At 40.9% G+C, this 72,089-nt stretch overlaps 2 protein-coding genes and 1 pseudogene across 4 annotated transcripts in view; 2 read left to right on the top strand and 1 right to left on the bottom strand.

Annotated features, from left to right (window-relative positions):
- The window catches only part of TERF1 (telomeric repeat binding factor 1), a 37,500-nt gene extending 5,469 nt beyond the window's left edge, over positions 1-32,031 (top strand). Inside the window, exons 2-10 of one of the 3 annotated variants that reach the window (XM_059901712.1) lie at positions 1-30; positions 2,499-2,620; positions 4,138-4,224; positions 7,900-8,049; positions 8,795-8,907; positions 11,771-11,830; positions 13,307-13,398; positions 21,857-21,966; positions 30,671-32,031. The exon at positions 1-30 is cut by the window's left edge and continues 66 nt beyond it. In XM_059901712.1, the coding sequence (XP_059757695.1) occupies positions 1-30; positions 2,499-2,620; positions 4,138-4,224; positions 7,900-8,049; positions 8,795-8,907; positions 11,771-11,830; positions 13,307-13,398; positions 21,857-21,966; positions 30,671-30,847 (941 nt within the window). In that variant the 3' untranslated portion in view covers positions 30,848-32,031. The remainder of the gene's footprint in view (positions 31-2,498; positions 2,621-4,137; positions 4,225-7,899; positions 8,050-8,794; positions 8,908-11,770; positions 11,831-13,306; positions 13,399-21,856; positions 21,967-30,670) is intronic. The other 2 variants (XM_059901714.1, XM_059901715.1) reach the window with 2 other exon arrangements.
- Positions 32,032-39,363: 7,332 nt separating this feature from the next.
- On the bottom strand, positions 39,364-66,589 carry SBSPON (somatomedin B and thrombospondin type 1 domain containing). The gene is made up of 5 exons (XM_059901367.1): positions 66,292-66,589; positions 56,160-56,354; positions 48,062-48,152; positions 46,340-46,516; positions 39,364-41,319 (listed from the first exon to the last, which is right to left on the bottom strand). The coding sequence occupies exons 1-5, from the start codon at positions 66,503-66,505 to the stop codon at positions 41,202-41,204; spliced, it is 795 nt and encodes a 264-aa protein (XP_059757350.1). The 5' UTR covers positions 66,506-66,589; the 3' UTR covers positions 39,364-41,201.
- On the top strand, positions 41,641-43,427 carry LOC132351575 (heterogeneous nuclear ribonucleoprotein A1-like; annotated as a pseudogene).
- Positions 66,590-72,089: the final 5,500 nt, after the last annotated feature.

Raw genomic sequence — 72,089 nt, 5'->3', positions numbered from 1 at the left:
TGACAAGAATTGCAGCCGGAAAAACCCTTGGTAAATATGTTTTTATCTTATATTGGACATATTTCAATCTATGTCTAAAGGGGAGACAATGAGAAGAAACAGATGGGAGTAGTCCTTTGTTTTTGAGAGTTTGCTCACGTGTGTTTGGCATGTACATCTCTACACAGACATATTTAAAGCTAGTAAAAGAAATATAATCCCTATCTTCTTAGAGTGATGGTTCTCAAATTTTAGCTTGCTTCAGAGTTATTAGAGAACTTGTTAAGGAACAGAATGGTGAGTCCCCTTCTCCATCATGAGTTTCTGATTCAGTAGGGTGAGTGAGGGGCCCTGGAGTTTACATTTCTAGTAAGTTCCCAGGTGATTCTGATGTTGCTGTTGGGGGACCATGCTCCGTGTACTCTGTCTTAAAGACATCACTAAATTGGACTATGGTAACTTTGTGGTGACTCTTATTACTATCATACATACTCTGTTTCTAACTGGCAACTATGATACTTGAAACCTCTTATTTGAGCTTGATTTCAGCACTTACTTAATAAGGGAATATGATTTTATATCTCTAATTATCTCTCTCCCTTGTCCTCATAGTTTATTTTAGATTGTAATGGCCAGGCCGGGTTCAGTTTATCAGTCATGGCTCATATTTACAGCATGGTTATTTAAAGGACCTTTTGACGCAAATAATTCCATACTTATGTTGGTTTTTACAATTTACAAAATGCTTTCCCGGCAGTGTCCAGTGGTGGGCAGTAATCGCACTGAACTGTTGACTTGTAAACAGACTGTGTGGCAGGAAATCCCACCCTATTAGGACCGCTCTGGGAGCCCGCACTCATCCAGCTCTGGCTCATGTGGCGTGCTGTGTTGTGGGGGTGAGTTGGAGCCGGACAGTCAGTGGATTAGGGCTAGAGGCAGAGCAGACGTGTAGGCTGGGCTGGTGGCGGAGGAAGAAAACGGGCCGATGTAGACCATAAGCTAACATGGTTCACAGAGCTGTCTGGTAAATTGAATGTGACAGGATGTTCAAGAAGTGCCTGGCTGGGCTTCACGTATAGCAGTTGTTCATTATATTCTTATTTTCCCTTCCAACAACCTTTTCTCCCAAAACAAGGGTGGGAAAAAAAAGATCCCTGTTTTGTGTGTGACCCCATGGTTTAATCTTGAAATTCACCGGGGTGCATCTTAGATATAATAGGCCGGGGTCAGTAATCAAGAATCACTATATTTCAAGAGAGGCAGCATTTAAAACTTCATTTTAGTTTATGTATTGGATTTTCAGCTACACGTGACCCTGAATTTCAAATGGAGATGTTTGTGTGTAATTTGCTAAGTAGTTACCAGCCACTGTGAGTCTTTGGTAAGAATAAGCTGATAAATTCTGTTTTAAGAAAGTTTAACAGTAGTACAAATATTATCTTATTAAATATTCACATAGTATTTATTTACAGCATTTTATAGTGAGAAAACTGAGGCTTAGAAAGGCAAAATAACTTTTTCAACACCACACAGGTAGTACATGATAGAGTTTGGAATAAACTCCAAAGTTTTTAAAACCACTATACAGTATCGCAACAGATTGTATATGGTGATGAGAAAGAGGAAGGAGTAAAACGATGACTCCTTAGGTTTTTTTTTTTAATAAATTTATTTATTTATTTTGGCTGCGTTGGGTCTTCGTTGCTGCGCGCGGGCTTTCTCTAGTTGCGGCGAGCAGGGGCTACTCTTTGTTGCGGCGAGCGGGCTTCTCATTGCGAGCTCGGGCTCTAGGCGTGTGGGCTTCAGTAGTTGTGGCACACGGGCTCAGTAGTTGTGGTGCGTGGGCTCAGTAGTTGTGGCTTGCAGGCTCTAGAGCGCAGGCTCAGTAGTTGTGGTGCACAGGCTTAGTTGCTCCGCGGCATGTGGGATCTTCCCAGACCAGGGCTCGAACCCGTGTCCCCTGCGTTGGCAGGTGGATTCTTAACCACTGCGCCACCAGGGAAGTCCCTCCTTAGGTTTTTAAGCCTTGGTGATTGGAATATTGTTGGTAGAGAGATAAGTTCTTGACTGATCCTGTTTCAAATATCTACAAAATATATAACAAGGATTTCAAGTAGTATATGCGAAAATCAAATTTCACAATAAACTAATTTCATGCTCTATCTCACTGAAGTTTGTTATACTGCAGTTAGACTTATAAACCATTTAAGAATTCTGTTACTGTGACATCTTATATAAAATATAGTTTATTTCAGCTCTTAAAATCAGTATTTTAGTGGAGAAAATCTTCAGGTGTTTTGTGGACTCATATATAGCCTTTTCTGTTTTTTTTTTTTTTTAAGGTGATTTTAATGAGGAAATTAACTGAAAAATCTTCCCTAAACTGGTATATACGAGAGCAGTGCCTGGCACATAGTATACACTCAGTCAATATTTAAAGAAATGAATTTTTAAAAAATTAACAAAGTAAAGTTCTTCATGGCTTTCTAAGTTACTTATTTTTATTTTGGTTTTAAAAGATGCACAGTTTGAAAGTGATGAACGAATTACACCCTTGGAATCAGCCCTGATGATTTGGGCGTCAATTGAAAAGGAACATGACAAGCTTCATGAAGAAATACAGAATTTAATTAAAATTCAGGTATGAGTATTACTTTGTGTTTATTATTATTATTTTGCTAGAAAATAAAAACAACATCTACAGAAACTAAGAGCCACTTAATAGAAGTTGGACGGTAAACCTGTAGTAAAATTTAATATAATCATTCTCTTTAGAAATTTGACCTATGATTTATAGTCTTGACATGAGGTCTAAGAGCTGGGACTTAATGTTTTCTACCTAAGTGCATATTGCCCCCAGGTTGGAAAATATGCCAAATCTATTTAAAGATTACTAAACAACTTTCAAAAACCAGTGGTTTATGCTCTCCCATTTAAAGATTACCTTTTATTTTTATTTTTTTAAAATATTTTTTTGGCCACGCCACATGGCATGTGGGATCTTAGTTCCCTGACCAGGGATCGAACCCGCTCCCCCTGCAGTGGACACGTGGAGTCTTAACCACTGGACCACTAGAGAAGTCCCTAAAGATTATCAAATAATAAGAAATGAATGGGTTTTTGCGATTAAGAGAATGTCAAATTTTAACTATGTAGAGAAAATTTTAGTAGGAGTAGCCTATTAAAGAGTGAGAAACCAAAGAAAGTCATTCAAAGATATAATAGCAGGGAAAATATGTTTTGCTTACAGGCAAAGTATGTACTCAGGAATTTCATACTTAAATAAACTTTTCCTAGTTTTTAAAAAAATTTTCATGTTAGGGTAGGAGAAAATCCAGGTGGTGTCCCACCTTCTCCGGAATTAATTATTGACGGTGTGGTGACTGTCAATTAGAATTAAGACCTGAAGAGAATGGGCAGAAAAATGACTGCTGCTTTTAAGAATTTCAACCCAGGGCAAAGGGATTTGTCATGTTATCCCAATCTTTTGGAGTTCTAGGGGAAGCAGGCCTTTGCTAAATATAGTAGTAAAGTTGAACGGGTTACCATAAAATACATAGCAAATGTGTAATAATATATTGCTTACTGTTTGCCAGATACTGTTCTAAGCACTTTTATATATAACTCTTTAATCCTCACAACTACCCTATGAAATAGGTACTGTTATTTTCACCATTTTACATTGGTGTAAAGAAACTGAGGCACCAAGAGGTTAAATAGCTTTCCCTAGTTTACAGACCTACCCAGATGGTAATGGTGGTCCTATATCTTACCACATATGGTATCAAAAAGGCCAGTTTATAAAATGATTATTCAAAAGCGTCTGGCTTCCTGAGTTTCTATTAGAGATTTTCCTGGGATCCTAAGTAGCAGCTTTTATATATCCTAATCATCACAAACACCATCCATCCACCTCTTCTCTCACTTCCCTTTCGCTCAAAATTACTATTTAGGTGGGTCCTCAATATATATAATGTAGCTCCTGATCTATTTATTAATTCCTGCCTTTAATATCATTTATCAAATCAAAATTATTAAGCTACATAAGAATATTTTAAATGAAGTAGTTTAGACTTACCTGAGTTATTTCAATATTAAACAACAATTAGATATTTTAAAAAGCAATCTAAGGTATGTATTTGTCATCCTATCTTTTAGGCTATAGCTGTTTGCATGGAAAATGGAAATTTTAAGGAAGCAGAGGAAGTCTTTGAAAGAATATTTGGTGACCCAAATTCTTATACGGTAATTATTTAAATTAGAATCAGAAGTTTGGAGCCCTTTATATGGAATAAGGAAAATTGAAAGAACATTGGAGGAGAAAAGAAATGCTTTCTCTTTTAAACAGTATAGTCCAACAGAAATATAATGCCAGTACCGTATGTGATTTTAAATTTTCTAGTAGCCACGTTAAACAAGTAAAAAGAAACAAGTAAAACTAATTTTAGTAGCACTTTATTTAACCCAGTATATCCAAAAACATTATTCTTTTTAACAATCAATGTAAAAAGTATTGGTGAGATATTTTGCACTCCCTTTTTTGTACAGTCAGCCCTCTGTATCCTGGGTTCCATATCTGGGGATTCAACCAACTGCAGATGGAAAATATTTAGGGGGAAAAAATTCCAGAAAGTTTCAAAAAGCAAAACTTGAATTTGTCACAAACTGGCAACTATTTACATAGCATTTACATTGTATTAGGTATTATAAATAATCTAGATATGATTTAAAGTATATGTGAGGCAATGTGTAGGTTATATGCAAATACTACACCATTTTATATAAGGGACTTGAGCATCCTTGGATTTTGGTACCCGAGGGGAGTCCTGGAGCCAATCCCATATGGATACCAAGGTAGAACTGTACTAAGTCTTTGAAATCTAGGGTGTATTTTACACTTAAGGCTAAATTCAGGGCTTACACCTTTCTAGGGCTGAGTAGCCTTGTGTGGCTAGTGGCTACCATATTGAGCAGTGCAGGTGTAGGGAATGCATTATAACTTGCTTATTTTTCTGGAGGTTTCTTATGTTATCACTAGTTTTTGTGTGTATGTGTAATGTTAAGGTCAATAGAAGTTAATTTATCAGTATTAAAAGCAAAGTTATGAGAGCAAATTAAGCTTATTCAAAGAAATGTAGTTTTATACAGTTTTTAGTGAACTCGTTATTGAACAATAGCATACCTTTAGTAGAGTACATGTATCATAAGTGTATAAGTAGGTGTATTTTCACAAAAGGAACACACTTGTGTGGAGAACTTCTAGATCAAGAAACAACATCACCAGCACCCTCCAGGCCCTATCCTTCCCACCTTCTCAAGGGTAACCGCTCTCCAGACTTTAACATCCAAGATTAGTCTTACTTATTTCTGAACTTTATATAACGGAATCATATAGCAAGTTTATATTTGTAAGAGAGCTACATGGTGTTGCTTATAACAATCGTTTGTTCATTCTCATTGCTCCATTGTAGGAATATACTACAATTTATCCATTCTACTGTGGATGGATATTTGAGTTATTTCCATATTTTGGCCATTACATTCCTTTACATGTCTTTTGTAGAAAAAGTATATGTGTTTCTATTGGGTATATACTTAGGAATAGAATTGGTGGGTTGTAGGATACACACATACTCGGTTTTAGTAGATACTGCCAGAGTTTTCCAAAGTAGTTATTATCAATTCCAACAGTAGTGTGGGAGAGTTCCAGTTGCTTCACAGACCTTATATGTATGTGGTTTTCATTATAGTCATTCTGGCACATATGTAGTGCTATCGCATTGGGTTTTAATTTCTGTTTCTTTGATGATTAATGAAGTTGAGTACCTTTTCACATGATGGTTTGGGGGAGAGGGAATCACCTTAATCCATTGAAGGACTGAGCCTTTAGTAAGGCTTATTCTAGCTCTAATTTGCCCCTGTTCCTACGGTGTAACCCTCCTGAGATTTCAGCTGGAAGCCTGGTACGTTTATTGGGTTTCCTGCCCTTGCTTTTTTGCCTTAGCACTGTGAGACTACTGAAAATTCCACTCTGCTTGTACTTCACAGAAGAGGAAACTTTATGGCCAGTAAGCCTAAGAGAGAAAGTGTTAACCTCACTAATATTCGTAATCAGGTTAATACCAAGTAATATATTGAAATAGCATTTCCTATACTTCTGATTGGCAATGATTAAAAATGTCTTAGCATACCAACAGTTGGCTCAAAATGTGGAGAAATGATAAGAGTGCTATACCTTCCTCTCAGAAGGGTAAATTGGTGCTTAAGCTTTGGAGAGCGTTTTAACAAAATCAGTAAGCATGCATTCCAGCAATTGCACTTCTCTATAAATACCCTAGAGTAACTGTTTTTACTTTCACTGCATGCTTTTAAAACCATGAAGCTTTATTAAAAAAATAAAAACTGAAAAAAGAAAACTAGGCCCTACTGTGACAATTGTTCTGGGATAGAGCTTGAGAAGTGGAATTTTTTTTAAAAGCTTTATAGCTGTATTGTGCAACCAGCATTGAAAGAACTATTGTCTAAGAAAAACTTGTACTATGCCCAAGAAGACATGTAGGAAAATGTTTAATAGCGTTGTGGTAATAGAAAATAACCTAAATGCTTTCAACAGGCTGGAGGGAAAGGTGAATAAATGGTATATATTTTTTAAAATTTATTTTTATTTATTTATTTATTTATTTATGACTGCGTTGGGTCTTCATTGCTGTGCGCGGGCTCTCTCCAGTTGCGGCGATGGGGGGCCACTCTTTGTCACGGTGCACGGGCTTCTCATTGCGGTGGCTTCTCCTGTTGCGGAGCACGGGCTCTAGGCGTGCGGGCTTCAGTAGTTGTGGCACATGGGCTCAGTCGTTGTGGCTTGTGGGCTCTAGAGCGCAGGCTCAGTAGTTGTGGCGCACGGGTTTAGTTGCTCCGCGGCATGTGGGATCTTCCTGGACCAGGGCTTGAACCCGTGTCCCCTGCATTGGCAGGCGGATTCTTAACCTCTGTGCCACCAGGGAAGCCCCTAAATGGTATTTTTGATCAATGGAATACTGTACAGCAGTGAAAGTAACTAGTAATTCTATAAATATCAAATCAACATGGATGTCATAGAGTTGAGCAAAATATAGAAAGTTTCAAAATACACATACTATAGCACCATTGGTATAAAGTTAAAACCATGCTAAACAATGCTATATATATTGTTTATGGATGCATACATATGTAGTGCAAGTGTAAAGGAATGCATGGATATGCTAAAGTTCTAAATTCAGGATAATGGTTACCTTGAGAAGAGGAAGGCCAGGGTGGGGGAAGGGTGCCATCAGATTATGGTAGAGTAAATAAGGCTTGTATTATACAGATAATGATTTATTTCTTAAACTTGGTAATGGATATTTAGGTTCATAATTTTTTTTTTTTTTTTTTTTTTTTTAAAGATTTATTTATTTAATTGATTGATTGGTTGCTATGTTGGGTCTTCGTTTCTGTGCGAGGGCTTTCTCCAGTTGCGGCAAGCGGGGGCTACTCCTCATCGCGGTGCGCGGGCCTCTCAGTATCGCGGCCTCTCTTGTTGCGGAGCGCAGGCTCCAGACGCGCAGGCTCAGCAGTTGTGGCTCACGGGCCCAGTCACTCCGCGGCATGTGGGATCTTCCCAGACCAGGGCTCGAACCCGTGTCCCCTGCATTGGCAGGCAGATTCCCAACCACTGCGCCACCAGGGAAGCCCCATAAGGTTTTTTAATCCTTTTGCATATGTAAAATATTAAATTTTTTTTTAAGTCAAAAAATATATTGGTGGGCATTTAAAACGGGAGCATTTTTAAAACCTCTTGAGTTTTTGTTTATAAAGTGATTTTTTTCAGTTAAATAATATGACATAATTTCTAGTATTTTATTTGTGATTTATGTGCTAATAAGTTTCTTCTGTTTTCTTTAGCCTTTAAAAAGGAAATTGCTTATGATAATCTCTCAGAAAGATACATTCCATTCCTTTTTTCAACACTTCAGCTACAACCACATGATGGAGAAAATTAAGAGTTATGTGAATTATGTGTTAAATGAAAAATCATCAACCTTTCTAATGAAGGTATGCATATTTCAGAGAGATTCTAAACAGACTTAAGAGTAATTGTTACAGTAAAGGAGAATACTTGAAATAGAAATTCTTAAAAACTAATCAGAATTTTATTTAGTGATTTTGTAGAAGAATGTGGTGAAATGTTATAATTAGTGAATCTAAAGGGTTTATTGGTGATCTTTGTAGTATTTTTACAGCTTTTCAAAGTAAAAGTTGGGGAAATTTTTCAAAATAGAAAGTTGAGGGGAAAACTTATCATAAGAAATAAGTGAAAAGAAATAGTTTAATTAAATTTAAATGAAATTTTTAGCATATTTCTGGGAAAAGTCAAGTTGGACTGAAGAAGGGTCATTAAAATTTTTTTTATAACATTTTCTCCTGTCTTAGCCTCAGAAAGTTTTAACTTAATATGTTATACTAGAGCATTGATTAATTTGAGATAGTTTTATTTTAAAATACATAGAATCTTTAAAACTTTTTTTTAAAGTAACCTGTTATCTTAACCCTGTCTAGAGAGCATTGTCTGTATCACGTACATTTGCAAGGAAAGCCCTTCTCCATAATGCTTATAAACCAAGCAGGTTGCTGATGGTGATATCATAGCTACTGGGGAAAATAACAAAGCACTGCCCTTTATTGACCTGTGATGAGACACTTGGGTTATGACTGTCAAAGAACAAGAAGGCTTAATTAAATGTTACTTGTTTTAAATGTCTTAATGCATCCCTTCGTCTCCCGTAACCCCCTCTTTAAGGCAGCAGCAAAAGTAGTGGAAAGTAAAAGATCAAGAACAACAGCTTCTCAAGATAAACCTAATAGTAATGATATTGAATTGGAAGCTGAAGCTAATTTGGATATAGGAAAAAGGTTTGTAAATTCATTAGTATATTTTTTGTCTTATGAATGCAATACCTATGTAAAAGTGATGCTAGCGAACCATTGTTAATAAAAATGATTATCGAGTAGTAGGTATATTGCTTCACTGATGGCTAACATTTGGATGTTTGGGAGTGCTGTAGAGTTAGGGCTTACGCATATCCTGTTACATATGCTAAGCAAAAGTAGAGAGAAAATAGCACTGTGTAGCTAGTGTGAGTAATAACATTTATCATTCTCAGGGAACATGAACTCTAGAACAGTGTTGAGGTTGAAAGCCTGAGTCATCTGTGCCCCTTAGTTCTCAAATCCTACATGCCCTCATGTGACTGTTGTACTGAGGGTTATTCTAATATGTTAAAATATTGTTTATCTTCTCTAAGGGTAGGCTAAGTGCTTCATCTGGTGCGCAAGTGCAGAAATAGTGATTTGCTCCAACGCGGGAGGGAAACAGGCTGTGTCAGTCCTACAAGTTGAGAGACAAGAGTTCAGTTTCTAAAATTATTTCTTCCTTAGGGATTTTCAAGGGTAATTTTTACAGAATTGGCTTTTACCTTTTGCTTTAGAAACTAACCCTACTGAAGAAGATAAACTCTACCATTATAATGATCTTTTCTATTGAATCTATGGTCCATTCCTCCTCTTCATCCACCCTTAAACCAAGGCCAAATAGTCAAATCCTTCTGGTCTCTGGATGGATGTATCTGGCAGTGGATGTAATATTACTCTTTTCTTGGGACCATGACTTAAGTGCTGTAAGTCCCCATCTTAACTACTTATTGAGAGGTGGGGATTGGAGTCCGAGTGGGATGGACATGGCATTGGTCACACCTCAGGACTGAGCTCAGTCTTACTGTTCTTTTTGTCCCTGCCTATCAGAGCGTGGTCTATTCCTCACTGCTTCATCTTCCCAAGGGCTCTATTGAAGTCTTATTGCTCATTGGGTTTTTCCTAAGACCCATTTTGAGAAGTAGAGATTTCATTTTTATTGGCTCAGTTATTTCATTTTGTTTAGGAAATCAAAGTTTAGTAATACCAAGACCCAATGCATTCTGTGGCCCAGCCTTCCTGCCTACTGTAATACTGCTTTAAAGTAAAATAAGATTAGAACTTACCATGATTCTTGCGTATAATGAACACGTTTCCTATGTATTCTCCTAATGTAGTACTATCCACTTATTTCAAATGCCCTCCTAGACACAAACACAGTTCAGTGTGTAAAACAGAGCTCTTGATGTTCTCATCTGTCTCTCTGTACCCTAACTCTCCTCCTTTACCTCACACATCCAGTTGGTTATCTCCCCAAGTGTTACGAATTCCATATCAGAAATGCCTCTCTAATCCATTCTTATCATTTATATCCTAGATCATTACTTAGCTTTGTGCCACACAAATCCATTCTTGATGTGACTTCCAGGGTTAGCTTCCCATAAAAATAAATGTTTAACTCACTTCCCAGCTTAATAACCTCTGTTGGCTTTCTGTTTCCTACTTGATGAATTAGATTTTACTGCATGGCTTACAAAGCCGTATATAGCCCCTTTCTGGGGTTTTTGTTAGTTTGTTTTTCCCTCATATACACCTTATCCCTAAGCATTAACCCCTCCCTGCCCACATCCATGGCACTTTCTAGCTACACAACTTGATCTTCAAATATTACAAGTTCTTTCATGCCTTGACTCTTGCTTCAATTTTGGATTTCCTTCTTTCTAGTCAAGGTAAGCTCTTATTTGCCATTCAAGGTCTAGCTCAAAGGTCACCTATAAGAAGTCTTGCTGAGCTCTGAGCAGAGTTGTCACTTCTGTGCTCCCACAGCACCAAGTCGTACCTCAATAGGAGGACTTATCTTCGAGAATAACATATCTGTTTACCTGTCTGTATCTCACTAGATGGAGAGTTTTTTTGAGGTTCTTAAATAGCTTTGAATCCTTGGTGCCTAGTTCATTACCAGACATGTATTACATCTTGTAGTGCACTAGACATAGGGAGAAAAACCAAAAACTAGAGACATGGTAAAGGTAAGAATCAAGCAAATATCAAAACCATCCTGGGAGTCAAATTCACCAGTTTCAAGGCAAGAATGAATAAGACGTAAGTAAAGCAAGGATAGAAACAGAAGTGTGATCTCAAGGTCAGACAAATGCTAGGAAAGATGAAACCCTCATGCTGTCAATACTAGATGAAATATTTTGTTCTGGTAAAGCTTATAAACTATTTGAGGCAATAAGAATTACAGACTTGAAACAGAAACAGTAGCAGACATAACATAATTTGTTGTTAAAGTTTAAAGATAGACTTAAATGCTGAAGGAGTTTGAGGGACAGCTTCAAGAAAGTGTGAACATGGAGCCGGACCTTGAAGGATGGTTAAGGTTTTTACAGGTGGATGGAAGAAGAAATGTCATTTCAGGAGACAGGAAGAGTTCCAGTGAAGGCATCGAGCTGTAGATGGTCATGCTGTGTTTGTCGGAGCTAATTTTAACTACAGCAGAGGGGAGGAATTTTATTAAAAAGTCCAGTTGGAGACTGCTGGGGAGGATAAGAAATTAAACTTGAATTCATAGAAATAAAGATCCATGAGAGAGTTTTTGAAAGAGTGACATTGTGAATGCTCAGTTACAGCTCAACTCTGCTGAACTTATGTTTGGGGAAGACATTGATTTAATGTCTCTGGTAAGCACACCTGGGCAAAAATTAGCCATGTTGTAATGGACTGTAAAGGTCTTAATTTTACCAGAGTTTCTTTCCAGAGATACTTTTTATAAGTTGAAAAATGGCTTGATTATGTGGAAAGTACAATCCTGATGAAAAGTTTCTCTTGTTTACATTCTTACAAATGTTTTCTTCTTTTAAAGTGTTAGTGACAAACAGTCTGCGGTAACTGAATCCTCAGGGGATACAGTATCCTTATTGAGGTGAAGTAAACTGACATTTTTTTTCTCTGTGTTTAAAATCTTTGAAGCAATTCATGCAAACCTAGGTAGGTTATAATAACTGCCACGCAAATGGTATGGTTTGAAGAATTATCGCAGGGTCCTACTTACCTCCACAGATACTTAAGACCCTGATGGGTCTTGAAATGCCAAACTATGGAGACCTGCCTCTTGGGATCCTGGGTTGTTTCACATTATTTCTACAAGGAGTGCACGTGGAGGGAGTACTTGAAGTTAAAGCAAATAATTAGTAAACTCTTATTCTGTCAGAAACAAGGGTGTGATGCTGGGGCAGGAAGGGGATGGAGCTTACATTTCTGATGAATGCCCCAAATTCCGATTTTATGAAATTACTTAAAGAACTGTTTAATCTATTAGAAATGCTATAACAGACAATGTAACATGTTCAGAGAGCAGAACGTCTGCGTGAATGATTTCATGGTGTAGAGCAGTTGGGACGCTAAATGGAACCGTGGGAGGGGGTGGCTGGCTTGGTGTGGAGGAGGTTGCTGGAGATGAGTTGAGGGGCCAGTTTGTTCTCTGGGTTATCCATGAAAGCACAGAAATAATTCATGGTGATGGCAGCACTCGGGGGTAGAGAAAAATCTGCGAATCATGGGAGGTGCTTGGAAGGCTAGTGAAAGATTATGGAGAATGGTAGATAGCGATACACCTCAGTGGCATGAATCCTCAAAGGCTAAGGTTTCTGTGGAAGCAGGATCCTGAAGGTGGCATCCATTAGGAAATGGAAAGTATAGAGACCCACCTCTCGGACCCTGTGGTTTGCGGAAGATGAAGCTAATCTCTACTTGAGGAGGCCACAAAGGAGAGAAATATTGTTCCCAGGGGAGAGCTAGACTTTAGACAGGCTAAGAAGTTGCGACTGGCATTGCAGAGAGCACAATAGAAAGTTTGGGGAGGGCGGGAAAGCATTAGTAGGTTGCATAGAGCACTTATAGGGGTCAAAGTATAGATTTTAGGTGGTGATAAAATAGCTGCCTAAGCTTAGTTGAACTTTTTTTTTTTCATTTTAGTTTGTTGCTTTGTAAATTGGAATAATGTGAACATTGCAGGTTGTCAAAAAATTCTGCCACATCCTGTATTTCCAAACAGTCTTACCTTTCCAGAAAGCCCTTTTTGGAATCTATGAAGATAATCAAGTGATATCTACCATCATGTATAAAGGAATTTTGGAATTTCTCTAATTGGAATGCGAAAAGAATCTTGGTTTCTGAGTAGATGAGATGGAGAAAATAAATGGGAGAGAGGGAAGTCTGAAGAAGAAAAATCTTAAGAGGCTAAAGATTAAGATGGGGCATTAGTGCAAGGAGAGCACCAAAGGGAAACAGACCAAAGTAGAAGCAGGTTCTAGATAGAGATTGAGACAAATCATCTACCTTTTTCTATAGCTTTCCTAGTCTTTGCAGAACAAATCACAAGCTTTTGTGTTTCATTTAGGTCTCACAAAAATCTCTTCTTATCTAAGTTGAAACATGGAAATCGACAACAAGATGTTAATAAGAAAGAGGAAAGAGTGGAAACTCTTCAAAGTAAGTACACTTATTACAGTTTTTGGAGTGGAGAATCAAAACGTCCTTGAAAGCGATCCAGCCCTTGACCGCACCCCACAACACACAAACACACATCAGAAAACTAAAGCACGAAGGGATTAAATGTTACGATTTCAAAGGGTTAATTAGAGGTGGTGCTTAATTTAGAAAGTTACAGTTGGTTCTTGTTATTTACAGTAATGTTCTATAAGGTCATTGTGAACACTTAGTGACTACTGAATGATTACAGGGGAATACAGGGTTAGGTTCTTTTGAGCCCCTGGTTACAACATTTTGGTCAACTATTCAATACATAACCTTGTTTCATGTGTTTCTGTTTATTTATTTAGGCCGCACCATGTGGCATGTGGGATCTTAGTTCCCTGACCAGGGATGGAACCCGTGCCCCCCACAGTGGAAGCACGGAGTCTTAACCACTGGACCGCCACGGAAGTCCCTGTTTCTGTTTAAAGAAACCTTATTTAATATACATTGTTGATTCATTAACATTGAACCCAGGCCAACAACACTGTAACTCATGCCTGAATGAAGCTTACCTAACCACATATTTTTCTCTGTAAGGAACGTCATACATAGCCTTCTTGCACTCAGGAACACTAGACAGCACTTCCACAATACACTTGGCGAAAATTTTAAACAGCAGAATTACCCCCAAAAAAGCACAAAAATACGGCACTGAATAGACCGTAAAAAGAACAATTATTTCTAGCCTGGAAGCTAAAATAAGAAAGTAGAGCTTCACCTTGTTTAACCTCAGCTGGGAACATGAACTCAAATATTTTGCCACTCTGTGCATGTCCACCGGTGTCCACAAAAGCACTGCAAGTTTTGATTTTTGTTACAACTTTCAGCAGGTAGGTGAATTTGCAAATACCAGAATCCATGAATATAATGAGGATTGACTATGTATAGACTCTGGCATTGCAGATTGCATTTAGAATTTATTCCTCATTGCATTTAGAATTTATTATCCTTATAAAAGGCATTGCTAGGTTTAAAAAACAAGCAACAATAACCAAAAAAAAATCTTAAAAGCAGTCCATAATTATTTTCAATTATAATATAATTGTAAGTTCCTCCTTGGTATATATTCATTCAAAAAATGTTTATTGAACCTGTACTATGTTCTAATGCAAGGATTTTTAAACCTTATTGATCCAAATCTAAATACTTACCGATCAATATAAAAATAATAGATGTACCAACTTGATTCCAGGTACATAGTATGCCTGAAGTAAATATTAATTGAATAAATTTATTCATAGCTGATGGCTGATGATAGGGCCACTGTTAGCTAGTATTTGTAAATTACAGCTCTAAAACATTTACATCTGTAGGTATTATCATTGTCCTCACTTTAAAGATGGTAAAGTTAAACTCAAAGAAATATTTGCTTCATGTTGGTGGAGTTCCTAGCTGCAAAATGGCTGGGAATCATAATTCTAAAGTAAAATAATTTGGGGATTTTCCTGGACTTTTAATTTCATAATACAAAGTTCAAAGAAATGGAAGCATACACTTTTTTATACTCTAGCTGATCAGTAATTGAACCAATGAAGACCGTAATCACATTGTAGAGTGGCTTGACAGTGACTATGGATATTGAACCTAGAAGATCATGTGAGTTTTAGTACATTTCTTGACTTTTTGTTAGATGTTAGTAATACATACATATACATTCCAAAAAAGTCCAATTTGCTTAAATGTTACCTAGGTATCCTCTTTTTCCTAATAGAGGATATTTATTTCGTTCATGCTAAACATTTAAAAAAATTTTTTTAGACATCTTTTAAAAACAATTTTTTTTCAGTTTTGTAAAATTGCTATGTACTTTTAAAAAATCAAGTAATTCAGAAAAATTGAAAGAAAAAAAATCACTTAAATTCTTTCTATGCAGAAAAGTCTCACCGGCATTCAGTGAAATGATTAATATTTGAGTTAAAAGATTTTTATCTATAAACTCAATCCTCAAAACAATCTGGATCAGTACTTTTTTTTTTTTTTAATCATTCCCATTTTACAGATGAGGAAGCTGAGACAAAAAGAGGTTAAGTATAAAAAGCCCTTGGTCACACAGGTCATGAACAGAACCAGAGCCAGAATTTGAAATCAGACATTTCTGACTTCAGAGCCCATGTCCTTAAATGCTAAGATAGATAGACTGCCTCAGTGGAAGAATAGATAGAATCAAAGCAAATAAAAATTTATAAAAATGTGATGAGGTTACATATGTACTTTAAAATATATTTACATTTAATTTTTTGAAGGTGAAACTGAAGGATTCAATGAACTTCACATAAATGCTGTTTCATAAGATATATATCAGTAAACCATGTGATTCCTCCAAAATGAAGAATAAATAATATGAATTGCTTTGATAGGTTGGGTCAGTTTGCCTCTATAACTATAAATTTCAACTTTAGACTACTGATTGATTTCAGCTGTAATGGGTGAGATTAGCACAAAAACTTTGGCTAAATGTAGTATTCTTTGGAAATACTTTTCCTCACAACTTTGCAGATTTTGCTCCATTATTTTCTGACTTTATGAGTGCTGCTGTGGACAGTCTGACATCAACCTTTTTCCCCCTTTGTATATGAGTTGCGAGTTTTTCTAATATGTGCATTTAATGCTATAAATTTTCCTTTAATTACTGCCTTAGTTGCAACACATATGATCTGTTCCTGCACTGATACCATATTGTCTCAATTACTGTAGTTTAGTAATAACTCAGTGTGTGATAGGGCATTTTCCTTCCTCTTTCTGTTATTCTTTAGGAGTATCTTGAGTATTCTTGGTGTTTTGGTCTTCCATATTGTGAGGGGGAAGAAAACCACTTTATAGAAGATTGCAAGCAGTGAAGCTGCTACCACTCCATAGGTGCCAAAAGTGGACAACAAGACTTGGGTCAGAACCAGACGGTTTATTACAGCACAACAGATGGCAATAGCATATGGCATCAGCGTAGTTGTGCTGGTTCCCCTCGCCAGGTCCCAAAGACAGTGCAGTGGGCCCAGGCAGTAGGTTGTACTGCAAGGAGGAACCTGGGGCTAAGGGCACTTTGTGAGTAAGCAGCAAGCAAAATGTAGCAAATAATCCAGTTGCCTTCCCCAGGAGAGAGTTAGTTACATGGTGGTCAGACTGTGGTTCCCTTGACCTATTTTGGTGCCTGACTAACTGCAGAAACTGTTTAGTATCAGGAAATGAGTAAGCCTTGTTGTGCATTCAGCAAGAACTGAAGGGATGCTCAGGGCCCATGATGGACTAACTCTCCTAATACATAATTTTAGAATAATCTTGTTAAATTCTACAAAGAACACTGTTGAAATTTTGATTTAAAATTACATTGTAATAGTAGACAGGGGCTTCCATGGTGGCACAGTGGTCGAGAATCTGCCTGCCAATACAGGGGACACGGGTTCGAGCCCTGGTCTGGGAAGATCCCACATGCCGCGGAGCAACTGGGCCCGTGAGCCACAATTAACTGAGCCTGCGCGTCTGGAGCCTGTGCTCCGCAGCAAGAGAGGCCGCGATAGTGAGAGGCCCGCGCACCGCGATGAAGAGTGACCCCCGCTTGCCGCAACTAGAGAAAGCCCTCGCACAGAAACGAAGACCCAACACAGCCATAAATAAATAAATAAATAAATAAATAGTAGACAGTCTTCTTTTTTTGTTTTTTTAAATTAATTAATTAATTTTATTTTTGGCTGCGTTGGGTCTTCGTTGTCGTGCACAGGCTTTCTCTGGTTGCAGCGAGCGGGGAGCTACTCTTCGTTGTGGTGCGCAGGCTTCTCACTGCGGTGGCTTCTCTTGTTGCGGAGCACGGGCTCTAGGTTCACAGGCTTCAGTAGTTGCAGCACGCAGGCTCAGTAGTTGTGGCTCGTGGGCTCTAGAGCGCAGGCTCAGTAGTTGTGGTGCATGGGCTTAGTTGTTCTGCAGCTCCAGGGCTCGAACCCGTGTCCCCTGCATTGGCAGGCGGATTCTTAACCACTGCGCCACCAGGGAAGTCCTAGTAGACAATTTTGGAGAGAGCTGACACAATTATATTGTCTTCCTCTACGTGAACAAAAAGCATATTTCTTTATTTAGATTGTCTTATGTATATATATTCTTATAACTTGTATATGGGCATGCACACACGCATGTATATAGTAAAGCTTTATAATTTACTACATACAGATCTTGACTGCATTTGCTGGATTTGTCCCTAAGAATGTTATATATTTTGTTACTATTGTAAATATTATCTTTCGACTATTTTAATTAAATATTTTAACTGTTGCTAATGTACAGAAATACTATTGAGTTTTGTTTATTGATCTTATATGCAGACATCTTGCTAAACCCTTTTTAATTCTATGTGTATATTCTTTTCGGTTTTCTGTACAGTTGACCCTTGAACAACATGGGGATCAGGGGCCCCGACTCCTGTGCAGTCAATGCATCCTGCTATCTCTGCCTCAAAAACAAAAGAATCTTTAAGTGGCTCACCTGAGGGCAGAAAGCTGAACCAGTTAGCGTAGAATCAGAACTCAAACCCTAGTTCTTTTGATTTCACATATTGTGATCGCTAATCGAACACAAACTCTTCCCCACACTTAAAGATCTGTAAAATGAAAATACAGGTACTATGTTTATTGAAAAAAGAAAATCCGTGTATAAGTGGGCCCATATAGTTCAAACCCATGTTATTCAAAGGTCAACTGTACACACAATTTTCTTTCAATAATTACCATTCTGTTTCTTTTGAGTTGCATATACATTAATTTCTTGTCTTACTAAACTGTGAATAAGAGGGAAAGAGGGAAGGGTTTACTTCTTACACTGTGTCAAATACTCCTTAAACATTATATTAAGAAATTACAACAATCCTATAAGGTAAATATTATTCCTTTTTTAAACAGATGATGAAAAGGCAGGCACTAGGAGGTGAGATGACATTTAAAGGCATAAACGAATCAAGATTCAGAGCACATCCTCTCTGATTTTTTTTGTTGTTGTTTTTTTGGCAGTTCTGTAACTTTGACAATCAGCAGTTAGTCCGCATTCACGCTGTCTGTAGATTTTTGAAAGTCGTGATAGGTACATAGTTAACTAACATATAGAGCTTGTTTGGTGACTCTTCATCCTCATTACGTTTTCTGAGACAACTGCATACAGACAGATACAGTATGGGACATTCCTTATTCCTTTGGCTCAGACAGCTTTGTTGAGCCTGGTGTCAGTGCTCACATATGGAGTTTTTCCAGATCTCTTTGAGTGCCAGAGGAGCATACTTCTTGAAACCCACTTCATAGATACGCTTGTGCATGTTAATGGTGTACTCCCTGGTCACCATCTCATTGATGGCAGAACGGCTTTTTTTAACATAAAAAAGACACCTTTATTACTCTCATCGCTTAGGAAATTCCAAGGGTTTTAGGAGCCAGAAACAAGAGGGGACAAAATATGTATTTCTTATTATAAATCACAATTTCACACAAACCAAAAGGGTTTATAAGAACACATGAAATAACCCCCACTGCTATACACATCCCTTTTATACCTTCTTAAGTGGCGGTTTGACTGACACAAAGATCTAACTACTTCATAACATATAAGAATAAGAAGCAAAGCTAGATATAGACTATACCTCATGACCAATGTTTGAGCATCCTGTCTTAATTAGAAATGACCCAGATATCCAAAATTATACTTACCGTTTATACTAGATTTTAAAGTTAACTAAGAATCTTGGGCATTATATTTAAGCTGACCTATTACAGAACCTAATTACTGCTGCTATCAAAAAGTTTGTCAGAATTATACTTCAGTTTAATTAAACACATATTTTTTTTCTTATTATCTATTTTATACATATTAGTGTATATATGTCAATCCCAATCTCCCAATTCATCCCGCCACCCCCTGCCCCACTTTCCCACCTTCGTGTCCCTACGTTTGTTCTCTACATCTGTGTCTCAATTTCTGCCCTGCAAACTGGTTCATCTGTACCATTTTTCTAGGTTCCACATATATGCGTTAATATACGATGTTTGTTTTTCTCTTTCTAACTGACTTCACTCCGTATGATTGTCTCTAGATCCATACACATCTCTACAAATGACCCAATTTCGTTCCTTTTTATGGCTGAGTAATATTCCGTTGTATATATGTACCACATCTTCTTTATCCATTTGTCTGTCGATGGGCATTTAAGTTGCTTCTATGACCTGGCTATTGTAAAAAGTGCTGCAGTGAACATTGGGGTGCATGTGTCTTTTTGAATTATGGTTTTCTCTGGGTATATGCCCAGTAGTGGGATTGCTGGGTCACATGGTAATTCTATTTTTAATTTTTTAAGGAACCTTCATACTGTTCTCCATAGTGGCTGTATCAATTTACATTCCCACCGACAGTGCAAGAGGGTTTCCTTTTCTCCACACCCTCTCCAGCATTTGTTGTTTGTAGATTTTTTGATGATGCCCATTCTAACTAGTGTGAGGTGATAACTCACTGTAGTTTTGATTTGCATTTCTCTAATAATTAGTGATGTTGAGCAGCTTTTCATGTGCTTCTTGGCCATCTGTATGTCTTCTTTGGAGAAATGTCTATTTAGGTCTTCTGCCCTTTTTTTTCTTTTTTTTTTTTTTTTTTACACTTTAAATATCTTACAATTTTATTTGTCACTCATACCTCAGGAAAGGGGAAAAAGAAAGTAAATATATTAGCTTGGTAGAGTCTTTGGTAGAATTAAGAATATAACTGGCCAACACCTTGCAATTCTGTAGTACAATATCACAAGCAGTGTATTGACATTGATTCAACCAAGATATAAAGTAGTTGCATCACCACAAGGATACCTTGTGTTGCCCTATTATAGCAGATAAAACTGTTTTAAAAGTTTATTTTTTACTTCTGGTCGGTACTACTATAAATTCTAAATAATATGTTTGTATTTGTATTTCTTTCAACAATTGCTCTTAAACTAGGAACTTTAATACTCACTTCCAGAGTTTTATTAGCTTTAAATCTACTATTGGTTGTCTTCATAACTCGAAATAATATACTGCTATATTTTATTTGATTTTAGATAATACCTCCTGACTCCCTATAATGTGAAAGGAGGAAATTGCCACTCCTTCACCTCACTTTTCTTCTCCTACCCACGTTTTCTGCCTTCTCACTGCTCTCCTCTATACCCTACTTTTACATTGTCAAGGTTTACAATATTGTACATCTTTTTTTATGTTAATTAATTTTATTTTTTTTTAACATCTTTATTGGAGTATAATTGCTTCACAATGGTGTGTTAGTTTCTGTTTTATAACAAAGTGAATCAGCTATACATATATCCCCATATCTCCTCCCTCCCTCTTGTGTCTCCCTCCCACCCTCCCTATCCCACCCCTCTAGGTGATGATCACAAAGCACCGAGCTGATCTCCCTGTGCTATGCGGCTGCTTCCCACTAGCTATCTATTTTACATTTGGTAATATACATAAGTCCATGCCACTCTCTCACTTCATCCCAGCTTACCCTTCCCCCTCCCCATGTCCTCAAGTCCATTCTCTCTGCCCATTTTTTGATTGGGTTGTTTTTTTTAATCTTGTGCTGCATGCTGTTTATATATTTCGGAGATTAATCCTTTGTCCATTGATTCGTTTGCAAATATTTTCTCCCATTCTTGAGGGTTGTCTTTTCGTCTTGTTTGTAGTTTCCTTTGCTTTGCAAAAGCTTTTAAGTTTCATTAGGTCCCATTTGTTTATTTTTGTTTTTATTTCCATTACTCTAGGAAGTGGATCAAAAAAGATCTTGCTGTGATTTATATCAAAGAGTGTTCTTCCTGTGTTTTCCTCTAAGAGTTTTATAGTGTCCGGTCTTACATTTAGGTCTCTAATACATTTTGAGTTTATTTTTGTGTATGGTGTTAGGGAGTGTTCTAATTTCATTCTTTCACATGTAGCTGTCCAGTTTTCCCTGCACCACTTATTGAAGAGACTGTCTTTTCTCCATTGTATATCCCTGCCTCCTTTGTCATAGATTAGTTGACCATAGGTGCGTGGGTTTATCTCTGGGCTTTCTAGAATGGCCCTTCTTCTTGACACCCTTTGCAGGAGTGATTCTGCCAGGCCCAGGTTGGAAAGGAAACACATCCCTGATCTTTGCACTGTATCACGCTGCTTCCAGATTCAAAGGAAAAAAACTAAACAGAGTTCTTTTTTTAAAAAAATAGCTAACCAGTAGGTAGGAATTTCATGGTAACCTTTAAAAATATTCTTCTGGGACTTCCCTGGTGGTCCAGTGGTTAAGACTCCATGCTTCCACTGCAGGGGGCATGGGTTCGATCCCTGGTCAGGGAACTAAGATCGCACATGCTGCATGGTGTGGCCAAAAAAACAATTATATAATTCTTTTAATGTGAGATAGTTTTTGATGACAGCATTTCTACTTTTAGGTGGAAGAAAGAAAAAAGAGAACAGTAGGCGAGCCACTGAAAGCAAGAGAATAAGTGTTTTAAACAGTCAGCCTCTAACTCCTGAAAAACATCGATCTAGAAAAAAACAGGTATTTGTTTATTATAATTAAATAATACTTAATGGATATTAAAGTCATAACTTGAATAACTGTGATTATTTCACATTTCTGTTCAACCCTAAAAAATCTTGAGGATAAAATGTTTTCTCTTTGCCATCTTTAATTTTGCCATCTTAGATTGGTTGACCAATTTGCCTATTCAAAGTTCAGCCACATTTTAAAGATATTCTTAAGCTGGGTGTTAGTGACATTTATTTAGAATTATTGTATTACTGTCATCATAAAATCAGTTCATCAGATGTAGGGTGGAACTTAAATCTACTTGGTAAGTTTTTATATTTGTATCTTCCTAACATAGATTCTATTTATTTATTTACTTATTTAATTTATTTATTTTTGGCTGTGTTGGGTCTTCGTTGCTGCATGCGGGCTTTCTCTAGTTGCAGTGAGTAGGGGCTACTCTTCGTTGAGGTGCACAGGCTTCTCACTGTGGTGGCTTCTCTTGTTGCGGAGCACGGGCTCTAGTAATTGTGGCATGTGGGTTCAGTAGTTGTGGCTTACGGGCTCTAGAGCACAGGCTCAGTAGTTGTGGCGCATGGGCTTAGTTGCTCCGCAGCATGTGGGATCTTCCCGGACCAGGGTTCGAACCCGTGTCCCCTGCATTGGCAGGCGGATTCTTAACCACTGTGCCACCAGGGAGGCCTCCATAGATTCAATTTAAATAAGATTTTTCTGTGCTTTAAAAAAAAAAAAAGAAAAAATATCATTTGGTAAAGAATTTTTCTATTCAGAAAGCTAAAATGGGTCCCTTTTAGGATTCATTTCATTTGTTTGCCCTCTCAGTGATTATAGTCCTGTGCCATCCATCCAGTTTCTGAAACCATTGTTTACTATATTTTATCTGGTTTTCTAGTTGTTCACAGCAGGTGAGTAAATCTGGTCCTTGTTTGGTCATGCTGGCAGTGGAAGATGATCCTATACTTTTCTTCTTACTCTTCTTTATTTAAGATGCTTTTTTTTTTTTGATAAGCTATTTGCAAATGGTTCATTGTTGAGGTGCTGGGCTAGGGTCAAGTTCTAGGTTACTAGGGATATCTCCTGTGACTCAAGTTTATTTTGACCATGGCTTCTCCCCCAGTGAACATAGCAGTCAACTCCAATTTTTGGTTTGCTTCCTGCAACTATTGCTTGTCTGCATAATTCCTAATTTAGGTGCACCACCTCTACTTTTTGGAGGTAATGCTGATTGAGGGAGGCTCCTGCTGTTGCAGACCAGGGATTTAAGGTGTGCACCTCAAGATATGTTCCTTACTTTGGAAATGTGTACACCACGGGCTTTCTGTGATCTGTAGGTAGAGTGGCTTGTGCCCCACTTCTTCACATACCTTTTGTCAGTTTCCACCAATAATGGACCCCATTCATCTGTGTTATGGTTCAGGACAAAGGGTTCTCTTAATTTTATGAGTTTGGGATTTCATTTCTTTCCTTGTTGCTGTTGGGTGAGTTCCCAAAGGAGAATGAGGAAATGGTGACCTTATGCCACTATATGCAACCAAAAGTCACATATATTTTTTTGTCTTTGATTTTTTTTTCCCCACTTTGAATATGATGTGCCAAGATATAGATTTTTTGGTGTTTATCCTTCTTTGTGTTCTCTGAGCTTCCTGGACCTGTTTTGTTTTGTTTTGTTTTTTTAATAAATTTATTTATTTATTTTATTTATTTTTGGCTGCGTTGGGTCTTTGTTGCTGCGTGCGGGCTTTCTCTAGTTGCGGTGAGCGGGGGCTACTCTTCATTGCGGTGCGTGAGCGTCTCATTGCGGTGGCTTCTCTTGTTGCGGAGCACAGGCTCTAGGTGCATGGGCTTCAGTAGTTGTGGCACGCAGGCTCAGTAGTTGTTGCTTGCAGGCTCTGGAGCACAGGCGCAGTAGTTGTGGCGCACGGGCTTAGTTGCTCTGTGACATGTGGGATCTTCCCGGACCAGGTCTGGAACCCATGCCCTGCATTGGCAGGCAGATTCTTAACCACTGCGCCAACCAGGGAAGCACCTCCTGGACCTGTTTTGATGTCTGTCATTAATTTTGGAAAATTCTGAGTCATTATTACTTCAGATCTTTCTTCTTCTCTTTTCTTCTGGTATCCCATTATGTGTATGTTACACCTTCTGTAATTGTCTTACACTTTTGGCTACTCTTTTTTCTTTTTTTTTTTTTTCATTCTTTTTGCTTTTCAGTTTGGGAAGTTTCTGTTAACATACCTTCAAGCTCACTGAATTCTTTCTTCATCCATGTTTAGTCTGCTGATGAGCCCATCAAAGGCATTCTTCATTTCTTTTACTGTGTTGTTGATTTCTAGCATTTCCTTTTGATTCTTTCTTAGGGTTTACATATCTCTGCTTACATTTACCCATCTGTTTTTACATGTCCATTTTTCCCATTAGTGGAAAAATGCACATTGGCTTATTAACTATATTTATTTAAAATTCCCGGTCTGGTGATCCCAGAATCTCTTCCATAGCTGAGCATGATGCTGCTTTGTCCCTTCAGATTGTGTTTTCTGCCTTTTAGTGTACTTTATCATTTTTTGTTGATAGCTGGACATGATGTATCTCAGATAAAAGGAACTGACGGTAAATTGGCCTTTAGTGTGTGGTTTTATGTCTGTCTGGCTAGGAGTTAGGCTTTGTTTACTGTTCGCTGTAGCTGTGGGTGTCAGAGACAAAAATTTCTGTGTTTTTGTCTCCCTTGTTGTATTTGTGTTTCCCTAGAGACTCCTTCTTAGTAAATAAGAGTCTGAGGCAGCTCTTTCAGCTGAGGCACTTGTTATACAGGAACCCAAATAATGTCGTGATGAGGTGGGGGAGGGGGATAGGAAACACTCTTTAGTTCTGTGATTGTCTCATTCTTTTAATGAGCTTGTATCCTGGGTTAAGACCTTCATATGTGCTTCTCAGCCTTTATTTCCCCCTCTTGGGTGAGACAGGAGGGCTAGAGGGGGCTGAAGTTGGGTGTTTCCACAGGTCAGTTAGGCACTGGCAAAAATAGTGTCTCTTGAGGGCAGGCTTTGTTTTATTTTATTTATTTATTTATTTATTTATTATTTATTTTTGGCTGCGTTGGGTCTTTGTTGCTGCACGTGGGCTTTCTCTAGTTGTGGTGAGCGGGGGCTACTCTTCCTTGCAGTGTGCAGGCTTCTCATTGCAGTTACTTATCTTGTTGAGGAGCCGAGCTCTAGGCACACAGGCTTCAGTAGTTGTGGCTCGTGGGCTCTGGAGTGCAGGCTCAGTAGCTGTGGCGCACGGCCTTAGTTGCTCCGCGGCATGTGGGATCTTCCCGGACCAGGGCTCGAACCCGTGTCCCCTGCATTGGCAGGCGGATTCTTAACCACTGCGCCACCAGGGAAGTCCGAGGGCAGGCTTTGTTAATGAGAACAGAATGCTCTGGATGTATTTTGAAATGGGTATTTTCCTCCTCCCCCTGCTAGAAGCAGGAGGAGATTATTCTGTCATCTTCACCCTGAGAACCTGGTGGGGCTTTTGGAGAGAAAACTCACAAGTTTGTGGGCCCCCTAAGATTGGGCCCGTGGAGTTTTTAACTCAAGCTTGTTCACAATGAGCCTCCCTCAATTTGTCCATCACAGTTAAATATTCCTCCCAGTACTGGCCCCAGCTGTGAGCTGCTTCTCCTGGCCTTCTGCTTCCAGTAAGCTATGATTCTCTGTATCCACCTCTCTGTTTGCCCTGTGACATTAATTTTTTGACGGATCTAGGAAGAGTTGTTGACTTTTCAGTTTGTTCACCTTTTTTCTTGTTGTGAGGACTGGGGTGATATTTCCAAGCTCTCCAGGTTGGTCTAAAATCCGGAAGTCTCTGCCTCATATATTTTATCTTTCCCTGTTGTTCTTCTGGCAACAATTCTAAATGGGATTATAGGTTTTATTTATAGATATATATCAAGAAAAGTTTCTGTCTTTTTATGTATTTGAAATGAAATATGGAATATCAACTACATAACATAGAATACAGGTGATATCGTCTATCACTATTTAATATGTGAAAAAAGAATTCTGTGTCTGGTTTTATTTTTAGCTTTCCACTGTTGGCTTTTTGGTGGGATAATTTGTTTCAGATGAGTGAATGATTTTATCTTACTTTGTGTTGAGATTTTGGTTCTTTAAAACTTATTATTGCAGTAGTCTTGCACAGTTTCTTCTTGGACAGTTTCTTCTTGCTGCATTTGTATGTTAAACAGACAAAGATATTTTTGCCTGCCTCATCACAATTTGAAAAGAGGCCTTCCTTTTGTAAATTTATTCAAGAAGAAAGTAAGTACCTTTCTACAATAAAGACTTTTTTCCCGTAGATGGTATGTAATGGGAATTATGATACAATATTTTAAAAATTACAAATGATATCACTTTTTAATATACATCATGTTTTATTTTAAAACATGTCTATACTGCATTGAGCACCTACACAGGTGTGACCAAGAAACCCACTATCCTGTCTCAGCAGGCAATGGGTCCAATGTGTGACTTGAGGTTGACTGTTATTTTTCACAGTAAGAGAAAAAAGATAGGATAAGAAAGATGAAAAGGCATTATTCCCAACTCCTATTCAGGAATCTGAGTGATGAAATGGAAGGATATTTCAGTTTATAAAGCTCTTCCAAAGCCCCTTCTCACAGTCAGTTGATGTTTAAACATGGAACCTGGGTTGGTGGGCCAGCTAGATTTGAGCAACACAAGGGCACACTGTTTAAAATAACTTCCACACATTACTGCAAACAATGGGGGGAGCGGACTGTACTTTCAGACTGATGGTTTACTTCTTCCTGTTTTATGAACCTGTGAAGTTTAGAGGATGTAAGAACTGCACAGCCACAATTGTGACACAGCGTCTGCTCAGTATAAAAACTTCTTGTTTAGGGGAAAGAATCCAGTTGGCCTGTGGGAAGAAATGTCCTGAGTTGGATGGTGCCAATATATAATATTCAGTTATGACTCCACAGAAATATGTGGTTTACAGTGAAGACTAGGAATCAGATCTCTAAATCCAGCTGCTTTTTTATGTGATTATGTTTGCCTCCTATATCTTTCCTCTGAGGCAGAAAGTAAATGTTAGAAAACTGGCAGATTCTAGTCTCAGAGACACACACAGGGTTTCTTTCTGTTTGGGGACCACTCTGGTTCTTGGTTTCTGGAACACTTAAGCCTCTGGCACCACTGGGCCTCCAGCAGCCTCCTCAGCATCACAGGCTGAGATCTCCATATTCCTGAGCAAAGTAGCCAATCGGAAGGTCTTGCATCATGGGAAAGCGATGGGCCCTTAGCTCTGGCTCCCCATCATCTGAGGGAAGTGAAGGGGGCAAGTAGGGGCACACCTTTGAGTCACCAAGTCATCTATGCAGAAGGCAGTAGAGCAAGCCTAGAGCTTACCCGGTGGCCTTGTGAGAAACAATTCCTTCTCCAAAGTATAGACTTACTGGTACTTCCCTGGCGGTGCAGTGGTTAAGACTCCGCCTTCCAATGCAGGGGGCGTGGGTTCAATCCCTTGTTGGGAACTAAGGTCCCACATGCCGTGGGGTGTAGCCAAAAGTTAAAAAAAAAAAATATAGACTTACTATTTATGATCTAAAATAGAGGTCTTTGAAATGATTTATCTGGACCAGTGAAAGGTAGTTGCTCACTACATATTATCCAAGTTTAGATTTTCTACTTGATTATTCACACCAAATCAGGCTTTAAAAATAGGCCAAACTGGGCTGGAATGTGTACATTTCAACAGATCAGAAACTGTAAAATGCTTCTGCCATTTACTGACATAGCACTAGACCCAAGGATTCCACTGGTGTAAGTAAATACCATTTTTAAAGCATTATCAAAGCATTGTTTTTCCTCTAAAAGGCACTAGAAATGATACACAATTTTTTAAGTATAAGTTATATAAACTTTTTAACCTTACGGAAAGAAAAGATTGGTGCATTTTAATTTGTTGTATGCTGTTTGTATCTTGAGTTATGGGAATGGCTAGGGTTGTTATGATTCTCTTAGTTGATTTTATTTTTTATTTTTCAAATAAAGCAAAAGACAAAAGAGAATAGTACTAAGGGCACAGTTTTTGCTTGTGTCCTGAAATACATTATCTTTTTTTTTTTTCTTTTTTGCCATACCGCAAAAAAATGTCTTTGTCTAGAGGTTGATTAGCTGTGCCCTTGTAGGCAGCACAGTTGCTGATAGGTGGCGGCTCAGACCCGCAAGAGGTATAGTGATGGACACTGCCAGTCTTATGGCCCTGAGCCATACACAAGATAGTTTTCATCTCACGTTTGTCTACAAGCATCTGGAGGTTCTCTTTGATAGTGTATCAGACAGCTGAGCTGGATTCTTTTTTTTCTTTAATTATAATAAAATACACAAAACAAAATTTGCCATCCCAGCCATTTTAAAATGTATCGTTCAGCGGCATTAAACACTTCTTGTGCTCCCATTACCACTATGTATCCACGGAGCTCTTTTTATCTTGCAAAACTAAAACTCTGTACCCGGGGCTTCCCTGGTGGCGCAGTGGTTGAGAATCTGCCTGCCAATGCAGAGGACACGGGTTCGAGCCCTGGTCTGGGAAGATCCCACATGCCGCGGAGCAACTGGGCCCATGAGCCACAGCTACTGAGGCTGCGCGTCTGGAGCCTGTGCTCCACAACAAGAGAGGCCGCGATGGTGAGAGGCCCGCACACCACGATGAAGAGTGGCCCCCACTTGCCACAACTAGAGAAAGCCCTCGCACAGAAACGAAGACCCAACACAGCCGAAAATAAATAAATAAATAAGTAAATTTTAAAAAATAAATAAATAAAACTCTGTACCCATTAAACAATAACTCTGCATTCGTCCCTCCCCCCAAGCCTCTGGCAACCAACTTTTCTACTTTCTGTCTCTGAATCTGACTGTTTTAGGTACCTCATATAAGTGGAATCCTACAGTATTTGTTCTTTTGTGTTTGACTTGTTTCACTTAGCATAATGTCCTCAAGATTCATTTACATTGTAGTACGTCTCAGCGTTTTCTTCCTTTTTTAAGGCTGAATAATGTCTCATATTTATATACCACATTTTGCTTATGCAGTTCTCCATCAGTGGACACTTAGGTTGCTTCCACCTTTTGGCTATTACGTGTAATACTGCTATCAACAGGGGTGTACAAATTTCTCTTCAAGTCTCTGCTTTCAGTTCTTTTGGATATATACCCACAAGTAGAATTGGGTCACGTGGTACTTTTAATTTTTGAGGAACCACCATACTATTTTCCCTAGCAGTCACACAGTTGTTCATTCCCATTAACAGCACGTGAGTTCCAGTTTCTCATCCTCGCCAACACCTATTATTTTCTAGTTTTTTTGATGGTGGACATCCTAATGGGTTTGAGGTGACATTTCCTGGTGGTTTGGATTTGCACTTCCCTAATGATTAGTGATGTTGAGCATTTTTTTCAAGTGCTTATTGGCCATTTGTATATCTGTTTTGGAGAATTGTCTACTCAAGTCCTTTGCTCATTTTAAAAATTTTATTTACTTGTAGTAAAACATAGCATAAAACTTATCACCTTAATCATTTTTAAGTGTATGATTGACTGGCATTAAATGCATTCACGTTGTTGTGCAACAACTTCCGGAACTTTTTCGCCTTGCAAAACTGAAACACTAGACTCATAAGACAGCTCCCCATTCCCCCTCCTCCTCCCATTCGCTGGCAGCCACCGTTCTACTTTCTGTTTCTGGGAATTTGACTACTCTAGATACCTCATGTAAGTGAAATCTTACAGTATTTGCCTTCTTGTGACTGATGATGAATGGATTTTTAAAGCAAATGTGAGTCAGCTGGGGAAGTTATTCATAGTTCAGAAATGGTAAATAATCACTCAGATGATCATATTGCTCCTTAGCATGTCAGCAGAAGGAGTAATAAGTTGGTCACCTATAACAAATGCCAGGTGTCAGTAATCTTCTTCTGTGTATAATACTGAATTTGACTTTTAAAATTCTTCAGTCATTTTCTCCAAAAACAAAATAGTGTTTTTTTAACTAGTTTGTGTTAGTTCTCAAAAATCTGTTTTAGAGAAGATTTGAGTTTTATGTGTGTGTGTACTTTGCCCAACATAGAACAGGGTTTTCACTGAGTTCATTAGGGAAGAATTAAATATTCATAAGTTCTCGTTGGTATTTGTGAATCCTACATATCTCAAATCTATTAACAGTTGTAGAAAAGCATCTTAAGAGACAGTGTGGGCTTAAAGTCAGACGAATTGGGTTTGTGTTTAGCTCTGTCACTTTGTAGCTGTCTGATCTTGGGCAGCTGAGCCATAGTGTGTTCATGTAAAATGAACAGTAATATAGTCAGGACCCTTGACAATATCACCACAATAAGATCTTAACAGAAATCTAAGATATGTTTACATAATTTCTTCCACCGTTAAGAAATTGTAACATGATACTGATAAAAAAGTTGTATTTATAGTAGATATGTTATTTAAAGAATTGTTTCTGTGAATAACTGTTCTATTTTTATCTACTTTTGATGGATGTTAACTAGACTTATTGTGGTGATCATTTCACAGTATATATGAATACTGGATCATTATGTTGTACACCTGAAACTAATAAAATGTTATTTGTCATTTATACCTCAGTTGAAAAAAAAATAATTGTTTCTGTGAATAACTATCTTACTTTTCATCAAAAGGCGTGGCTTTGGGAAGAAGACAAGAATCTGAGATCTGGCGTGAGGAAATACGGAGAGGGAAATTGGTCTAAAATACTATCACATTATAAATTCAACAACCGAACAAGCGTCATGTTGAAAGACAGATGGAGGACTATGAAGAAGCTGAAGCTGATATGCTCGGACAGTGAAGACTGAGTGTGTTTGCAGAGCCTGATGAGACGACAGTTAAATATTTTGATCACTGCATTTTGCTTGAAACTTGGTGGTCATTAATGTAGCTTAAAATTTTGTTTAAAGCATTACAGTATTTTTCTGCGGCACAGTCATTTAATATGAGGATTTGTGCTGTAAGAGCAAGATTATATACCATCATTGTATTCTTTAAGAATCTTTTCACTCTGATAAAAAAATAAACTTTTCAAACCCTAGTGCTTTCAAAACTCCTACCTCCAAACCCTGTTCCAATAAAAAAAGTGCAAGCCTGGTAAGAGAAAAAATATATTGCTGTTAACCTATTCTGTGTCTGTGGGCTGATTTCAACACCATGACACACATAAAAGTGAAGTTTCTAAATCAGTGAATAGGCCTTTGACATAAGGAGTAATGATTTGACTTATGGCCTTAATATATTAATTACTAAGATATTTGCTTATAGAATGATAAATGTACAAAGTAATCTGTGAGTTATACTTAAATTTTTCTTTTGGTAGTTTCATATAAAGGAAACAACTTGACAATAGTAATACCCATAGGACAGAGTTTATACTACTACTAAGAATAGCTTATGTCTCATTTAGGTATATTTGATTTTTGTTCTAGTGTTAAAACTTTGACAAAGATAGTTTTAAATAAAGCTTCTTTATAACCTGGTACCATAAATATCAATTTCTCTGATGTTTTCATTTAGTTAGATAAATATTGGGCCTAAATAGTGTTCTATAAATGCTTAAATGGGTTTTAACCATGATCATTTTTTTTTAAATTTTTTAATTTAATTTTATTTATTTTTTTATACAGCAGGTTCTCATTAGTTATCCAGTGTATACATATTAGTGTATACATGTCAGTCCCAGTCTCCTAGTTCATCCCACCACCACCACACCTGCCACTTTAACCATGATCATTTTGACGACTGTGATAAATACTAAATAAACAAGATCATGCATACCTTATTAGACAGTTTTGAGTTTTCACCAGCATATTCTTTAGAGGATTTAGTCAAAAACTAGAATTATTTAGCATTTTGAGTTACGTATGCTTTATTTAACAAATGTGTGAAAATGCTTAAGCATTTGCTTAAAAAGTTAAATGATTATTTTGTAATCTGTATTTCTTTATTAAAGTTTTATACATTACTTTCTCATTGTTCCTGAAGTTGTTGTCCTATACGTATAATAAATAGAAATGTGGATAATGTTTCCTGACTTGGTCTGTCCTGTTACACCACTAGTTACTATCACCGTGTTTATTGCAGACATTTTGATGGTTAGTGCCAAAGCTGACAGCATGAGCCAAAATAGACCAGTTGGTCAACCTCATTCCAAACATACCCTAAGTCATCAAATCTAAGTTGATACTAACTGTAAGATGCCCAGTTATTTTATGTGCCACTAAAAAAATCACTATCAGTTATACTATAATATGGTTCTTTCTTGATTGGAATTTTATTTTACTTTAATTAAAAGAGCTGCTATAGATTTATGTAAGCATAGATTTTTATCATATAACTTGTGGGTGCATAAAAAAGAAAAGCAAAATAAATTGGGTAATTGTATTCCTAGTACTAACTCATTTTAATCTGAATCTTGAATTTTTAAATTGAAATTTGTTGAGATAACTATAGATTCATATATAGTTGTAAGAAATAATAGAGAGGTCCCTTGTACACTTGTTCCAGCTTACCCCAATGTCAATTTGTAAAACTATAGTATATCACCATCAGGATATTGGCATTGATATAATTCACCAATTTTATCCAGATTTCCCCAGTCTTGTACCATGTGCGTGCAGTGTGTGTATTTAATTCCAAAAAACTTATAATTTGTGTAGGTGCGTGTATCTACCACAGGCAAGATACTCCAACACTGTGAGGATCCCTTCTGTTGCCACTCAACTCTCTCCATCATTCCTCCAACCCCTGGCAACCACTAATCTGCCCTCCATTTCTAAGATTTAATCATTCAAAAGGTTACATAGAGAGTGACAAATGGCGGAGTAGGGAGCTCCAAAGAGTCTTCCCTCGTCTGAGGCAAGTAGTAAGCTGACAAAAACTGTTAGAATCAACTTTTTGAAACAAATCTAATAAAACTTAAAACAACTGGGACACGCTTAATGAAGAAAGAGGCTGCTAAATTTTGGTAGGAGGATTTTGGTGTTTTTGCTTACCCGGCTTAAGGCGACAAGTGACTTGTGTTCTTGGTGTGGCTTGATGCTTCGGCAAGGGCCAGTACAGTGCTCGGGACTGTGGTGGTGCGTTTTGACCTGCCTGGCAGTTCCCTGAGGGTTCAGTTCAGAGATTTGCCTTTGTTTTGCCCCTTCTGAACTCTTTAAGGGCTTTAAAAACATTACCTACATCTGCCTGGGGTCAGGGACAGCAGACAGACTGAAAAGCCTGGAGAGGAAGGTACATGGGGGGTTAAGGCTTTGAAGGACTCTGGAGTAAACCAGGGAATCCAGAAGGCGAGGCGCGTGCCCAGGACTAGACGCAGTCTCAGCAAAGACCTGGGGGGACCCTAGGCCTGTAGGCTGAGTGATCTTCAGGCTTCATAAGTGCAGGAGGTGGAGGCTAAGGCAGAGTTGTAGGTGGCGTTGAGCGAGTGCCCCAACTCAGAGCCAATCTGCCAATGCTGGGAGCGTATCTTTCCTTTTGATTTAAGGAAATTAAATGAAATACTCTGTATTCTTTGCCATTTTTTCTTTCAACATGTTCGTGTACGTAGCTGTACTTGTTCATTTGCATTTCTATACAGTAATGTTGTATAATTCTATCACAGCCATTCGTTGTGCTGTTGAGTTGTGGAAATAAACGAAGACGACTCAAAAGAGAAAACAAACAGGCTGTTTATTCAGCGCTTGCTATAGCAAGGGAGTCATCCATCATCACTTGTGTTTGGCAGGGGTGCAGGCAGACGTTCACAGTGGGGAAGCTTTCTAGTGAAAAACTAAGGCTTCAGGTGCTCTCTGATTGGACATTGTTGGCATGAGGAAGCTGAGGCTGGCCGACTAGCAGCAGGCATCTTTTTTTTTATTTCAATAAATTTATTTATTCATTTATTTAATTTTTGGCTGCATTGGGTCTTCGTTGCTGCGTGCGGGCTTTCTCTAGTTGCGGCGAGCGGGGGCTACTCTTCGTTGTGGTGCTCAGGCTTCTCATTGCGGTGGCCTCTCTTGTTGCAGAGCACGGGCTCTAGGCACACGGGCTTTGGTAGTTGAGGCTCGTGGGCTCTAGAGCGCAGGCTCAGTAGCAGTGGTGCACCAGCTTAGTTGCTCCGTGGCATGTGGGATCTTCCTGGACTAGGGCTCGAACCTGTGTCCCCTGCATTGGCAGGCGGATTCTTAACCACTGTGCCACCAGGGAAGCCCAGCAGCAGGCATCTTATGTGATTGTTTGGGGGAACATATTTGGCTTTCTCTGATTGGTCCTGAGTTGGAAGTAGGGACCAAAAATAGGGATGTTGGCAGTCATCGACCAAGTCCTGCCCATTCTGGGTAGATAGCTGCGGGGATTTAGTTCGGCGTTCTAAACTCATTGCTGCAGAGGTTGTGGCTTGGAATTGTCCTATAAGGTCTGCCCATTGTCAGTTTTTATATTCAGTCCCTGAGTTGTTTCCAGTGAATGGCTGCAAGGCTTTTCCAATTTACATGAAGTGTAAAATTAGGAATAATAATATTACACTGCTCCCTAAAGGCGATTCTCAACTCTTTCAGCTCTTTTCTCGAGTATTGATTTTTATACTTACTAAAAATATGCTTATACTGCTGTTTGTTATTTTTCAGTGTGAAGTATTATATTAGTGATCCCCCACTACATAGGATGACATTTTAGGTCTCTTGTGCGCTCCCCCTCCACCCTCCATAAGCACACAACTTGCACCCATACAGATGCTTCTCCCCAGTTCTTCCAGCGTATTTGCATCAGTTTTTGGTTAAACCAATATTCAGTGTTTGTATTATAACTCTGTTCTTTACACCTGAGCTGTGTGTACTCATCACTTATTTATCTCCAAATTCTCTGACCAATTTGAAGACCTCTGAATGCATTGAAATATGTCATTCTATTGACTTTTTTTTTTTTTTCTGGCCACGCTGTGCAGCTTGAGGGATCTTAGTTCCCCGACCAGGGATTGAACCCTGGGCCGCGGAAGTGAGAGCGCCGAGTCCTCACCACTGGACCGCCAGGGAATTCCCAATTTCATTGTTTTTTTTTTTTTTTTTGGTTGTTTTGTTTTGGTGACAGCCCTCCTACTCCTTGGTGTCTGCTTGCCCTCCCAGCTTGCTGCACAGCTGTCAAGCTTACATCTCCCTTATCTTGGCTCTGGGCATCCCAGTCTTCTCTCTCCTGGTTTGAATTCCCTGTTTCCTGGATCCTCTCTCTTGGTTTTAACTCTCGTTTATCTAGAGCATCTCATCCTATACCTCCTGAGAAAATATGCATAGAGTGAAAAATGTTTATATCATGCATGTCTGAAAATATCCTTTGTCTAGCCTCACATTTGATTAATAATTTTATTGGATATAGAATTTTCAATTTGGAAAACATTTTGTCTCAGAATTTCAAAGGCATTGCTCTGTCATCATCAGCGTCAAGATGTTGCTTTAGGTAGTCTGATACCATTCTGATTACTGAGCCTTTTCATGTCACCTACTTTTTTTCTTTTCTTCCTCTCTGGAGCCTTGTAGATTCCTCCATGTATTCAGTGATCTAGAATTTCATGGTAACATGCTTTGTTCTTTTTTAACTAATGAGCGAGGCACTCAGTGACTTCCGAAATCCCTGTGCTAAGTTCTAAAAAATATTATTGTGTTATTTCTTTGCTAATTTTCTCCCTTCTGGTTTTTTTGCGCTTTCTTTCTGGAACTCCCATTACTCAGATGTTGGATCTCTTTGACTACTCCTCTAATTTCCTATCTTTTGTCTCCAAATTTCTATATCTTTAATTTTTTTTTGTTTACTTTCTGGGGAAAGTGTCACAAAACTTTACCTTCCAAGTTTTCATACCATATATCCACTATCAAACTTTTTAATTTACAAGAGCTTCTAATTCTCTGAATGTTCTTATTTAGGACGTTTTGTTCTTATTTCATGATTGATATCATTGCATCTCTTCTGACCCTGGCAGTGTTTATTCCCTGAGTTTTGTTATATTGCTTGTTTCTGTTTAATTTTGGTTTCCCTCTTTCTTTGTCAATGGTTTTCCTCAAATGTCTGGTTGAACTGGGCTGTCCATTTATATTTATGAGTATGAAGAAGCTGGTTGGAAGCTCTGTGAGCACTGATGGGTGCTCACAGGTCAAGGTAGTGATTGGACAGGCACTTGGCTATTGCAGCTGCTGGTACCTACAGCCATTTTCTTGGATGATCTATTTCCTCAGAGAGGAATCTAGCAAACTGTTCTGAGCAGGTGAGAGTAGTTTTCTCAGAGCACTTGGATGAGGGACCTAGGGAGGGGGTGGTCACCATTCAGAATAGATACTTAGTCTCCATTCTCAGTTGTTGCTGGTGTTTCCAATCTGGAGTCCTCTGCAGAGAGTAAACCTTCTGTCTAGCTGTTGCCTGGCTGCAGAACCACCTAAGGCTCTAACTGTTTCTTATACCAACTGTCAACCATTCCATTGATGGAAGCATCTGGATCCTTAAGTTCCTGAGCCTTTCCAGGGTGCTGTAAATGACCTTGCCCACTGAAATTCCCTCCTGTAGACATTTGGCTTTCTCCTTTCTTCTGCTTTACTAGTCCTGAAATTTTGTGACCATCTCTTTTCAGCGTTTTTCTCTCAATCTCCTTATCATTATATTTTTTGTCTTTTAAAAAAATCCTTTAACTGTAATTTTATTTGAAGGTAAAGGAAGTAAATATATGTTCAACCTGCCATGTTTAATTGAAAAAAAAATACCCTATTCAGGACCATCTCACAAGGCTTCTGAACTCTATACCCCTGAAAGGCTGAATCTTGCCTTCACACTTTATTAGTAGCTTGACTTACGTAGAAATGCTAGTTTCGAAATTATTCTCACCCAGAACTTGGAGGCTTTACTCTATGACAGCGGTCCCCAACATTTTGGGACCAGGGACTGGTTTCGTGGAAGACAATTTTTCTACGGAGGGGGTTGGGCGTGTGTGTGTGGGGGATGGTTCAGGCAGTAATGCGAGCGATGGGGAGCGATGGGGAGCAATGGGGAGCGAGTGGCAGCTGAAGCCTCGCTCGCTCGCCCGCCACTCACCTCCTGCTGTGCGGCACTGTTCCTAACAGGCTGCGGACCGATACCCGGGGTTGGGGACCCCTGCTCTATTAGACTTCAAGTATTCACTGATGCTGATGAGAAGACTGGGGTCTCTCATGGGGATTCTTGTTCCTTTGTAGGTAATCTGTTTTTCTCTCTCTGGAAGGTTTTAGTCTTTTCTTTATCCTTGATTTTAAATTTCACAAGTTTGTCTCTAGGGGTGGGGATTTTTTAAATTCCTCTTGTTTGTGCCGGGTGGGACTTCCCCACCCCAAGAAGAATGGCTCTTACCTCTGATTCCACCTTCTTTTCTACATGTTTTAAAGGGTATGGTCGGGCTTCCCTGGTGGCGTAGTGGTTAAGAATCCACCTGCCAATGCAGGGGACATGGGTTCCAGCCCTGGTCCAGGAAGATCCCACATGTCACGGAGCAACTAAGCCCGTGCGCCACAACTATTGAGCCTGCGCGCCACAACTACTGAGCCGGCATGCCACAACTAGTGAAGCCCGTGTGCCTAGAGCCCATGCTCCGCAACAAGAGAAGCCACCGCAATGAGAAGCCCACACACCGCAACAAAGAGTAGCCCCCGCTCGCCGTAACTAGAGAAAGCCCGCCCGCAGCAACGAAGACCCAACACAGCCAAAAATATAAACAAATTTATATTTTTTTAAAAAAGGGTATGATCCCTTCATTCTGGTTTATCCATCAGTAGAATCCCATGTGCTTTCAATCTTCAAAATCTCTGGGCTGATTCCCACTCCCGCCTTCTCATCTATGTTATAGACTTATTCTCTTCCGTGAATTCTGTAATCTCAATGAGATTTGAGGAAGAAGGTAAACATGTATATCCATCTGTCACCTTGACCTAGAAGTTTCACTTCTCTTTCAAAATACTCATTACCTGGTTGCTTATACTTCAGAATGCTCAGGTTGTCTAAGTCAACTTACAGTTATTTGTATGAAACTTGACTAGAATATTCTTAGAGGGCAGAACCAGTTTTATTTTACATCATTTTGGTGCATACCTAGAAAAGATGGCTAATTAAAGTTCTTATGCCAGAGTAGAACTAAACAACTTAAATTATTGCTATGGCTTTTTATGCATAATTGCAATATTCTTGAATAAAAACATTGCAAGAAAGGCCCTAAAAAAAGAATAGTGAGATTATAGTTCACCTTGTTCCTTTTTCTACTCTTTTCTTTTCCCTTCTCTTATTTTTTTCTTTTTCCACTTTTCTCTTCTAAGTGATCACCATCTCTAATTCCTTTCCCCTTCTTTCCTGAGTGGGTATATTTATTTTTGTTCAAATTACTTTTCTCGTGCACTTTTGAAAAGCAGCCTATTAAGTAATGCTAGGGCCCGTAAATCATTGTAGAGTGTCCGTGGAAAGGACCCCAAGATACTTGTTAAAAAGGAATATCAAAGAAGTCTTAAATTCTTTGATCTTTATCTCTGAAAATAGAACTTTTGGTTCTTCATTAATCACTTGGACTACATGTTTCAGTTCTGTACTGTTTCCTTTGCTAGAACTAATAACAAGCTTTTCAAGACCATTATTTAATATTATGTCTTCTAGCCCATGAAATTCTTCTCAAGAATAGAAATAAAAATATGCTTTAATATGAAAGTAATTAATGGCCATGTACTGAAAGCTAAATATGTAATTTGAAAAATTGATTTTATACAACTCAAATATGCTAACTATTATAACACATGTTGGAACCATAAATACATCATAGCTTTATTGCTGTTAATCATCATAACTATGCCTATCAATTCTGAAGTGTTTTGTTTTGGTTTTGGTGAAATTTTTGTTTATTCTCTGACCAGTCCAGAAGATTTAGGTATTTTCTAGTCAAACAAAGAAAGAGCTTTTAAAAATGTGAAAAGAAAGTTTATTTACTGGTATAAAATTTTAAGCAACATTGAAAAGTACCCAAGTATGCCTTCAAAAGTTTTGCTTTACAGATCTTAGAAATGGTCTTAAAATGTTAATAATGAAGTTATAGTTGAAGTTCCCAACCCTGATGAGACTTAAATTTTCATTATTAATCTCTGAAGAATTTAATTTACCACAAAAACAATTCTGACAGTTAAATGAACATATAGTCAGAAATATTGCTACTCTCAGCATTAAATACTGGGGACTTCTCCATCCCTGTTAAACTTGCTCTTGTCATTATGTCATTACATGATAAGTACCAAGAAGTATGTATTTTAGTAAATCGCTTGTTAGTAAATAATATTTTATACAAATGAAACCAAAGGCATTTCATATATAGGCATACCTTGTTTTATTGTGCTTCTCAGATATTGCATTTTTTAAAACAAATTGAAGGTTCGTGGCAACACTGAATCGAATAAGTCTACAGTGCCATTTTTCCAATGGCATCTGCTCACTTTGTATGTCTGTGTCACGTTTTGGTAATTCTCACAATATTTCAAACTTTTTCATTATTATTCTATTTGTTAAGGTGATCTGTGATCTTTGATGTTACTACTCGCCAAAGGCTCAGATGATGGTTAGCTTTTTTTGGCAATAAAGTATTTTTCAATTAAGGTATATACATTGTTTTTTAAGAAATAATGCTATTGCGCACTTAACAGACTTCAGCATAGTGTAAACATAACTTTCATATGCACTGGGAAACCAAAACTTTCTTGTTACTTGCTTTATTTTGGTGGTCTGGAACCGAACCCAAATACCTCTGAAGTTTGCCTGTAGTTTAAATCTTGAGATTCAATTCTTCAAAGAAAGTATCCTGAATTTAAAATTTGTTTCAGAAACGAAAAGGGCTTCGCTTTTACAGCACGGTCTTTGGCATCGACAGACTCTCCATCGAAGCTGAGTTCTGGATGAGAAGCTGAGATTTGGCTCTGACTGCAGCCCAGATCCTGCAACAAGGCACTTTGTCTCTGGTCCATTGATTTTCCAATCATAAAATAAGGAGACTAATATTTCTCTGTGTGTGTGTGGCGGGGAGGGGCATGGGGGAGGGCGGGAATCATAGCATTCGTAATAAATCTATACCTTCCATAATCTATACCTCTGCCTTCTACTCCAAACAAAAGAAAATACATGCTGTAGGGAAAAAAAAAAAAAAAAAAGTAGTAAGTTTACTTCAATTAAACCTGAAGTTGGACTCCAAAATTATTTTAGTCAACTTCAGGCTTTAAGCCTTGGAAATAATTTTGGATATTAATGATGGTAGAATGTCCATCATTAAAGCAATTGTTTCATTCATTGGTGCCAAAATTTCACTTCATGGAAATTATAAGATTTAAAGGAACTTGTGCTGACCTAGAATGAACATTTGATTGATGCTTTTCAATTAACCGAAGAAAATGTCTTCTATTTCAAAAAAAAGGTATTTTTAGGGAATTCCCTGGCGGTCCAGTGGTTAGGACTCTGTGCTTCCACTGCAGGGGGCACGGGTTCGATCCCTGGTCGGGGAACCAAGATCCCGCATACCGAGCAGCGCGGCCAAAAAAAAAAAAAAACGAAAGAGAAAGTATTTTTAGCAGAACTGTTGGTTTCGCATAACAAAATGCTTACTAAATCTCAAACAACTTGTCCTGTGGAAAATTATTTGTGACAATTTGCTTGAACTTATTATTTCAGAATTTATGGAATAATACATGGGAAATGTATGTGTGAGTGTACATATATCTGTAGACATTTTTTAAAGAAAGAAGTTTTTAAGGGATTACAGAATAGAAAGAAAGAATGCAAGATTCAAATCGTGGGTACCCTTAAATGACAACTTACCAATAAATGGACCACTAAAATGTAGTAAGTTTAGTGCAAACAGATGAACACTGTGTCCAATGGGCCACCTACTGAATGAGGAGACTCCAGGTGACAGATCGAGGACAGAAAACCACAGGAGACTTTAGGGTGGGTCCTTAACTTAGTAAAAATGAAAATAAAGGCACTGTGTTTCTTGAGAACTGGCCCCCAAATTTCCTTTCTCTACTTCAGAGTGTGGCAATGACATATGTTCAGGAACTTTGGCCAAAGAGTTTTTAAAGAATTATGAAGCGTTGGGCATGACTTGCTAGTATTTAGCATGTTTACAAACACACTTTGAAATACTTATATCACGATCTATATAAAAATAAAACTGTGAACAGCTGGGCAGGAACATTGTTCTACTCGCCGAACTTTTTTCCAAGTTCCTTGACATCGAGGATTGCCAATTGCTTGCCAGTGGAGGGTCTGATTTCTGAAATGATAGTTTGAAAATGTGAGTTACGCTAAAGCATACCAAAGAAAATTCTAATTTACAGAATTATAAATTGAGGCTTGTTGTTTTTTGGGTTTTTTTAGAAAATGATCACACCTTGAGTCTTGAAGTGTATTACAAATTGAAATTTTTTAAAGAATGATCACAAAACTGAGCTTCCCTTCTTCAGGTTCTGTCACAACAAATTTCCAATTAATCCCTATTTGAGAACACCCCCTGTGGAGATTGTAGTTTGAGGTTCCTGCATTCGTGTCTCTCACTTGCTCTGAGTATATGAAGCGCTACGTAAGGGAAGATGACTTTCTGTTTTGCGTACATTTAAATTAGAGGGGTCTGGCCTTCCTGCCTGTGGATGCGACCGGGTAAGCATCGTTGACATCTGCCCCCTCCATTGCTGTCATGTCTAAGTCAGAGTCACCCAAAGAGCCCGAACAGCTGTGGAAGCTCTTCTTCGGAGGTTTGAGCTTTGAAACAACCGATGAGAGTCTGAGGAGCCACTCTGAGCAGTGGGGAACGCTCACAGATTGTGTGGTAATGAGGGATCCAAACACCAAGCGCTCCAGAGGCTTCGGGCTTGTCACATATGCCGCTGTGGTGGAGGTGGATGCAGCCATGAACGCAAGGCCACACGAGGTGGATGGAAGAGTTGGGGAACCAAAGAGGGCCGTCTCAAGAGAAGATTCTCGAAGACCTGGTGCCCACTTCACTGTGAAAAAGATTTTTGTTGGTGGCATTAAGGAAGACACTGAAGAACATCACCTGAGAGATTATTTTGAACAGTATGGGAAAATTGAAGTGATTGAAATCATGACTGACAGAGGCAGTGGCAAAAAGAGAGGCTTTGCTTTCGTGACATTTGATGACCATGAATGGAGGACAGAAAACCACAGGAGACTTTAGGGTGGGTCCTTAACTTAGTAAAAATGAAAATAAAGGCACTGTGTTTCTTGAGAACTGGCCCCCAAATTTCCTTTCTCTACTTCAGAGTGTGGCAATGACATATGTTCAGGAACTTTGGCCAAAGAGTTTTTAAAGAATTATGAAGCGTTGGGCATGACTTGCTAGTATTTAGCATGTTTACAAACACACTTCTTGTCCGCAGACAAGATTGCCATTCAGAAATACCACACTGTGAATGGCCACAACTGTGAAGTAAGGAAAGCCCTACCGAAGCAAGAGATGGCTAGTGCCTCATCCAGCCAAGGAGGTCGAAGTGGTTCTGGAAACTTTGGTGGTGGTCGTGGAGGGGGTTTTGGTGGGAATGACAGCTTTGGTCGTGGAGGAGACTTCAGTGGTCGAGGTGGCTTTGGTAGCAGCCGTGGTGGTGGGGGATATGGTGGCAGTGGAAATGGCTATAATGGGTTTGGTAATGATGGAAGCAATTTTGGAGGTGGTGGAAACTACAATGATTTTGGCAGTTACAACAGTCTTCAAATTTTGGACCCATGAAAGGAGGGAACTTTGGAGGCAGAAGTTCTCCCCTATGGTGGTGGAGGCCAATACTTTGCCGAACCATGAAACCAAGGTGGCTGTGGCGGTTCCAGCAGCAGCAGGAGCTATGGCAGGGGCAGAAGGTTTTGATTACTGCCAGGAAACAGCTTTGCAGGAGAGGAGAGCCAGAGAAGTGACAGGGGAGCTGCAGTTTACAACAGATTTGTGAACTCAGCCAAGCACAGTGGTGGCAGGGCCTAGCTGCTACAAAGAAGACATGTTTTAGACAATACTCATGTGTATGGGCAAAAAAACTCGAGGACTGTATTTGTGACTACTTGTATAACAGGTTATTTTAGTTTCTGTTCTGTGGAAAGTGTAAAGCATTCCAACAAAGGGTTTTAATGTAGATTTTTTTTTTTTCTTTTTTGCACCCATGCTGTTGATTGCTAAATGTAATAGTCTAATCATGACGCTTGAATAAATGTGTCTTTTTTTTAAATGTGCTGTGTAACGTTAGTCTACTCTGAAGCCATTTTGGTAAACTACCCCAACAGTGCAAAGTTAGAATTCCTTCAGGGTGATGCCAGGTTCCGTTCAAAATTTATTTACAACCTGCTTTGGTGGAGAAGCTATTGTCTTCCGAAACCTTGGTGTAGTTGAACTGACAGTTACTGTGTTGTGACCTGGAGTTCACCGTGAAAAGGGTCACCCAAGCAAAGTCATGGAGTTTTTTGGTTATTAATATGATTGTTGGCACATCCTATGCAATATATCTAAATTGAATTATGGTACCAGATAAAGTTATAGATGGGAATGAAGCTCGTGTATCATCCATTATCATGTGTAATCAATAAACGATTTAATACCCTCTTTAAAAAAATAAATAAATAAATTAGAGGGGTCTGAACCCAACGATCCCTTGAAATCCTTTCCAGCTCTTTGATTCCATAATGAAAAATGGGAGCAGTGAAAAGAAAAAAGCCATATTATTGAAATTATTATTTTTAAAGTCACTGGAATTTCAGCCAGGGTTGAAGGTGCTTTACAGGTACAAATTAAATGATAATATTCATTTAAAGTTAAAATATGGATGAGGTAGTCAGGAAAATATTAAGTCTAAATATTAAGTTTCTATTTCATGTGAATTCCTTACCCACTTTACTGTTCGTATGTGTACTCAATACAGAGGCTGTTGGGCACAGGAGACTCATAAACATAAATTCAAGTTATTAAATATTAAAATATACTATGGGAATAATGATTAACTGGGAAGGTCCATATTTTTCTTTCAAATCTGTATTTTTCCCAGTTCTGTCTGACATATTTAAAACCATAACCCATGCCCATCACAAATTCTACCCTTCTTTTGGTTATGAATAGTGTTATCGGATTTAACTAGTAGATAAGTACAGGACTGGCATGGATTTTTAGGGTGGTAAAATGTTTTCAAGGGTCAATTCTTTTGGACAATCTGTAGATTTCTGTGATATGATGATTTACAAGAAATATATATTTGGTCATTCAAATGACCAAAATATATTTATCATGTATATTTGGTCTTTGTCCACCGTTCCTGGCTGACGGTTCCCAAAGCCGTTGGAATTTCCTAAATGTTGAGAGTGATGCAAATGTCTTGTTTATGTGAATGAGGTGATTTTTGGAAGCATCTGAAGTTGAGAGTTGGTTGCCTGGAGAACTAACCAGGTGGTTAGAGGGTTGGAACTTTCAGTCCCACCTCCCATCCCCAACCTCCAGGGAGGGGAGAGGGGCCGGAGGTTGAATCAATCAATAGCCAATTATTTAATCAATGATGCCTACATAACGAGGCCTCCATAAAAGCCAAAAGGATAGGGTTCAGAGGGCTTCTAGGTTGGTGAACACGTGGAGATGTGGGGAGAATGACACCCCTTCCCACACCCTGTGCATCTCTCCCATCTGGCTGTTCCTGAGTTATATCCTTTTACAATAAACTGGTCCTCTAGTAAGTAAATGTATCTCTGAGTTCTGTGAGCCACTCTAGCAAATTAATCAAACCTGAGGAGGAGGTCATGGAAATCTCCGATTTATAGCCAGTTGGTCAGAAGCACAGGTAACAGCCTGAGCTTGAGAATGGGATTTGAAGGGGGGTGTGGAAGGGAACGGTCCTGTAGGACTGAGCCCTTCACCTTGTGGAGTCTGAGGCCATCTCTGGGTAGATAGTGTCAGAACTGAGCTAAACTGTTGGATGCCCAGCTGGTGTCCCACGAATTGCTTTGTGTTGGTGCGAGGAGAACCCCCCTGCCCCCCACACTGGGAACTGGGGGCTCCAAACACCAAAAGAGTTTCTGACCCTGCAGAGCTGGGCACGCGGCTACTATCTCAGTCATGATGTTATGACTACCCCACTGAGCAGTGATTCTGAAATTTTGCTGTGGGTATGAATCACCTGGGCAGGGTTCAGCAGACTGTGACCCATGGGCCAAATCCAGCCCACCCCCTTGTGTAGCCTATGAGTTAAGAATGATGTTTATTTATGATCCAGCAATTCCACTCCTGGGTATATATCCAAACAAAATGAAAACACTAATTCGAAAAGATACATGCACCCCAATTTTCATAGCAGCATTATTTACAATAGCCAAGACATGGAAGCAACCTAAGTGTTTATCAATGGTTGAAATGGATATGTGGTATATATATACCACTACTCAGACATAGAAAGAATGAAATTCTGCCATTTACAATAACATGGGTGGACCTGGAGGGTATTATGCTTAGTGAGGTAAGTCAGACAGAGGAAGACAAATACTGTATGTTATCACTTATATGTGGAACCTAAGAAAATAAAACAAACTAGTGAATATAACAAAAAAGAAACAGACTCACAGATATAGAGAACAAACTAGTGGTTACCAGGTGGGGAGAGGGATGGGGGGAGGGGCAACCAGGGGGAGGGGATTAAGAGGTACAAACTACTGTGTGTAAAATAAATAAGCCACAGGGATATATTGTTCAGCACAGGGAATACAGTTAATATTTTGTAATAACTATAAATGGAGTATAATCTGTAAAAATTTTGAATCACTACGTTGTATACCTGAAACTAATATAATATTGTAAGTCAACTATACCTCAATGAAAAAAATAGTAATAGAAAAGAATGATTTTTATGTTTTTAAAGAGTTGAAAGAAAATCAAAAGGGTATTTCATGATACATGAAAATTATATAAAATGGAAATTTTAGTGTCCATTAATACAGTATTATCAGAGCAAAGACAAGCTCATTGGTTTACATAGTGTCTACGGCTGCTACTGTGCAGGTCTTCGGTACTCACTTGTGAGCTTGGCCTGAACCCCAATATCCAAATTCACTCACGCATCTCTGATACAGAGCCTCTAAGTCCCAGACTATGAACTGGGTCCTGGACTCTGGAATTGCCAGATGGAATGTTCTCCTCACTGTTTTGATTCCCCAAATCATGCCTTGATCTGCTACATCCTGGTCTGCTGTTCGGGACACGGAGAGGACAGATCTCCCCAAATTGAGTACCAAGAAAAATCCTGCAACCAGTTTCCCCCCCTTACCCGTCAGAGTCCAGGCCGTCTCCAGAACATCGAAGGCTCGCAGAGTTCATAGCTGGAGGCTGACAATCCACACACACCGTGTAGCCCTCTCGGAGATACTGCATCCATCGGGTCAGGGGCCGGTTTTCCGTGGCGCAGTGGGGAGTCAATGACTCTGTCTTGAACTCCATACAGTATCTAGAGCCAAAAAAAAAGGAGCAATGTCACTTGCTGTTAATTAGAAATGGCCTAACGCTGGAGAAAGGCTTAGGAAGCCTGGAACCCCCCGAGGACATGGGACAGCCTGGAGAAGGTAGGGTGTTGTGTGGTCACAGGTCACAGAATGCCTTGTCAAGTTTCTCATTCGCTGAACTATGATGTCTGACTGACAACTGAACGTTTCTGCTGTTTTTCAGTCCATGGTTGAATTAGCTAGTCAACACGAATTTGCAGAAACTTGTTTCGTATTCTGTCTAGTCTGACCACGAAATTGTGTCTAAAAGCACATTTCAGCAGGAAAATTGCCCTTGATAACTTTGCTGAGATTTTAATGAATTACAGAAATTGAACAAGACCTTGCTTGAGTCTGAGAACATGTGAGCCCCAGGAGGGCTAGTCCTGGATTTCCAGGCCAGCACTTGGTGTTTTTCTGCCCCACAAACATTCCTGGGGCCTTCCCTATTCTCTCCACCTGGCTCACCTGCATGATCTGGGCTAATGAGATGAGTTTTGACTTGAAGTCAAGCATCAAAGTTACACTGGGCATCACAGATAAAAGGACATGGGAAGCTGAAACATGTTTTTCTGTAACAGACTAGTGTCACCTTATACTGAGCTGCAGGAAACACTCTATTATGTGACTAGACTCTAAAAGCTCTGGGGGCGCATCCAGACATGGATGAATATTTTAGAGTCTTGTACTTAAAAGCAACACAATTTTGCAGTTCTTCAGGGAAACAAAACAATGTGGCATTTTAGGTCCTAACTATGCTAAAATGGGCTATTTTTTAAAAAAATCCATACAATTATGAGCTGTAAAAAGTTAGATGGGAAGTGTCTGGAGAACCTGCTTCAAAGAAGATCTTTAATGACGGTAAGTTTTATTTATTAGGTACCTTAAGGTATTAAGGTAGGAAATTCTATTGATGTAGCTTCAGTCAATTTCAGACAGCTTAACCCTGACATCTTTTCAATGATATTTTCTCATTAAATTCTCATAGCAACCCACGGGATAGGAATTAATATTCTCATTTTACAAGAAGGAAAAACTGAGGAGCAGTGAGAGGTAGTGAGGGGATTAGAACATGCAGTGCGTCTGGCGTCTCTATTCTGACCGCAGAAGGGGGGATTTCTAATGAGGTCAGAGGTTCCTCCCAGCCTGAGCCATTAGGTCTTGATAAAGTCCTCAGGGCTCAGGTGGAGGCCACATTCAAATTCACCAGATGGAGGCGGTGCTGGAGTCTACAGTCCCCTAAGGACTATAAGATGAGAGGCCTTAGTGGGATTGACAAAATAGTATCATCTCATTTTTATACAGCATGTTTCTTCTTAGGGATCAGACCTCAGAAACAAATCTTTTTTAAACATAAAACAGGGAAAGGACAAGTACTTCTGAGTTCTGTGATAAAGAGTCACATTTGTCAATGAACGAATAACAGAAGAAAACCCATGTAGCAAGTTACCTTTGTGGGCTGAGTTGACCGCCCAACCGGAAAAACATAAGTAAAAAAAACAGCAAGTTACCCAGGATCCTCTGTGTCTGTGGACCACTGCGGGGAGGCCGCTTGTCTTGTTCGCTCCTTGTTGAACGCAGAGGTAGTTATAAAGGCAGGGACTGGAAAAGGAGAATGACCTTGAACGTGTGAAGCCTGAAATACCCAGAGCGACATTTCCCAAACTTGGTTTCAAACCCGTCTAAAGACTTCCATCCCTAAATCTATGGGACACCATCAAGGAGTGAAAGGAGGTGAAGTCAGAGTGCCCAGAAACGAATTCCATAAAGCTCTGTGCAGTGCAGTTGGGTAGGGAAGGGAACAGCAGGCTTTAGATAAGCACGCTTGTCTGCACTGATAACACCGTGTGGAAAGGCAGGAGAGGGGCCAGGAAGCACAGCCCAGAGGGAATAATAAAAAGATGGGCAGGGTTGGGGGAAAAAAGTAAGGTACTAGAGAAAGGGAGAGGATTGTTTTTTAATGGAAAGAAGAGAAACAGAGAAGAAAAGGGAAAGATAGAAAGAATAAAGGAAAAGGAGAGAGAGAAGGAAGGAAGGAAGGTAAGAGAGAAAAGGGGGTAAAATGAGAAAAAAAAAAAAGACAGCCAGAGAGAGGAAATAAGACAGGGAAAAAACAAAAGGAGGAAAGGGTCAATGCTCCCAGGTGTTCTGATAACCACAGCCTGGAAGTTTCACCATCAACCATATAGCCCAGGGTGTGACCACCAGGTGCCGGCCAGCTTAGCACTCTCTCCACACCAAACTCAGAGAAGAAAGGTCCTAAAGCATCTCTCCTCGCCCCTCTCCCCACTCCCACCTCTGACACTCTGGGTGGGAGAAAAGAAAACAGCCAGAAATCTTTCCCTCCCACCTCTGCTCTCTTATTTTGTTTGTCTACCTCCTATTTCATCTCTAAGTCTGGGGGGACATCGGTTGCTCTGTGTAGCACCTGGAGATAACCTCTTGATTCCACCCTGCTGTCAATTCAAGAAAGACAGGGTTTTGCCTTGTTCATCACACATTTACATGCTCAATAAATATGTATGCGAGGAATGAATGGGTCGATGAAGGAATGAATGAATGAATGAATGAATGAAATTGCCACCAAGGTTCACGGGTCCTACTTCTCTGAGATCTTCTGTTCCTATACTGAGCCTTGCAGCTGAGATGGCTCAACCATCCTTCTTAGCTCCCCTTTCAGAAACTGGACCATCCCAGGAAGGGGAGATACCAGCTCAGGTTGACTTCTGCGATGCCCATCATCAACAAGAGCACAATGGCGTGTGGGTACCAGCAGCAAAATAGAGGTTTCAAGCCTGCATGTTCATCTTGCTAAGCTCCTTCCTGCCACAAGATGGCAGCCTTAATTCTTCTTTAGATTTTCTGAATGAGGAGTCATTTTTCTACTGCATGGGAATATAAGACAAGCGTAGCCACTTGATCCTAAGAGTCGCAGGCACCGCTTTTGTCCCGTGTGTCTGAGCACCTAATCTCTGCAGTCTGAACGCTACCCACATCTAGTGTAAACTATAGACTCCCAGCCGAGTGGCTCTTCCTCGCTGTGCTAACATGTTTGTTTTCCAAAGAGAACATGCCATTCTTTCTAAATGTGACTGTAGCTTTTGAACTTCCAAAATCCACGGACGGAATCAAAAAGGACAAGTGAATGCATGTACGTTAAGATCCTTCTCTGTTTCTCTTAGACCTAATTATCAGAAACACAAACAGCGAAAGGCTTTTCATTTTCTCACGTATTGTTTTCATTTCTGTTCTTCTGACACATTTATAGGTTTATTCACTAAGTGAAGAATGCGTTTACTGCTACATCCACGTAGCATTATATCATTATATATCATTATATCATTATATTATATTTTCAAGATGTGTTTCTTTAGTGCAAAACATTTGTCTGAGCTCCTAATTTGTACTGCAGGTATTATTACAAAATTTCAAAGGCAATGCACTTAATGTGTAGCTCGGGGCGTGGGTTGGAAACTTGGTTAGGAAGTAGAGGGCAAGTGTATGACTATAGCTTCTGATACAAAATCTGAAGAAGAAGTTCTAAGATATTAAAAATAAAAGCTAAAACAGTGATGCACCTCTAAGTTTCCAGGCATGATGCTAAGTGTTTTTCATGTGTTAGCTCACTGAATTTTCATAACCCCGCTCTGAGATAGACCCTATTATTTCCCCATTTCACAGATGAGGAAACTGTGGCCCAGAGAGGTTAAGAAACGTGTTCAAGGCTCATGTCTAAATGTGGCAGGCTGCCTCTATTGCAATGCAGATGACAAAGTTTCACTCTTTTAAGTTTCAATATGGCAGCATATTACCGATGAATTGCTTAAATTCGGCTGTGTTTTCCCTTTCTGTGTCTGATCGCTGCCCTTAATGCGGAGTGAGATTTGAGAGAAGAGAGAGGGAGATGGTAGCCCTGACCCCCCGATTTCCCTCGGGCATGGGGGAGGGGCGGGAAGTGTGGTCCAGGAGGTGGGGGAGGGCTCATGGTGGTCGCAGATGAACGCCTGGAGCTGCATGGCACCTTGTACGTGTGTAGCCTGCTCGTTGACAAAGTGCTTTCACGTCGTATGTTACCGATCTTCACCAAAGCTTTGTCAAGAGGTGTTCTGAGCAGGTTTTCTCATCAGAAGACTGAGGCTCATTGAGGTTAAGTGAAGGGAAAATAAATAGTAAATGACCAAGCCGGAGCCCCAGTACAGACACTAGCTTCTTTAAGACTTACTATCCATGCCCAGTGTCAAGCCTCTGTGGTTATGACCCATCATAGAAGCAAGCCAGTAACCCTGGACCTTGTCTCCTTTGTGTCCTGCCTCCTCCAGCCCGGGCTTGGTTTGGTGGCACATTCTATTGAGGGGGGCGTCCTTCCCTCTGGCAAGAGTCTAAAGTAAACAAGCCAGATCTCCTGGCGAGCTCTGAACCAGCACCACTTTTCAACATCCCCCACAAATTCAATTTTTCATTACTTAAGAGCAGTAAGTAATTTAGAAATGATTTTTGCCTCCAGCCCCGCTTTTGCCTCTGTGTGGAAGCACGTAACCGGTGCCCCAGGACAAAGGCTCTCAATAAACGCCAGCTCCCCCTCCTTTCCCCTTCCTGGCAACAATATTCAATGTAATAGATTCTTTGTTAACAGACTATTTGCCAGCTTTTCTGGCATCCCATCAACCTACCACTGTTCGCTTTTACAACAACTTCCACTTCTGAAAGTGTGGCACTGCACATACTTACTTTGAACATGAAAGTAAATTAAATTTGCTTTGAGAATTTCATAAAGCCCTCTGACACAATGGGGTGTCACAAAAGCAGGCTTAGAACCACTAGTCTGTAGATATGGTGTAGAAGACGACAGAATGAAAATTTGACAAATAACACCAGCCTGGAAGTATATGGTTCATGATAATGCACAGCAATCTCGCAAGAGGAAAACGCATATAAACAATTGTCAGCATGGGCAACAAATATATAATACGGGTTTTTGCATTTGTTTTTATGATAGAAATAGACTCATGATACACGTTAAATGAAACAGAAAGAATGCAATGGCTACTTGATCATTAATAAGAGTGTCTCAGTGATCATGTTTCATTCACTGACCTTGCACGGCCTTTATATTTCTACTTAGTTACCAGATTCTGTAACTGCGAGTTTAAAATATAATACTACTACTAATATATGAATATTAATGATTTACAATATCAATATTAATTTGCAATATAATAATAACTAATGATAACACTTAACAGCAAAACACTATCAAGTGGGGGAAAACCCACAGGATTTAGAGCCATGAGATCCAGGTTTAAATTCTGGTCCCTTTACAAATGCTGTCATCTCACTGAGCTCCAATGTCTTCATGTGTAAACCAAGAATGATGACACTGTCCTACCTCCATGACAGGCAGAATAATGGCCCCTCCCCAAGATGTCCATGTCCTAATCCCCAGAAGCTGTGAATATGTTATGTTACAAGGCAAAGAGGGATTCAAGTTGTTACTCAGTTGACCTTAAAATAGGGAGATTATCCTGGATTATCCAGATGGGCTGAATGTAAGCACAAGGGTCCTTCAAAGAGTTAGAAGATGTTATCGTGGAAGAAAGGCACAGAAAGATGCAATGTGTCTGGCTGTGAAGATGGAGGAAGGGGGCCATGGGAAAGGAAGCTTCTGGATGATGGAAAATGCAAAGAAACTGATTCTCTCCCAGAGCCATCAGAAAGGAATTCAGCCTCACCTACACCTTGATTTGAGCCCAGTGAGACCTGTCTGACTTCTGACTATAAAACTCTAAGATAATACGTTTGTGTTGTTTAAGTCACTAAGTTTGTGGTAATTTGTTACCTCCAGCTTTCTGAGGTATTGACAAAAGGTAATACAACCACACCCAGCGTGTGTTCCTCTAGAACATGTTTTCCTGTGAGTGAATCTCTTCATTTTAGTGTCCTTCACCATTTTGGTAGGCTGAGAATTTCACAGTTTATCAAGTCCTGGTTCCATGAGGATTAAAAATATTATTTCAGTTCTTCCTGAAATAATAAAGATCAGAATGAAAATAAATGAAACAGAGACTAAAAACTGTAGAATATATCAATGAAACTAAGAGCAGGTTCTTTGAAAAGATAAACAAAATTGACAAATCTTTAGCTAGACTCACCAAGGAAAAAAAGAGGACTCAGATAAATAAAATCAGAAATGAAAAAGGAGAAGTTACAACTAATACCACAGAAATACGAAGGATCATAAGAGACTGTTATGAATAATTATACACCAACAAATTGGACAACCTAGAAGAAATGAATAAATTCCTAGAAACGTGCAAGACTGAATCACGAAGAAATAGAGAATCTGAATAGACTGATTACTGGTAGGGAAATTGAAACAGTAATAAAAGAATCTCCCAAAAAACAAAAGCCCAGGACCAGACAGCTTCACTGGACAATTCTACAAAACATTCAAAAACATTTAATAACCTTCTCAAACTTTTCCAAAAAGTTGAAGAGGAGGAAAACCTTCCAAACAAATTTTATGAAGCCTGCGTTACCCTGATACCAAAACCAGACAAGGACACTACAAAAAAAGAAAATTACAGGCCAAAACCCTTGATGAACATAGATGCAAAAATCCTCAACAAAATATTAACAAACTGAATCCAACTATACATTAAAAGGATCATACACCACAATCAAGTGGGATTTATTCCAGGGATGCAAGGATGGTTACATTGATTTGCAAATCAATCAACGTGATACATTTACAAAATGAAGGATAAAAATCATATGATCATCTCAAAAGTTGCAGAAAAAGCATTTGACAAAATTCAACATACATTTATGTTGTTGATGTCAACAAACTGGGAATAGCAGGAACGTACCTCAACATAATAGAGGCCTTATATGACAAACCCACAGCTAACATACTCAATGGTGAAAAGCTGAAAACTTTTCTTCTAAGAGAGGAGTAAGACAAGGATGGGCACTCTTGCCACTTTTATTCAACATAGTATTGGAAGTCCTACCCACAGCAATTAGGCAAGAAAAAAGAAATAAAAGGCATCCAAATTGAAAAGGAAGAAATAAAACTGCTACTATTTGCAAATGACATGATACTATATAGAGAGAACCCTAAAGCCTCCACCAAAAAACTGTTAGAACTAATAAAAGAATTTGGTTTCTCATAGGAACAAACTATGAGAAAGAGAAATTAACAGAACAATCCCATTTACACTTGCATGGAAAAGAATAAAATACCTAGGAATAAATTTAACCAGGAGGTGAAAGGCCACTACTTTGAAAACTATAAGACACTGATGAAAGAAATTGAAGAAAATACAAATAAATGGAAGATACGCATTTTCATGCTTCCTGTTCCCTTTCCTGCGACCTGCATCATCCCGCTCTGAAGAGATCCAGGGCTGGGCATCCTGGTGCCACAGTGAAGATTCAGATGTGCTGCAGGAATACGGTCTAGCAGCCAATCCCTATAACTGAATGGTGCAGTTGCTTTTTCTGATAGATCTGCTATAGGCTGTGACAGCCATCCAAAAAATCAATGATGTCCCACAGCGACTTCCTCCCTCAGCCTTTCTGTAGTGTTTCTGCAGAGTGCCTGAGCTGAATGAGAGCTCGTTCTGTGACTGTTGCTGTGAGCCCTAAATTATTTCCCTGCGAGCTTAACTCGACTGCCGTATCCATGAAGGGCCTCTGCACTGGCCCTGCCACTACCCACTCCACTCCCCAAGAGATCTTTTCAAATCACAGATCTGATCACATTGGCACCTGAAGAAAACACCCCAGCGGTTTTCCACGGCTCTTAAGAGAAAGACCAGAATCCTAAACAGGGACCCCAAGGCCCTGCATCCGGGGGGGTGTCAGCCCAGAGGCCTCCCTCTCTGCTCCCCACACACTGGCCTTCCTTCGGCTTCTCAAATGGGCCTTGTGCCTCCCCCGTGTTATATAAATCAGCCAAAGATGGGCCCTAGGTTGTTTATTTCCTCACAGCAGGCTGAGACCTGTTAGCCTCAAAACCTACTGGCACCAAACTCAAAATTTTATACATCCAATTTGTTTTAAAAATAGCCAAACAAGCAGATTTTTAGTCATTTAGGTCCTGCCTGTTTTGCATACCCTGTGAAATTACACCCAACATCTGCCGGCCGTTGATAAGGTAAAGCCTTATGGTTATAAGACCCCAAGCCGTCATGGCACCTGCCCTCTGAAGCCCTCTCACCCAGAGACTCCAGACCATGCTGCTTGGCTAACATCACCTAGACACACAAGCTCCTGGCAGATTCCTCTCTTCCCCTTCTGGATGGGGGTCGCCACATCATAGCCTCTGGACATCCCCTCTCACGCAACCCCGTAAGGCTGTTGCGTGCTACTGACTCTCGTGGTCATGCGCTTTTCCTAATCAGTCCCCATATCCCTCAAACGCCCTACACCTGACTGTCTGGTTCGCCACACTGGTCTCTCTGCCTAGCTAGCTCTGCATTTCTCAGCCTCATCTCCGCATCCTCAGGGAAGTCGCTCCCCTCCTGGCCTCTGGGGATCCCCTCCTCCACCAAGGCCAGGGGGAACCTGCTTACGACACACACTCACAGCTCCCTACACCTCTCCCTTGTTCAGTACCTGTGGCACCAAACTGAAGCTGTAATTTTCTGGGATTAGTTTCCTAGGATTATCTGCTTATCATCTCCCCCTCCCACTAGACTGTGATCTACCTGACAGCAGACTGCATGTCAACTTTTTTCCCCGTCGTAACTGGCACTCAGCCCAGTGCCTGGCATCGAGTAGACTCTCAATAAATATTTGTGTGTGGAAGGAAAAAAGGGAAAAAATGGCTTAGTGAGGGTCACGCTGACATGGAATTTTCCAGGTTCCTATGAAAAACATGTGATCTTTGCTACCCTGAGAAATCAGTGTTTTGCTCTCTCAGATTCAATCCCGATTAACACCCCTGTTTTGGCCTTTTTGTTTATTTCTGTGTGAGTTGCCTGTGGCTCCTGACTCGTGATCAAGCCGACTCCTGGTCTCCTGGGCCACTCCACAACCAGAACAATCTTCCCAAATCATAAATCTGATCACATCAGCTCCAGTCCAGTCGGCTTGAGAGGAGAGGCAGGTGTTTTAATCATTTTATCATCCTTTCGGAATTTCTATTTTTTCTACTATTTTCACACGTATGCAAGCATTCGTGATTCAACAGGAATGACCTTGAAAGGTGAAACAGGGTTATCCTTACTGGACACATCCTAGCCTGAGTGAAATATTCTCATCCTACCTAAAGTCCTTTGTGGTCAGCTTGACTGAGTTTGCTCAGAAACCACAACGCACGTCCGTTACACCGGGCGCACGCACAGCGGCAAGGGGCCACGGCCGGGTTATAACTGGGAGGGGGCGGGAGGAGGTGTGAGGAGACCTTCACACAGCTGGCGTATAATTCCTTGATCAAGTATTTCCTGAGCTTCCTATCTCCTCTGGGCAGACTGGCCCATCCCATTCCCTGCAGCTCATGGAACTTTCCCGGCCTGGCACGTGGCCTTCTACGAGACCGGACGGGACGAAGGGATGGAAAGTCACCAAAGACCCCAGGGGCAGCGATCGGGGAAAGCGCAGTACCGAAGGCGTGCCCGCAGTCCTGGCCCTGGTGCGTCGCGTAATCCAGGCAGCCGGCTCTCTCCTCCAGGGCCGGGCAGGGCTCGCCGCCGTTCCGGGGCTCCTGCCGCACCGCGCGCCTCCGCACGCGGGCCGTGGGCCTGCACTGGTCCGCACAACCGCTCCAGGGGCTCCACTCCCCCACGATGCACGGGCGAGCTGAAAAACAGCACGACGGGACGCACACCTGAGCAAACCCAGCGCCTGCCAGGCCGGTCCCGCCAACGCACACAGTCAAGTTCAGCCCGCGTACACTGCGCCTGGACCCGGCCCTGGGTCAGGAGGAACACCCCAAGTTGACACTGATGCCACCCGCCCTGATGGTGAACCGATAAATGGGTATCTCTCAGAGGCAGGCGGATGTTCCAGGATCATGAAGATGGGTCTGAGCCAGGACACACCCAAGTAAAAGAGACTGATGCCTTCAGGGTACTTCCTCTTACTCCCTGGGCTTAGATCAAGGTCTTTGCTCTTGTTTTCCTTTGATTGTAACTTTATCCTCCTCTGGCCAGAACATTTTTATGGTAACAGTAATACACATTCATTGTAGAAAACATAAAGGAAAAAAAAATTATAAAAAAGAAAAGGTGTTTCTCCCACCAATCAATCATCCCATCACTTACCCAGGTCAGTTCTTATCAGGAAATGTGCCTCCATAAAACATGACTTAGGCCGCACCAAGGACCCCTATCCAGTAGGTTTCTCCTGGGGGCTCTAGTCTCATCCTCCATGGCTCAGAGACTCATGTACTGTAAGAGGCGAAGTTTAGAGACCAGCAACCAGGGCCCACAGAGGGTAAGAATACCCATGGTCAGGCATGAAGAGGCAGAGTCAGGGTGAGAATTTGGCTCTCAATGCTCTGTCCAAGACTGTAAAATCAATGTGGTTGCACATGTAACTTTTTCATTTAAAATCCCAATGAGTCTTTTAAAAGGACTGTAATGAGTTTTTAAATTAAATTACTTGAGGACTTGAAATTGGATATAAGAAAAGGACAAGGAGACAGAAGATGTACCCTGAACCGGATGCCAAAACTCTTTCTTTCCCACAAAATGTGACCCACTTTTCCCAATCACCCTCATACTTTCCAGTTTCCAGAGTCTTCACCACGAAAACACCTGAACTTCTTTGAAATCTGATTGGACTTCCAACAGTTTGTACCTGAAAAAGCTCATTTTGCCTCTCAGCAAACTCTAGTTTAGGGTTCATGGCGTTTGGAAGCTGTATCATTTGGTAGCACATAACTACACCTGACATGAAAAGGGTCACATACAACATAAAGCTCGGTCAGTAATCCAAAAATTTCAAACTGCTTTAAAACATGCTTTTATTAATCATCTAAAAACTCATAGGCATCACATGTCAGCTACCTAACGAAGCAAGAATGAGCCACATGAGAGTTGGTTCCCAGTATCTGCCATGCACACATCCTTTGGAAAATCAATAACAGGTCACTTCCTGCTCTTCATCTCTTTTTGACCTTCCCATTTTATTTTCACAGTCCCCTGATTTAATTGGCCCATAGAACCAGAAGGCATTTCAAGAGGCTGCCAGATTAGGAGCTGGTTGAGAAGGACACCTTCTGTCCTTAATTCCTTTAATAACTCTTTCTCCCCCAAATCTCTTCATCCCTGAGTCTAGCTAGTCCTGCCCCAATATGTTGGACTTGAACTACACTTAATAATACACTTAATTCAAAGATTAAACATTTAGACATCACTATAAAATACAACTTTGTGGGATTTCCCTGGTGGTCCAATGGTTAGGACTCCATGCTTCCACCGCAGGGAGCACGGGTTTGATACCTGGTTGGGGAACTAAGACTCTACATGCCGTGTGGCACAGCCAAAAAAAAAAAAAAAAAAAAAAATAGTTATAGCCTAAGTAGGGAGCACTTTATTTTTTTATTTAAATATTTATTTATTTATTTATTTATTTTTGGCTGCATCAGGTCTTAGTTGCAGCGCGTGGGTTTAGTGGTGTCCCCTGCATTGTAGGGCTGATTCTTAACCCCTGGACTACCAGGGAAGTCCTGGGAGCACTTTAAAAAAAATACAACTTTGCCATGGCTTTAACTCAGAACTTAGTAATATGGCCTTGGGTTCCACCTTATCCATACGGTAAAAGTTGACATGGGAGGATGAATTTAGTCTCTCAGTATTTCTTCAATATTTGTGTCTCATGTCTCATAAATGTTTATTTTATTTGGTTTGACCAATAGGCAAAGTCCTCAAATCACAGAATCATTGAATCGACTGTTGTTCCTATGGGTTAAGGTTTGTCCTTGGCAAAATACTATGCCCTGTCTTTCCAATTCATGACTTTAACAGCCTCATAAAGAGAATCGGAAAGTTCTGGGGCCCTGAACAATAACATCTCGGGGACTTTATTGTCAGAGAAAGTGAAAAAAGTTCACATAGAGTTTCACCAGTGGAAAGGGGTTCCACAAAATATTTTGAGTTGGAAGATGAGTCTGAAGTATTTATTCTTATTCTGCACAAAAAATTCTATTATTAATTAACTTGTGAACTTTTGATTATTTGGATTGCGATTTGTCACAGGTGATGTTTGGTCACGGAGCTTGGGAGAAGTACAGAAACTTCTGACAGATTTATTACCACAAGTCATATATCTCAACTGCATGACACAGATTTCCTTTTGAACTCTTTCGTTAGTGTCCTTGTTCCCTTCGCACTAAAGCTTACCTAACTCACATCTATACTTAGCATATGAAAATATTCTTTCTTCAAATCTGACTTTCTCATCCTTCTTGTTTCCCTGGCTGTCACTGGGGGCTGGCAGACTGTTTCTTAGTGAGGAGAATGACCTCCTGACTCCAAGTTTGCCCCAGCTTCCCTGTGTCTTAATACTTGGGATTTGATGACATCATCCCACCCCTTTTAGGGGAAAGAAGCCCAGATTTAATGGGTGCCTGGAAGAGTGGCAAGCTCTTTTTTTCTCCTTTGTTTCAACTCAACATGACATTCAGGTTGAGTTTCCCCAGAAGCCGACCCTGAGACAAGGATCTGAATGCAAGCAATTTATCTGGGCAGGTGATCCCAGGAAATATAATAAGGGAATGGGGAACAGAGACAGAGAAGAAGACATAGAAGAGAACAGAGGTAGGAAGTAGACTCCTAAGCTTCTACTTTGGGTCCAGTGGGCACCTCTGGCTCTGGGCTCACAGGGCAGTGAGACAGTGGATAGATCCGGAGCGCAAGGAATCATCAAGCCCTTCATGATGTACCAGCTAGTACCCCTTCCTCTGGAGCTTTCTGTTTATCAGACGTCCCCTCTACGGCCGCAAGGAGAACAGCCAAGAGGAGAAAAGTAAGTTATGCAGTTCAATAACGAATCTGCACACAAGAGTAGGGTACATCTTTCCATGTCCTAACAAGGATATCCAGTCATATCGAAGTACAATTACCTTAAAAGATGTACCACTAATCTTTTTTTTTTTTTTAATGACTTTTTAACCTCCTTCCATGGCTTAAAATCCAACCTCCCTGCATGGCCCACAAAGTCCTGGGTGACCTGCCTGCGCCTGCCCGTTGCTCCCATCCGGAGGCACCCCCAGTGCCCCCTCTGCCCCAGGCTCCGCCCACTCTGGCCTCTTCACCCCTCTGCCACACCCACCCAGGCTCTTTCACACTCTGGGACCTTTGTCTGTGTTTTCCCTCTGCTGGAATGTTCCTCCCACACTGGGCATGGCTGGGTTCGGCTCATCCTTGAGGTCCAGCTGAATTATTTTATTTTCAGGGAGTCCTTTCCTGGCCAGCTTATCTAATTAGACACACACAAACACACGCACACACCCCACAAAATTATTTCCTCTCAGAGCTCTGTGCTCCTTGCCTTCTAACATCTCCATAATTCAAATTACATATTTCTTTATTTTGTTTATTGCCGAGTTTTTTATTTCGTGCCTAGCACTTGGCACACGGCAGGTGCTCAGTAAATATTTGTCGAATCAGTGAGTGAATGAATGAATGAAATGGCATTGGGTGCGTTCCTCCTCCTTTCTAAATGAAATTCTACATCCAAACAGACTCTGGAAGTAAGGAGCCAAAGCACTGACAGAAGCTCTAGGGTGGGAAGGAAAGCTGGTAGAAGGACAGGGGCAAAGTCAGAAACTCCCAGAGCCAAACACAGAAGACATTCCTAAACTGGGCGAGAGCTGTCTGGGCTCTCCTGGCGATGGCGGCCCCAAAGGGTGTCCACTGGAAGGAACATTGCTTTCCATGCCTTAAGGTCAGGTAGAGCCCAGCTTCTCCTGGCAGTTGCAGTCTGTCAAGGCCTTCTTAATCCATTTATATCTTCTGCCAGTACCACATCTTGAAAGTGACAAGCTCTTTTAATATTAACATCTGTGGCGTGAAGTGGTTATTTCCTTTTATTTGAGTCCAATTTCCCTCGCTTGAGAATTTCAGAATATGGTGGAAAAAAATCTGTGTTTATCTTATCTGTTCCACTGGTGGACTTACTGTTTCAGTAAATTCAGTAAATTCCCCTCTCAGAATTACCACTGGACTTTCCCCATTCCCATTCACAGCCCGGTGAGTGGCGGCAACCAGGACTAAACACACTATTCTCAGTATGTAGGTACCAAAGGGTAATTTAAAAAAAACTTTTGTTTTCTAATGCCTTTCTTGATGATGTCAAATACACACACACACACACACACACACACACACACACACACACACACACACACACACGGCAGCAAACTGAGCTGAAAGCCAGGCTCCTTCATTTCCTAAGTAGAGTCTGGATTATTTCTTCTTAATGCTCCTTGCCACCTAAAAGTTGAAGGCCACCCACGATCAAGCGCTTTCGCCCTCACATTGTTAAGTTCTAATCAGGTCTAGTCCTTATCATTCCTAAGGAAATATTCTTTTCACACTTTACCCGCAGCAGCAGTACCATTGATGCGTAACTTCTGTTTCTCGACAATCTACGGAGGAAAAATAAAACCGTCCCTTTATACACACACACACACACACACATCTCAGGGTGACACAATTTGAAATGTATGTCATCTGCCTTTTTCCCTCTCCTTATGTATGTGTACCCCTTTCCCAGGAACCCTGTCACAACTTCTCTGAAAGGCGAATGAGAGCATAAATATTGCCCAAGTGCCTATGGACCCCCTCAAAAAGCACCAATAAAATGATCAAGTATTTGTTTCCTCTTGCAGAAACTATGTTATCTGGCCCCTGGTAGGTTTTTTTTTTTTTTTTTTCTTTTGAGACATTAACTGGAAAAGTTTATGAAATGGTAACAAGACAGTGACATGAACTGTCACCTTAGAAAAACATAATTTTAGACCCTATGCAAGCCTGGGGGAAAAAAGGGAATCAGAATCAAAAAGATAATGATGCTTTTTCTGGGTAGTAAGTTTCCAGGTAAATTCTTTTCTTCTTCTGTGCATTTCTACACTTTCTGCAACAAACATATATTTTGTGATCAGGAAGGAAATTTTTTTTTTTTGGCCGTGCCAGGTGGCTTGCAGGATCTTAGTTCTCCAACCAGGGATTGAACCCACGCCCTCCACAGTGAAAGCGCAGAGTCCTAACCACTGGACCGCCAGGGAATTCCCAGAAAATGTTATTTTTAAAAAGGACATGTGGCTATGCCTCAGATGGCACTGCCCTCTGAAGTCACAGGTAACAGCCTCCAGGTGGAAACCAGTGGTCATATTATTTTGGACAAATGTTTGTAAACAACACTGCGATAGCTCTCAGGGGATTGCAAAGAGGAGCGGGACCCATTTTTTCACCCTTGAGGGGCATACAGTTGATGGAGAAAGAAGACTCACTCACTTTACCAGTATTTATGTGGAGCTTACCCTGCAAAGTCCACAGCTTCTCATAAAGGCTAGTTTCTCCGAGGCAGTGAAAACGTAATGTTTAAACGTGTGGGCTCTGGACCCAGAGCTCCTGGGTTCAAATCTCACTTTATCACTTAATAGCTGTGTGACTTTGGACACACTATTTGACCTTCCTGTCCTCTGGTTGCCTCGTCCACAAAGTGAGACTAAAATGAAGAATACTTGGGTGGGTTGTGAGACCTAAGGAAATTGAGAGCTGGGAGGTACCTGGACAGGAGGGAAGGTGCAGAGTAAATGCTGGGTAAGTGCGGACGACCTTACCCTCCTGGACTGCACACCCAGGGCTGCAATCAAATCGTGTCCAATTCCTGGCACCAGGCTCTGCTCATTATTTCTGCAGAGACAAAGGCAGGGGAAGCCACACACTGTCTCTCGGGCCACTATGGCTCCAGTAAAGCCTTGGCTTTCTAAGTCATTGTAGACTGTGCCATCCTTTTTGGGGGGTGAGTTTGGGAGTGCATATTTTCCAGCACGGCACCCCTTCTCCCTCCAGATAAGATGTCAGCAGATTTTGGCCAGTTGGTTTCTTGGATTCCCCATAAATCTAGGAGAAGACACTGGGCCATAGAGGCGACTCTATTTTTGTCCTGCTCCACTTGGGTTAATGATTACTCTGTTCTTAAGTTGCTCATCCAAGATCCAATGCAACCTACTGCTTCTACGGTCTTAGAATGCAGACTCTATGAACCCAGCTGATGAGTTAGAGACTGCGTGTTATGAGGCTGATAAGCAAGCCTTCCAGGAAGTTCTTTCAGGGCAGGATAACTCAGATCTGTCCTCTCCTCGGTCTCTCCCCAACCTTGATCAGGCTCAGCCAGTGGAGAATTCTCTATCCTTTATCCTCTGTGGGGTGGGGGGTGGTTATGAAGATACGTTATTGGTGTTGAAACCTATACCATCAACATAATTAGATTTTTCTCAGATGATTAATTTCAGAACTGACTTTTTTGGGCAGTTTAGTAATTCTTCAGATTCAACTTATTTTTATTTTTTACTGAGTAAAAAAATAACTTTCAGACTTCCCTGGTGGCACGGTTGTTAAGAATCCACCTGCCAATGCAGGGGACACAGGTTCAAGCCCTGGTCCAGGAAGATCCCATTGCCGCGGAGCAACTAAGCCCGTGTGCCACAACTACTGAGCCTGCGCTCTAGAGCCTGCGAGCCACAACTACTGAGCCCACGTGCCACAACTACTGAAGCCCGCGTGCCTAGAGCCCGTGCTCCACAACAAGAGAAGCCGCCGGCGATGAGAAGCCCGCGCATCACAATGAAGAACCGACGCAGCCAAAAATAAATAAATTAAAAACAACAACAACAACAACTTTCTATTTAGGAAAAAAAAAAAGTTCCAGTACGGTCATCTCTTAGCCACACCAGAAAATAATGTGTTTTTCAAGATGAAAAAATCAGAAGGGCTAGAAGTAAGTTCCACTGACACAGTTACACTTTTCATTCACGTTTAATGTCATTTCAGTCAAAACTGCTTCGGGCAGCATCAATAGTTAACCTAACACTAGGTGAGAAGGAAGTGGATTCTAAGAGGCCAAATGGCCCTATGTACATAGAGTAACTGGAGGCTCTGCGCCACTGCACCTTATCGGGTATGATCAATTACAGCTATGAGTTGCCACAAACAGGTGGGGCGGATGGCAACTTGAAAGCAGGCGGCGTGGGTTCAGAGCTCACTCTGCTGCCCACCTGTGGTAACGCTGTGACAGGAGAGCCCTCTGAAAGCCCCAGCTCCTGCGGCTGGAAAACGCTAATAATGCGGGCCCACCTCCCCTGTCCCCAGATCCCCAAGTCAGCACAGTTGTGACACTGGTCCAGGGCTAAGGAGACCAAGCATGTCGGCTCCGTCCTGCCCAACGCTCTCGCCCTCAGCTCTGAGGCCAGAGCAGGCTTGGGCTCGCCAAGTGGGCCACCTTCCAGTTGTCTCTATTTTCTTACTGCCTTCCCGCAAAACTCCAGGCACAGAGAATCTACCAACGAGGAACATTTTCCATCCCGAGTCTGTTTCTGCCTAGGCCTGCGAGAGCCTCTGTTAACTCCCTGGGGAAGGGCGTTTCAGGCTCCTGAAAATGCTCCTTTAAAAATCCTAGCAGGCACCATTTCCTTTTCTGGCTTGGGCTTCTTTGTCCGCAGCTCACAGCCTCTTCCTAGCCACAAAGGTCCTGGGATTTCTTTCTGAGTTCCCCCGGAGATGGTAAGGTCTTCTCTCTTCTACCATTACTTCCCCAATAAATCCTCAGTCCGAATTGATAGGCTCTTTGTTTTAATATCTCTGGACTGAAAATGGGGGTTTTATTTTTGACCAAATAGAGACTTGGAGGATTCTGCAACTCCTCATAGTGCTGTTAGGGCACACGAAAAAGCCGGTTTTCCTCCTGACACTCGCCTATCTAGCTATGTTCACTGTCTGTCTTGTTCCCCAGGTGAGCCTCAGGGCCTAGCCTAGCGCTGTCACAAAACGCTGATGCCCACAGGATGCTTCCTTCTTAGAACTCCCCTTCCCCTTCTAGAGGCTTCTCCCTCATTCTCTGGGACCAGGCTTGCCCATTACTTCCTCTGGGAAGTCTTCCTTGAATTCCTCTGGTCTTCTGAGTTTTTTCTCTCTGGCTTCCCGGATCCATTATTTTGGCAATGAGCATATTGCAAATGGTTTTGTGTGTGTTTCCCTACTCGACTCTGAACTTCCAGGGGGCAGAGATTGTGTCTTCATTGTTTTTGTATTGCTGTGCTTACCACAGACCGGGGTCCATTATCTGAACTGCAGGAAATTCTGTATTTACCTTTAAAATGTAGGCAGATCCCTTGAGAGAAAAGGTTAGTGAGAGAGGCTGCCATGGTGGAAAGGTTTGAGTGACCCAGGTAACTGAGGCAAACAGGAGTTTAGGGAGGATTCTGCGGGGAGGGAACAGGGGACGCCTGGCCCAAGGGTACTACATTCCCTAAGTAACTGACTCTTCACCTTACTTTAGTAGTAAAGTACCCTGGCCTTGGAGCAGAAGAGGGAAAGAAGCTTATCAAAAAAGATCAGTATTCTCAGGTAAATCATTAGCTTTCAATCAAGATTTTAAAAATCTTAATGTTTTTCAATTGTGTTCTTTCAGCAGCAGGCCTGGGTGACCGTCCTGCGGTGGGCTGGTGGCCTCTCCCGGCAGAAAAGAGGTGGAAGGGGTGCTAGTCTCCCCCAGGCCTCCGGTTTCCCGGGGAATGACACAGCCCTGCAGGTTACCAGGAAGACGCTGAGGATCCCACAACACTGGGCTCCTTGAGGTCAAACCCTAATGTATGTGTGGCTTTTGGGGTGATGTGATTATCAGGGAGCAGGGCTGCTTTTATTTCCAGAGCTGGCTTTTCTCAGGTATGCCTTGTTTTTCAGGACTATACTCACCATGTCTTCCTTTACCTTTTAATTTAATTAAATCAGCATTTGTTGAGCCTATACCAGGGGCTGTGATATTGTGGGAGATTTAAAGATGAAAAAGATTGACCCTAAAGGAAAACTGGCAAGATTAAAACATACTAGGAACTTTGGGATAAAAATCTTTATCATGCTATATGGATAAAATTGAATTCAACCAATATATGGAACACCTCCTAGGAGGAAGGGGCTGTGCTACACGCTGGAGTGCAGGTGAGGACAACTGTGGTCCTCCAGGAACTTGTTCTCCAGAAGAAAGTACCCTCCCAGGACAAGGCCTTGGCGCCAAGTGGGATAATTACACGTTCCCCCCCCTCATCACCCCTCTCCAGGGTTAACAGAATGCACGCGGCGGAACCCGGCACAGGGGCGTGCCTCTGGAACCTGTCAGCTCCATCTCTCCAGGTGGGAGGTGGCCCTATCAAGTCGCAGCTCCCAAGCGGAGGGATTCATTTGGCCAAGGTGGCAGCGCCCTTCCAGACAGCAGGGCTCCAGCGCCTTCCACCCAGGCTCTGGTGGGAAGGGGGGCATTGGAGCCGTAGGTCTAGATGGAGAGGACTGGGAGATCCCTAGATGGAGGGGGCTGGGGACCCTAGGATGGAGAGTCTGGGGTGCACCTAGAGAAGGGGGTGCTGGAGGACCCTGGATGGAGGCGCCTAGGGTGGGCCGGGATAGACGGCACCGGGACACCTTGCTGCCGGGCTGCGGTCTCTGGTGCGGGACCCTGTGCCCCTCCGCTCCGGGCGAACGGCCCGTTGCCCACCCTCGGGCCCACCACTCACCTGGGCACGCCCTGGAGTAGTCGAAGCAGCAGTCCCCGGTGAGGCGGCAGGCTTGGTCGCAGAAGCACGTCCCGTAGACCCTGTCCTGCCTCCAGCCGTGCGCGAAGCAGGCGGGGTCCCGGCCGGGGCAGCAGCGCCCCGCGTCTGCGCAACCGGCCAGGGCCCCGGGCCACAGCCGCGCCAGCGCGCACAGCGCCATCCACAGGGTCCTCATGGCACGCGCTCCGCACAACTTCGGGGCGAGTGCTGGGCTTCTCGGAGAGCGCCGGCCCCGGAGCAGCCCGGCCTGGCCCTGCCCCGCGCCGGCCCCCGCCCTTCCCGCCGCCCCTCCCCAGCCCTGGCGGCGCGCCCGTCCGGAGCCGGGCTGGGAGGGCGCCTGAGCCCAGGGCGCCCGCGATCGACGCTCCGGGCCCCGGGCCCCTCCCCGCCGCGACCCCGCCCGGAGGCAGCGGAAGAGCAGGTGCTCTGGGATCCCGGCGGCCCAGCGAGGTGCCGGGCCGCCAGCAGCCCCGTCAGGGCGGCCACCACATCTCCTGGTTCCCAACTCTGCTTCCTGACGTCTGCGGACACGTCAGCCAGCGGGGCACTTTGACTCCAAGGCCAAGAGCCGAATAGCGCTTGATGTGCCCGTGCGGGGCTCAGCCGCACCGTGCGCGCGGGTCACCCAGGCTTCGCCCAGGAAGCCCACGCTGCGCTTTTCCCGGGACGCCAGTCCCCCGCCCCCGGGCCACGCAATCGAGAGCTAAGACTGAAGAAGCATCCTTTATTCCTGCAGCATTTTAGAATGGGATTTTCCTGCCCCAGGAAAATGCCACTTTGCTTCACAGAAGAGGCAATTAATGATACACAGAATATAAACGGTGCTCCGCTTTCTGTTAATGCAGATTTCCCCAAAGAAATTCTGCTTGATGATATTTTAGAAATAATTTCCGCTTTAATCAAGTGCCAGCCCAACTTTCCATAGACATTCTCTTCCATCTTCCTCTCCAAATATATTGTATTTTCTGTACTTTTTTTGTTAACCGAAAATCCTAGAAGTTTCATTTTATTTTATGTTCTTACATCATTTAAACTATTAATGGTTTTTGTAAGAAACCAGGAATATAAAGTTGTCTGTATCTGTGAGTCTGAGAAATCTAATTACTTTCAGAGCTAATTTTTTTCCTTTCTCATGTAAAGACTTCTCAAAGAGGAATTCCCTTTACTCTTTAGAGACTAGGAAAGTAACAAAAGAAAAAAAAACTTTGCTATGAAACTAGTAAAACAATACAATAATCACACATTAAAAATAAGCCAAAAAGTTGTGAAATGAAAAAGATTGAATACATTCTAAGAATTGTATCTTATGAACTGTAATCACAAGTGAAGTTTGACAAGTGCACAAAGCAATTCTTTTTTTTCACTGTCCAAGGAAAACATACTCTAAAATCAAAAACAAATCCTTTCTTTGTGACTATTTATACTAATAAATCTCAGGCTTGGAAATACTTTTTGTTTTCCTCTTTAGGTAAATCTCTCTTTTTGCAATTTAATTTAAAAATATTTACTTTTTTATATTTTTAGTTCTTGGTAGTTGGTACTAAATAGCTTTGTCAGAAAATTATACCCTCTGCCTCTACCTGTGTTGTAGGTTTTATTAGCAGCTTTGTACTAACTCATTCATGTAATTTATGCCCCACTCCTTCCCTAAGGCTGTCTGCTTTATGGAATGCCTTTAGCTAGAGACTTGTTCTGTAATGCCTTAAGAATCTAGGAAAATGTAAAGGAAAATGATCCACTGACAAATTCATTTTCACATACAGAAAGTAGAAGCTGACCTCCGGTTTAAGAGAATTAAAACCATAATGCCAAATGCTTGCTCAAATACTTTTTTATTCACCTCCTTTTCCCCCTTATACCCAGACAAAACCAAAACCTAAAATCAAAAACAAAATGTTGAGGGTCTGTGATCAGGGAGGTTGGGTCCAGTTCTGATTCTATGATCTTGGACAAATTGCCTCAGGGTCTTCATCTCAAATATAGAACACTGAACTTTTTCCGATTGCTGTGAGCTGTCTATAGAAACAAGGTGATGTGGGTAAATTGAGCACAAAGTAGGCACTAAATATCTATTAGGTACTGTCCTAATGCTCACCCCACTCCCACTTCATAATTTAAGCCTGAGCCAAGTAACAGACAAACTCAGTTTTAATAGTGTGCAAAGTAGGGGAAAGCACAAAGTTAAAAAGAAGAAACCGCAAATACAGTAGTCCCTCAGTAGGGGGGTGGCAGTGGAGGAGGGAAGTCCCCTTCCCTCCCTCCTTCCCCACAGATACCAAAATCTGCAGGTATTCAAGTCCCTTATATAAAATGACATAGTACAGTTGCCCCTCCCCCTCCCGGTATCCACTGGTTCCATATCCATGGATTCAACCAACCTGTCGCTGGTCCAACGTAGAATCCGCAGATACCGAGGGCCGGATGTAAATGATTACTACTTATCACCAACCATAAAAAAGGTGCTTGTCTGTGGTAAGTGACTTTGAAAGAAACTCACAGTTTCAAGTTAAATCTTGCTCTGTCTTGAAAACATCAAAATAAGTTTTCCCTGAGCAGGCCCTTGCAAAGGAAGTAGTTCTTGCCGGAAGGCAAAGTCAAGGGGACACTGACTTTTAAAGCAATGGAGTTCACATTCTTACTGGAAACCGGGTGCTGGTCAAGTGTAAGTCACTTTGTTGTCCATGTCTTGTAGATTTTTGGAGAACAGAAATCATCTCAGTGATTGTGTGGTGAATGTAGGAAGTAATCAAATGCACCTTAAAAGACACCCTTTCTTCTGAAGTGTGGATTTTGAAAGCTGCCCAAGATTGGTAAATATACCGAGGGGAAGAGAGGCTTTTCTGTTCACCAGATTTCAGAATGCAGTAATTTTAAAGGACGTCCACATATATGATCTCATTCGACCTTGCATAACTGTGAGGGAAATGTTGGCATCCCCGTTTTGCAGATGACAGAGATTAGACATGTAGCTAATTAGTGACAAAACCAGAGCAGAACTAAAATTATTCCTTCTAAGACATTGCAGAATTCTTCCCCTTACTTAAAGCTTGGTAGCAGCGGTGGTAAGATGGTAATGGAAAGTAAGGACAAGTAAGATTAAGTGCTGTACTAAACACTGTAACCAGCGTATGTGGAAGTGAAAATACAAATCATTTCCCAAAAGGTTTGGATACACGTCAGATGGATGGGGGTTATAAAAGGCATCCAGGATGCTCTGAGGGCTGTCAAGGCAATCTCTTGAGATTGACAAATGGAAGAGTTGATTCTTTTTTTCTTCCTTCCAATTGTATTGAGATATAATTTACATACAGCACTGGATACGTTTAAGGCGTACAGCATAATGATTTGACTTACATTCAGCATGAAATGATGACCATAATAGGTTTAGTGAATATCCATCCTCTCATATAGATGCAACATTAAAAAAATAGAAAAAAGTTTCTTTCCTTGTGATGAGGACTCTAGGATTTACTATCTTAACAACTTTCATATATAATGTACAGCAGTGTTCAGTATCTTTATCATGTTGTACATTACATCCCTAGTACTTATTTATCTTATAACTGGAAGTTTGTACCTTTTGACTGTCTTCATCCAAGTTCCCATCCCTCCACCCCCCGCCTCTGGTAGCCACAAATCTGATCTCTTTTTTCTATGACTTTGTTTATTTTTGAAGTATAATTGACCTCCACACTCTGATAGTTCTTGGTACACAACATAACGATTCAATATTTCTATACATTTCAAAATAATCGCCATAAGTCTAGTCGTCATCTGTCATCCTACAAAGATACTACATAATTATTGACTATATTCCCCACACTGTACATTTCATACCTGTGACTCATTTATTTTGTAACTGAAAATTTGCACCTCGTAATCTCCCTCACCTATTCCTCTCCTCCCCAAAGCCCCCTCCCCTCTGGCAACCACCTATTTGTTCTCTGTATCTATGACTCTGTTTCTATTTAATTACGTTTATTCATTTGTTTTGGGTTTTTTTGGTTTCACATCAAATAGAATAGTTGATTCTTAGGCAGGTTTGGGGGCATTTGTCAGAGGCAAAATACTGCATGGATATCGATAACATCATACTTTGTTGACGCTCAGGCACCTTTAACTGTAAGATTCACCATTATTTTATGTAATACTAAGAGATACTACATAAGACAAAACACTGTCGATTAAAGTATGGTGCGTACTCATACGTGGATTGCAGTATTGTCTTAGTCTGTTCGGCTGCTATAACAAAATACCATCTACTGGATGGCTTATAAACAACAGGAATGTATCCCTCAAATGTTCAGAGGCCAAGATCAAGGTGCTGGCAGATCAGTGTATGGTGAGGGCCTGCTTTCTGGTTTACAGACAGTGCCTTCTAGCTGTAACCTCACATGGCAAAAGGGCTAGGACTTCTGTGAGGTCTCTTTCATGAGCGCACTAATCTCCTTCATGGGGGCTCATAACCTAAGAACCTCCCAAAGGCCCCACCTTCTAATGTCATCACCTTGAGCATTAGGTTTCAACACATGAATTTGGGGGAAACATAAGCATTCAGTCCATTGCAAGAATGGATCTCAGTTTCAGAGATGTTAAAACACATGAAAATGTGGATCTTAGAATTAGTGAAAAATTGAAAGAAGTAACACTTTCATCACTTTACATTTTATAATGTGCTTTTCAGGAAATCTCATGGGGCAGATATTGTTAATTTTCTCATTTCATTGGAGGGGAGGCTCAGAGGAGCTAAGTGACCCCCCTCCCCCCAGCACTCTAGGGCTCAAGCCGAGTCCTCCCTTCATGGCTGGCATGGCTTATCTGGTTGTAGCCATCCCCTTTCTGTGGGTGAGACGCTACTCCAGGCTGAGGGCCAAAGATGGGTAAAAACTGGTCCTTCCCTAAGGAGACTGAGGTCTCATGGAGACACTAGACATGTAACGGTCATCACAGTGTTTTGTGATGAGGGCTGTTCTAAAAGGGGGTGATGGGGGTGTCTGAGATGACTGACACGGGAGCTGGGCAGGCAAGGGGAGATTGAATTTGGGTTCTAGAAGATTGGGTCACTATCAGTCCCTTACTTTCTCCCTGCAAAGTGCAGATTTAGCCCCCAGGAAAAACTCGCATACCTTTTGGGAAGGTCCTGCCTTGATAGGCTGATACTTATTCATCTAATAATGCCTAAAGTGCAGGCAAGAATCCAAATCTGCTTGTTAAAGATTGCTGTGCTTCACGGACCTTGAGCAATTCCTCCCCTACCACCTTATAGCAAGCAGTCAAGGACGCCATTATCAAGGTTTATGGTGCCAATTTTGTGTCTTTGACCCTATCAATACAATGGGGTGGGTATGAAGGTGGTAAAGTAAATTCATTTGTTGCCCATAAAATATTCATTCTCGGAATTCCCTGGCGGTCCAGTGGTTAGGACTCCGTGCTTCCACTGCAGGGGGCACGGGTTCCATCCCTGGTCGGGGGCATTGAGATCCTGCATGCCACGTGGCATGGCTGAAAGATAAGATAAAAAATAAAATAAAATTTCATTCTTTCCTCCTTTTCTAACAGCCCCTAAAATTTCCTTTTCAGAGGGAGAACCCTTGCCCTCTATTACGTGACAGCAGTTCATTTTGGGTGGATTAACCTCACCTCAAGTGCCGGTGATGAGTTCTGAGGATTAATTCCATCCTCAGCCTATGGACCAGTCCAGGGATTAGTCCAATCAGAGCCCCAGGATCGGGAGGTTTGTTCGTTCCATAGATGATTCA

The sequence above is a fragment of the Balaenoptera ricei genome, chromosome 17, assembly GCF_028023285.1.
Source record: "Balaenoptera ricei isolate mBalRic1 chromosome 17, mBalRic1.hap2, whole genome shotgun sequence".
Taxonomy (NCBI): domain Eukaryota; kingdom Metazoa; phylum Chordata; class Mammalia; order Artiodactyla; family Balaenopteridae; genus Balaenoptera; species Balaenoptera ricei.
Note: the sequence above shows the minus strand (reverse complement) of the source record. Positions and strands in the feature narration are given on the sequence as shown.

Coding starts and splice junctions, on each gene's coding strand:
- SBSPON (XM_059901367.1), bottom strand. CDS start 66,505: ATGAGGACCCTGTGGATGGCGCTGTGCGCGCTGGCGCGGCTGTGGCCC. Junction 56,355..66,291: donor CTACTCCAGGGCGTGCCCAG/GTGAGTGGTGGG, acceptor GCTGTTTTTCAG/CTCGCCCGTGCATCGTGGGG. Junction 48,153..56,159: donor GGACTGCGGGCACGCCTTCG/GTACTGCGCTTT, acceptor CTCCTTTTCCAG/TCCCTGCCTTTATAACTACC.